The sequence below is a fragment of the Capsicum annuum genome, chromosome 10 (assembly GCF_002878395.1).
Source record: "Capsicum annuum cultivar UCD-10X-F1 chromosome 10, UCD10Xv1.1, whole genome shotgun sequence".
NCBI classification, from domain to species: Eukaryota; Viridiplantae; Streptophyta; class Magnoliopsida; order Solanales; family Solanaceae; genus Capsicum; species Capsicum annuum.
In genome coordinates, this window is record NC_061120.1 from 13,673,936 (window position 1) to 13,746,024 (window position 72,089).

The 72,089-nt window shown below is 34.0% G+C and overlaps 2 protein-coding genes and 1 long non-coding RNA gene across 9 annotated transcripts; 2 read left to right on the forward strand and 1 right to left on the reverse strand.

Annotated features, from left to right (window-relative positions):
* Positions 1 to 9,075: 9,075 nt before the first annotated feature.
* On the forward strand, positions 9,076 to 10,318 carry LOC107856462 (ras-related protein Rab11B). The gene is given in 2 exon segments (XM_047398506.1): positions 9,076 to 10,121; positions 10,123 to 10,318. Coding segments are annotated over 2 exon segments (486 nt in total). The 5' UTR covers positions 9,076 to 9,831.
* A 212-nt stretch (positions 10,319 to 10,530) lies between these two features.
* LOC107856464 lies at positions 10,531 to 19,415 on the reverse strand. 6 transcript variants are annotated; one of them, XR_007046101.1, is made up of 3 exons: positions 18,905 to 19,415; positions 15,341 to 15,433; positions 10,531 to 11,066 (listed from the first exon to the last, which is right to left on the reverse strand). XR_007046101.1 is itself a non-coding variant. In XM_016701470.2 (2 exons), the coding sequence occupies exon 1, from the start codon at positions 19,270 to 19,272 to the stop codon at positions 18,916 to 18,918; it is 357 nt and encodes a 118-aa protein (XP_016556956.1). In that variant the 5' UTR covers positions 19,273 to 19,413; the 3' UTR covers positions 10,531 to 11,066; positions 18,905 to 18,915. The 6 variants fall into 6 exon arrangements, 1 of the variants encoding a protein (XP_016556956.1); XR_001670561.2 differs by lacking the exon at positions 15,341 to 15,433 and adding an exon at positions 18,335 to 18,389; XR_001670559.2 differs by lacking the exon at positions 15,341 to 15,433 and adding an exon at positions 18,301 to 18,389.
* A 3,783-nt stretch (positions 19,416 to 23,198) lies between these two features.
* On the forward strand, positions 23,199 to 45,015 carry LOC124888123. 2 transcript variants are annotated; one of them, XR_007046104.1, is made up of 3 exons: positions 23,199 to 23,980; positions 41,472 to 44,563; positions 44,648 to 45,015. It is a non-coding gene; the product is annotated as an uncharacterized LOC124888123 (long non-coding RNA). The 2 variants fall into 2 exon arrangements; XR_007046103.1 differs by lacking the exons at positions 41,472 to 44,563; positions 44,648 to 45,015 and adding an exon at positions 31,290 to 31,539.
* Positions 45,016 to 72,089: the final 27,074 nt, after the last annotated feature.

Consider the following 72,089-nt stretch of genomic DNA (forward strand, 5'->3'; position numbering starts at 1 on the left):
ACTACCTCAATATTTAGGGATCAACCTTAATTCCTTCGCTAGAAACAATATTCGACAATAAATCTACAACACTAATCCAGAATTCACATTTGGAAAATTTGGCATACAAGTTTTTGTCCTTAAGGGTCCAAAGTATAATTCAAAGGCGATTGGCATATTCCTCCTCACTTTTGGAGTACTCTAAAATATCACTAAAGAATACTATGATGAATAATTCCAAAAACTATCTAAATCATTTATTCATTGGATCCATAAAGGTTGCAGCTGCATAAGTAAGGACATAACCTAAAATTCATAACGACCATATCAGGTTCTAAAAGTGATCTTAGGAATATCATCTTCCCTAACCTTCAACTAATGATAACCCAAAGTCTATCTCCCTATCCAAAGGAATTTTTGGGAAGATCATCGAGGAAGACTTTGCGAAACTCATTAGCTACAAGAATAAACTGTAGTGAGGGGTTTTTAGAATTAAATTTTGGACTCATACTAGATAATACAAACATGCTTTAGATATCAACCTTCGATCCGTAAGATAAGAAATAAATTTTCCTTTTTGTTTTAGGGAACTACCCTCCCATTCAAAGACTGGTTCATTTGGAAAATGAAAACTATTTTTTCTACTTCGACAATCCAAGGTATCATAACAAGAGTGGAGCCAATCCATTCCCAGGATTACATTAAAATATACCATATCAAGCTCTACTAGAGCCACTATAGTATCCTGATGAAAGATAGACACCACATAATTTTTATAGACCCCTCGAGAAATAATGGAATCACCAACAGGGGTAGAAACTGAGAAGGGTTCAAAAATATTTTAGAGATCAAAACAAAAATTAATAGCCACATAAGGTGTCATATAAGATAGAGTAGAACAGGGTCAAGTAGTGCATAAGTATCACCAGAGAAAACTCGTAACATACATATGAAAACATATGGTAAGTCCTCAAAATCCTAACAAGTAGATAAGGGGTACAAACGGTTGCGACCCCTGCCTATACTAGAAGTAGTGCACTTCGCAATTGGGGCTAAAAAAGTAATAGTTGAGGCCTTGCTGCCCCCAAGTATTCCCTTTGCATTCATACACTCCCTCTAAATATGACCAGGATGTCCACAACTATAACATACCCCTTTTTCCAAAAGATATTTACCATGGTAAACTTTTCCACAAGTGGAGCATGGAGCATAGAAGGATGTCGACTGGGTCACACTAGCCTAAGACGGAGTACCCTGCATCTTGGGGCCATTGTTAGGCTGAAATCACAAGTCGCCTAATGATTTAACGGCAAGTGCACTATATGATGATTGAGCATTACCCTAAGGTTTCTTCTAAAGCCATCCTTTTCCCCACTTACCACAATTTTGCTGGTTTACATCATGATCAGTTGGTCTGACCCTCTTGATCTGCCTCTTCTCATCCTCTGCCTATTTCTTCTTTTTATTCTCTACCTATTATATGTACACTATCAACCTAGATATGTTTTGTCACTATTCAACAACACCCCCTTACATTCTAACACCAAATCATTAGAAAGGTCAGAAGGTAAGTTCCTCATGTAAAACCTTATATTAGAAACCAACTCTAGATCATAATGAGACAATTGAGTGAACTCAAGGCACACTCTTTAACACTCATCCTCCCCTACTTTAGATTCATAAATACTTCAGCCTTAGCTTCTCTCAACTCTTGAGGAAAGAAGTGATCAAGGAAGGTGTCAAAGAACTCTTCCCACATAGCAGGCATGGTATCGTCGTGTCTTATTTCCTCTTACTCATCATACCACTAATAAGTTACCCCTTTTAATTTATAGGCTAAAGAATCTACCCCTTCAATATCATGCATAACTCTACATATTTTTCCATCTCATCTCTTGAGGATCTTCCTCAACCTTGGAGCCTATAAAATTTAGTGTGTTTAGTATCATGAACTAATAAACCCGAGTAACATCTGACGAACCAACAGTAGAGTCAGTACTACCTAACTGGCGGCACTGTACCGGCACAATTTATGTAAGCATGTGGATGGACTATCTAAACTCTATATTAGAAAATTTATCCTGAGGGGCCTGGGTATAGGAAACACTGGTCCTAGGAACCTACGAAGGACTAGTCTAGATTGGTGGAACCCTAGTAAGAGTATAGGTATTAGTAGTATAGACCCATTTCTAGTACGCATTTCATGAGTAGGCAAAACCTCTTCAGCATTTGCCCAGCAAGGACGGAGGTTCCAGCTGAAGCACTTTGACCGTAAGTTCTCCTTGGAGGGATGATTTGAAGTGTGGGAGAAAATTTAGGAGTTAGAAGAATTCACTTGGAATTAGACTCTAGCAAAAACTAAAACATGAACAAAAAACAAAAATATTCCTAAATGTCTTGCAGCCTCTCCTTTATAAGTATGGCGCGGTACACACCCATAAAAGAGACTCTACTTGACAGGCTTTGTAGATACCTTGGGACCTGAACCATGCTCTAATATGAAATTTATCACGACACGAACTGATGTTTTGGCCATGACAGGCATTCCAAACCATTGAAAGCCCGAGGATACCTCTTATCATTAATCATAAGCATATCATAGATAAAGTATGGAAACAGAGACATGTAAATGAAGGTTAACTTAATGAAATAAAACTTAAACCAATACTTATAAATGTAATATTTGTCTACAATAGTCTGTAAAGTCTCTAACAATTCAAACAGAAGATCCAAAGCTGGAACATGGCCTCGACAATACCATAAAGCAATATTTAGAGACTAATAAAAGAAAACATAGGCCTCCTAGATGATCGGGGGTTATCCACGCGCTATGCATGATCTACTGTGATATGGTACCACATAAGTGTGCTTTCGAACCTACATCATAAAATGATGCAGCCACCCGGAGATGATTAATATGTGAAATGTATTGGCATATAGAACACAAAACACGACAAGTAAAACTTTTGAAGGGGTGAATATAATAATATAAGTAAAATATAAAACAATATGTAAGAACATCAGCTAGGACTCTAAGTAGAAGAAAATCACACTTCTATTCTTTAGTTCTAAACAAAATAGTATCACCGGCTTTCATTAAACACAATGAGATATGTGGATTCCATCAATGCTCGACTGGCTAAGTTTCAATCCCTATTTGCAGCATGAATTGAGATTAAAACATTACACAACAACAACAACAACAAACCCAGTATATTCTCACCAAGTGGGGTCTGAGGAGGGTAGAATGTACGTAGTCCATACCTACCTCTAAAGAAGTAGAGAGGCTATTTTCGATGAGATTAAAAAATCATGGCCAGAAATTATCCTCGTAGAGAAAAACATAAGGTCTTACATCCTTATTTCAGCAGAACACAGGGGTTTCAGGTGTAGAGCCATTTGGACTCGTACCTTCTTGATTAACTATCTAATTTTATTTAAGCCTAAATTTTAGCACTTTTACATCATTAAAATAATTTTCTTTCCATTAAGGGCATAGACCAATGTCGGTATCGCCATACCAAAACTTGTAAGTCATTTATTCAATTAACCATTTAGCTATAAGGTCCATTTTCATTGTATCATGCCCAAATCATTATCAAAAAACATTAAAGGTCCTTTGTCCCATCATTTGAAAAACATTTATCTATATTATTATTGAGTTCTTCATAGCAATGTCAAAATAATTTTAAAACATAGTACATTCAATGACACAAGGGACGAAAAACAATGTTATTTCTTATCGAATTTGAAGCTTCCAAGAGATTCTATATTCATAGCTTAAATGTTTCATACTTTCAACATTGAATTTCAAAATATAAGGGTTCATCATTTTCAAATAGCCCTTTTAGTGTCAAAACCCCAAACACATATTTAAAAATCCACCCTTAAAGTAAAAAAGGAGAATTTGCATAAACTTTCATAATGAACCATTAGCCCTCATTTTAAATCAGCAACACAATAATACAATTTAATATGTTAAATTTATAATTCATACACTGATTGAAATAGGGAGTGTTTGACTTGCCTTTTGATGGAGGGAGTTTGAGGAATGCTTGACCTTAGGGATCTTCTATAGAGTTAACTTGCTCCTTTGACCTATAGAGGAAGAGAAGAGAATTCTGTTATCGCTTTAGGGTGAATGGAACTTAGGAAACACATAATAAAATAATAGGGGGTGGATTTAAGTGCATAAGGACCAAAATACTCTTAAAACTATCTTAAAAATATGAAGTCTTATTAGGTAAAAGAGGGGGAGAGGCGCGGAGGTGCTTACCCCATCGTGTGGCCCACCCCCATACAGCATAGGACAATTGCGAGCCTAGCCCTGTGCGGTGCAGGGCCATCACAAGGCTTGGGTTGTAGGCCCTCATGCTAGCTCATGCATTATGGGGCTAGTACATAACCTCTCCCATGTGGTGTATGATCTCATTTCACGTCCTAAAACTATCCCAAAGTTTTCAAACTCATCTAAAATTTTTACCACCTACTCTATGAGTCATATGGGTTCATTTTTGAGCTTTAACCGACATGAAAACTTACGGGGAGTTACAGCGGAGGTTGCTTAAAATCAATGATATGGGATGTGTTGTGGAGGTTTCAACTTATGTCCATCTAGATCAAGAGTACTTCACTTTTTGAACATTTGTCGTTGCTTCAAATCACTAAGTATCAATTCAAATTGAAAGATATTGACACTTAAATACATGCTCCTTTCTTTTGCCTAGAATTTACTCCTTTACTTTGTCTTTGCATTAGTGAGAATTGTGGAGTTAATTCTACCTTAAAGCCTTTTGTGTGATACAAGGAATAAAGAAAAATAAAAAGTATGTTACCAAGAAGATAAACCTACATATCTGTTCAAAATGAAAAACCAAGAATTTGTAACATTTGATTTAGTGGTACTTTAATTTAATGGTACTTTAATACCATTAACTTTCATCTTCATTAGTTTTTTGCATCCCTATATAAATCATATTTCTTTGGTGTATACAAGACAGACCAAAAAAGAAATACCACATCAAAAGGAAAGAAAGAAAGAAAACATCTTTCTCTTTTCCTCTTCTTCTTGATTTATTTTGGGCAATTGATTTGGGCAACCTCCACATTTTCAGCCATGAATGCATATGTCTGAAAGTAGTTGTGGAACTTTGGAGAGCGAAAGCGACCATCTATAATGGTTTGCACCAGAATCGAGTAGAAATAACTTTCAAGGCAATAGCTTGCCACAACATAATATTTGTGACTATTATTATTATTATTATTATTATTATTATTATTATTATTATTATTATTATAGTAATATTGTAGTATTTTACCCATCACTAATTAAATTCAACACGTCCATTTAACACCCCTAAGATTAATAGTATTCCTACGAAAAAGTTTCAGAAATAGCGATAGTTTGAAGTCTAATTACCAAACATAGCTAAAGTTTGAATGATTACCAAACATAATGAGAGATGCTGAAATTCACTCTGTATTTGCACGATACAATAGTTTTTAAAATCTTTATGTATCAATAATACAATAATTCGCTATACAAAGAGAATAGTTATATTACTAATATGTAGCGAATTCTTCTATCACAACTACGAAATGAATTTCAAAAATTGTTATTTGACTGATACAGAGCGAATTTCAAAAACTCGGTGACTTCATTTGCATCAAATCAAATCCAATGCTTGGGAGTCTAAGAATGCAACATATTTTTCACTATTGTATATGGACATTGCAAAGGTTATCAGTGGATCGATGGGAGATAATAGAGGGGAATAGGGTGTGGGTGGATATTTTTTAAAATGAGTTAGATTTTTTTAGTGCGTGAGATTTGGTGACATGGAACTATTAAAGGCTAAGTACTCGTCATTTTTCACTTAGGCACCTCAAGTGGACATTGTTCTATTTTGACATCTCAAGTAGCCATAAAGTGTGTCATTATTTTGGCACCTTTTGCTGAGTTGATCAGGTGCGTGTATTGCACCTCCATGAAGGCACGTGAAATCCATTTTTCGGCTGATGTGGTGCCCAATTTGGCCCACCAACAATATATTAACTCATTTTCATTAATTTATATCTTTTTTCTTATTTTTATCCATCATTTTTGTCAATTTTAAGCTTATTTAGTGGTGACAATTATTGGAAGAGATTTAAAAATTAGATACATATTTAGGAGTTTTTCTTGCAAAAAATAATATATTAACTCAACACCTATCAATTTATACTTCTTTCACATTTTTATTCGTTATTTTTGTCAATCTTAATTTATTTAACAGTAAGAATTATTGAGATAAATTTATATACGCATTTAAAGGTTCGTGAAAATTAAATAATAAGCACCTTTTTTTAATCATTAAGGGAAAAATTGATGAAGAAAAATAAAAAATAAGCAACATCAACGAAGAAAAACTAAAAATCAAACAAAATAGATGAAGAAAAATTGAAAAATAAAGGTAAATCAGTGAAGAAAAATTGAATTTTAAAAAAATCAATAAAAAAAAATTGAAGCATAAAAACCAAGAAAAATCAGTGAAGAAAAATTGAAAATCGAAGCAAAATTGATGAAAGAAATTTAAAAATAAAGCTAAATCCGAGAAGAAAAATTAAAATCAAACAAAATCAATTAAAAAGACTAAAAATTAAAGCAAAATAGATGAAGCAAATCTAAAAAAAAAAAATGAAGTTAAATTCATGAAGAAAATCTAAAAATCAACTAAAATCAATGAAGAAAAATTAAAAATTGAAGTAAAATTGATGAAAAAATTAAAGATGACTGGGGTGCGGGGGTGGAAAGGGGGTGTGGGGTCTTTGAAGAAGATAAAGAGGGGAAGAAGAGTGGCGGGGTGAGTGGGGTGTTTGAAGAAAATATTAGCGGGGTGCGTGGTGGGGGTGAAGGGTGGGTGGGGTGTTTTAAGAAGAAGACTGGTGGGGTGGGTGGACTGGTGGGGTGGGTGGGGTGGGGGTGGCGGGCGGGTAGGTGGGGTGTTTGAAGAAGAAGGTTGGTGGGGTGGGTAGGTTAGAGGGAGGGGTATTTTGTTTTAAATTAATTATTTATAAATTATTTGGGTATTTTTTATTTAAAATTAATTATTTATAAATTATTTGGACAAAAATGACACGTGTCGGCATTTTATTCGTCACTTTCCACCTCAGCGGAGAGTATGTTTCACGCACTAAAATTATTTTGTTGATTCAACAAAATGTGTCAAAGTGACACACTTGAAGGCCGCTTGAAGTGTCAAAATAGAACAATCAAAATGGAACAATGTCCACTTGAGGTGTCTAAGTGAAAAATGATGCGTACTTAAGGGGGCTGCGTATAGGTTTTGCCACTATTAAAAGGTCATGCGACAAAGCTAGTTTTGCAAGGTGTGATTTGATGACATGGAGCTGGTAAGAGGCCAGGCAAAGCTGGTTTTGCAAAATTACTATTAAAAAATATTGGCATAGAAGAGTCATTTTTAATAGTTTCATGGCATATTTGAATCTTTTTCCTATAATATTAAGAATTTAATCCTCTTCTTTTCACATTTGTTGTTTTCTTGTTGCGATCTGTGGTTCATTTGTTATCCTTATCAACTTATAGGAAGTTGCTCGTTTCAGATCAGACCATAAATAAGATAAATATTTTTAATTGAATTTTATTTTCTACTTGGTAAAGAATGTATATTCATTTTAGTTGTCACTCTATAGCAGTACGAGTTCATGAGGGAAATAGGAAGTGACAAATTTGGCGTGGTTAGGCTCTACTGCCACACGCAATTCAGTGCAATGTGAGTAAATTCCATCAATGTTACTAATAAATTTGATGGTTTTCTTCGAGCATTCTCAAACAAGATTCCACGATGACGTTAATCCCTCAAGCATTATTAGAGAAGATTCTATCCTAAAAGAACATTAGGAAGATGACGTTAAATAAATGCAAGTTTCTTTTGGCTAAATTGAAGACCAACGACTTCTGAGATGAGGATAGTTTTGAAGTCTTCAAGATGGAACTGGCTACCAATATGATTGTTTTATCTTGGTTATTCTTTCAGATGGGTGATTATGATCCCGAAGAATAATTTTAATTGAAGAAAAGTTTGGGTTGGTGTCGAAAACTGAATGCTTCATTAATAGGAAATTATCATAAAAATGATTAAAATCAGATAATTGAGATAACGAAGAGAAGCTTTGTTATTCTACAATTTGAGTCAATATTGAATATATACTGGGAAAGTTGAATAAGCAAGGAAATGTTATAAGAAACTGTCTGGAACAAAAAAAAAAATGGAACATTAAATAGTCACACTCTATGTCAATGTATATGGACGATTGTGATTTGTAAAAGTTGCAAGGGAGCCATGGGTAGTGAGAAACATTTGGCATTTTTCAAGATCTCAAGATATATCCTGAATTTAAAAAATATTTCATTCATATCGTCCGTTAATAATTTATTTCAAATCAGTCTTTGTTGTTATCAATCTGCCTTATAATTTATCCTTGTTGGCTAACGAAAAATATATATATTGCCTTTTTTTTGACATTCCTCGTTTATCGTGTTGTTCTTGGTAACAAATTTGGACACTTTCTTTATCCCAATATTCTTAAGAATTCTTTTTGTGCTTTTCACAACTCCCCATCTCATATTAGTTGTCAAAATTCTATACATATTTGTCTTAAAATATTTGTCAATCTACTAAATTAAGATAAAATTAATTTTTTTTCTATTTAATATTTGTCAATCTACAAAATTAAGATAAAATTAATTTATGATTACTTCTGATGTTGGTAAATCGAATTTGCTATCGCACTTTACCAAAAACGAATTCAGTGAGCAATCTACCAAAAACGAATTCAGTGAGCAATCTAAGTCCACCATTGGAGTCAAATTCCGAGTCATCCGTGTTGACAAGAAGATTGTCAAAGCCCAGATCTGGGACACTGCTGGCCAAGAAAGGTACCCACCCCAATACCATAGTTGTATTCTCACCAAGAATCTAATCAAGAGTACTTAAATTTGAACTTATGAACCTTTGTTCAACATCTTTTCAAATACGAATCTAATCAGAGGTCTTAAATTTGAACTTATGAACCTTTCAATAGGAAGTGGATTTGTTCAACGTCTTTTCAAACACATCGAGGGATTCACATCAATCGGATGAGTGAGCTTCGTATACCGGAACGATTCACATCAATCGGATGAGTGAGCTTCGTATACCGGAAAATTAAACCTGAAAAAGATTAATTCTTGTCAATCACAAAGCAGTAATTGTATTCTTTTCTTGCTCACACGGTATTTGTTACCGATATTAGGCCCAATTAGTTTGAATTACGGGACAAGCCCAATTAGTTTGAATTACGGGATAAATTGACAAAGACAGTAATTGTATTCTTTTCTTGCTCACACGGTATTTGTTACTGATATTAGGCCAATTAGTTTGAATTACGGGACAAATTAAATCATGAGATCTCTGGTATAGAATGAAAGACTCAAATCCAACACCATTGATTAAGAATTAAACTGAAAGACTCAAATCCAACACCATTGATTAAGAATTAAACGATAGTTATAACTATATTTGTTACAAAGTCCCAATAGGGAATTTGTTTGTACGCAATGTGTTCTAGTTAAGATTTTCAAGAATGTCCGTCTCAGATCATGTCAAAAGCAACAAAATATGTAATATTCTTATGAGCAGTTGCATTTTATTGTTTTTTGACTAATTTCAAAATGAACCGAAGAAAATTGTCTTCTCAAATCTGGCGTAAAAATGAAAGTAACTCTTGTAAGAAAAAATTATAAAACTAAAACACATTGTGAACAACATAAAAAAAAAAAAAACAATCTTTTGTTTCTTTTTTTTTTTTTGGATGCAATGTTCTTTCACTTGTGGAGGAATTATTTCTAAATATTTTTTCGGCCATAAAAACAGGTATCGGGCCATCACAGGTGCTTATTATAGAAGAGCTGTTGGTGCCTTGCTTGTTTACGATATTACTCGCCACGTAACGTTTGAGAACATCGCGAGATGGCTCAACGAGCTCAGAGATCATACAGACCAGAACATTGTCGTCATGCTAGTAGGGAACAAGGCAGATCTCCGCCACCTGCGTGCTGTTCCCACTGACGAATCAAAGGGCTTTGCAGAAAGAGAGTACCTTGTTCATGGAAACTTCTGCTCTTGAGGCACTGAAGGTTGACAAAGCTTTCACAGAAGTGTTGACACAGATTTACCCGGTGGTTAGCAAGAAGGCTCTTGATGCAGGAGAAAATTCAGTGTCTTTACCTGCGGAACAAACGATCAACCTTGGAAACGATGCATCTGCTGTTAAGAAGGGTGGTTGTTGTTCCGATTGAGCAAGGATCAATCACTCGCTACTACATTCTCAGAATGCACGCTACTACATTCTCAGAATGCAGCTGTGTGAACTGAAATGAAATGCAGGACTGCCGAGAATTTCAGATTTCCTGTGCAAATATTGTATAGCACTCCTCGCTTTATGACTCTACGTTAGTGAAAAGAAAAAATCGAGGAACAATAGTGGGGGAAATGGGGGATGAAAGTAAAATTTTGCTTAAGAACCATTTATTTTATCTTTTCGTAAAGTATAAATTGGCATTAACAACATTTCAGTTGTGGATATCGTATAGTAGTATTATCAATGGTACAGAATGTCAACTGACAACAACTCAAAACTACAGCATTATTGATATCCGCGTTTACTTTACAGGAAATATGCATCAAAACTCTTCTCAACGAAACAACTAGGGATACAATGGTTCTTCTTGTTGTGTTGTTGAACTAACTGCATGACACAAAGGTGGAAGGAAAAAGGAATACTTGAGACTTGCCTGGACTCTCAGCAGGGACCAATAGACATTGGTCTCGTACACATCCTATTACAATGTTGGTTTTATGCCAGAAGTAGATACAACTGAAGTTGCCAAGGAATTACGTGTTAGGAGTGCTTCCACTTCCATCCACATAGAGCTTGCAGAACAGAAGTTTAAGAAGCCTGGCAGCTGGGGGTTAGGAGGAGAGGGAGAAACTTCAGCTATTCATGGCTATCTTATTTGATAGGGTAAAGAGTGCAGCTCCGCAAAACTGTGACATCCAAACAACAAAAATACTCAGAAACGAGAACTATATTTTTGCTCAACAACACTACTTTGAATAAATAACCAAACAAAACAAAAAAGAGAGAATTACGTCATTCAAATGGTGCAAGTTCTATTGTGTTCTTGTCCTCCAAATTTTAAGAAAATAGTAAAGTAACGACAGAAGAACACGCTGTTTTATTCATGACTTTTTCCTATTCTATGAGCCCTCTTCATTATTATTTCTGCTTTTTTTATAAGGTCAAGTTTATTTGTACTTATTTTTATTTACAGTATCACGACTCCTCAACAATATTAACCGTCGTTAACGTTGAGAACATTTGAGACATGTTCATGGTAAAAGCTAGCATACGGTTCAAGTCTTGCAAAATACCAACACCAAAACTACAACTTCAGCTTGTCATTACTCATTACGACCCGTAAACTGTTGTACTCAACTGCTCTACATCAGGTAAGGTCAAAGTATGGCTAGAGAAGGCTGCATTTACAAGCTTAGTCAATTAAAAGCATTTTATTTAATCCACCTTCGTTCGGTTTTGGAAGCAAGTTCACTCCACCCTTTTTATATGGGAAACAAGAATCCAGAGAGCTATTAATTCGCTAACTCATTTTCAGTTCCTTCACCCGAACTACCTTAATTCAAAATAGACAAGACGAACAAATAAAATGCATTAACTTTAAAGACAAGGAAACAAAATAAACTCGTAAGCTTATCATCATTCCTGCTATTTGTCCCCTAATGATTCAACAAATAATGGCCCCATATGGGTAATGAATTGAGAATGTGCTATGCCAGTTCATGCTAAAACATAATATGTGTGAGGAACCAAAGTTGAGAGCTGAGGAGGGAAGAATTAGAGCAATTCAGAGAGACAGTAGTTAGGAGCGATTTACAAACAAAGGATGGCAACATTAGCTATCTAATGTGGTAATGACATCACACCTTCTCTTTGGGAAAAGCATGAAACTTGTAGTAGACTCAGAAGAAGTTGTCAAGGATAAGGTCTAGACAGGAACCAAATCATTAGCACTTTGGATGATATTTCATCAGCAATATATCGACCAACATTTAGGGGGTCAATAGAATTTATATGCATAGCCGTTCGTCTAAGTGGTGGAAGCTAAAAGATGGTGGTGATTAAAGTAATGCAACACAACATCAGGCCGTGATGGAGATTGAATTCTCTGTCAGTAAAGAGTCAGCTCAAGAGCTTCCATGTATAATATGCTGCTTGGAATTACTATTCGCTTGCTGCTTCCCAACTGAAAATCAACATGCACTAGGCAGCACATTCAGAATTAGATTAATTGTACACGCTTATTTGCTCCTTCACAAATACAAAGAGCAAAGCAAGCTATGTTCTGTTGTCACCGAGATAGAATAGGTAAACAGAAAAGCACAATTGGATAAATTTTAAATGTTATATTCAAAAAAGGAAATGAAACTATAAAGTTCCGGAAATGGATGAGCAATCACGGAGAGGATTTTGGCATATGATTTCTCAAACAGAAATGATAAGGCATTGGTAAGAACGCCTGATCTTTTATAACTAAAGGACAGTAGGCTTATTATATGAGCATGTACATACAAAGATCATAGATATTGCAACATTCCAGTTGCATATTCAGTTATTCACAAGAAAGAGAACATGTGGGGTTTATTTCTTTCTTCCCCTTAATGAGATGGCAGACGGCAAGAATGCTAGTCTTGGGCATAAAAGGGAATCAAACGAACATTAACTATCAAAAAGATTGTAACTTGCTAAGAAAAAGAGAGGGTCAGCGGTTTCACTTCTTTGTCCATATATGAGATAAAGGGTAAATAGATGAATGAAAGAAGATTCTGATCTTTCTTCTTCTCCTTGATGTATTGTCCAAAGATGACGACGACGACAACAACATACCCAGTGTATTCCATAGTGGGGTTTGGGGAAGGGTAATGTGTATGCAATCCATACCACTATAGATGAAGTAGAGAGGTTGTTTCCGATAGACCCCTGGCTCAGAACAAATAACAGTATAACAAACAAAAAAACATAAAAGCACACAATAAAATGGGATAACACACTGCTAGCTACTATAGGAAACAGACAACCATGAGATAATACTGTGAACTATTTATCCAAAATCATAGACACCATCACAACATACAAGAAACTCCAAATGCAGACAAAGCACTCTTATCTACCGTTACAAACGAACTCCTACACGCTAACCCTCTACCCTAATTCGCATCCTCCACACCTTCCTATCCAGGGTCATATCCCCTGTAACTGCTCCATCTCATGCCTAATCACCTCCCTTCAATATTTCTTCAGCCTACCTCTACCCCGCCTAAAACCATCGATAGTCAGTCTCTCACACGTCCTCATCACATGCTCGAACCAACGTAACCTAACTTCCCTCATCTTGTCTTCCACCGAAGCCACTCTCACCTTCTCCCGAATAATCTCATTTCTAATGCTACCTCTCTTGGTAAGGCCACACATTCATCGCAACATCCCACACATTCATCGCAACATCCCCATCTCCGTCACCTTCAACTTTTGGATGTGAAAGTTCTTAACTGGCCAATACTTCGCTCCATACAACATAGCCGGTTGGACTGCCACTCTGTAAAACTTACCTTTAAGCTTCAAAGACACCTTCTTATCACACAAGACTCCCGAAGCGAGCCTCCATTTCAACCACTCTGCACCAATACGGTGTGTGACATCCTTGTCAATCTCACTATTCCCCTGAATCATAAACCCAAGATACTTGAAACTCTCCTCTTCTGAATGACCTGAGAGTTCAGCTTTAACTGACACGTCAGCCTCATGCGACAAATTACTAAACTTACATTCCAAATACTATGTCTTGGTCCTGCTCAACCAAACTCTTTTAGACTTAAGGGTTTGTCTCTAAATCTCCAACTTATCATTAACTCCTTGTCGAACATACACCAAGCACCTCCCCTTGGAAACGCAGCGTCAAAGCATCCATCACCAAGGAAAATAAAAGCTGGCTAAGAGTTGATTCCTGATGCAACTCTGTCAAAAAAGGAAAGTACTTCGAATATCCTCCAACCGTCATCACACGAGTCTTCGTGCCGTCGAACATGTCCTGAATCGACCTAGCGTACACCACAGGTACCCCTCCAACCTCCAAGCAACTCCGCAGAATCTCCCTTGGGGACTTTGTCATACACCTTCTCAAGATCAGTGAACATCATGTGCAAGTCCCTCTACCTCTTCCGAAATTGCTCCATTGGACTCCTCATGAGGTGAATGGCCTCAGTAGTCGAGCGATCTGGCATGAAACTGAACTGATTCTTAGAAATAGTCACGATCCTCCTCATCCTCAACTTTACCACCCTTTTTCCAAACCTTCATAGTATGACTCAACAACATTACAGGTAATAACATCAAGCCTTTGGAGGCTAAAATGTACGAGAAACACTCTTATACTTGTTCTAGACTGTAAATACCATTACAGATGATATTCACTTAAGTTTTCTCGAATAGAGTTACAAAAGAGGGACAAAGGGACATTTTGGCAGTCAAAAATTCAGATACGAACGATAATTTTGTTTACCTTTTGAATGGTAAAGTTTGTTCTAAGCTTCCAAATTCAAGTGGTTAATCCACATTTACAATGTCTAATCCGTTTTCAAACAAACAAGAAACGTAGAAATAAACGCTTTGATGCTCCTAATCAAGCTTCTACCTTCTATCCATTCCTTAAGGATCAAATGGATAATCCTTAGAACACCCCTCCCGCCTCAAACTCAAACAAACCCTCAAGCCTACTAATTAAAAGGATGAATAGAAAATGAAATCATCAAGCATGCCTAAAATCCTGATTAAAGAAGAAACTCAACTTATAACAAGCGAACTTCAGCAGTATCATTCAAATTATAACAACTGAACTTCAGCAGTATCACTCAAAGAAAATTTACTTTTGGATCAGTGGACAAGAAAAAGTGAACAGATGGAGCATATACTCTTTAGTCTTTACCTAGTTTTCAAATATGTAAATTTTGTTTCAAACAACAACATACCCGAATAATTGCATGCCCAAATTCACAGTCAAAATTAAAATGTTCGACGCTCGAAATTCAAACTCTGCCACATAAACTAGAAAATAATAAGTATAATCTATTATTCATCAAAAGAAAACGAACTAAAAAAAAGGGGCAGCCTAGTGCACTAAAGCTACCGCTATGCGTGATGTCTGGAGAAGGGCCCTACCACAAGGGTGTATTGTACGTAGTCTTACCTTGCATTTCTACCAGAGGCTGGAAAAGACTTGAACCCATGATCCCCTCCCTGGTCACATGGCAACAACTTTACCAGTTACTCCACGGCTCCCCTTCAAGAAAACGAACTAAAATTAAGAGAAATTCAAGTCTTCAAGACGAACCCAAAATTGAAATTATCGTCATCATTAACTTCGCTTAACCTCCAGAACATCATGAGAAGACGAGATCGAGGACGAGGACAAAGAAACATTTTTACTATTCGCCTCTTCGTGTTTAAAATAAGGCAAAGGCTTTCCACATTTAATAATAAAACCAAGAGTGTAAAAAGAAAGCCCAACTAATGTAACGCCCCGAATCTGCTACCCGGAACGCTACACGGTACTAGCAATCCCGAAGGACCACAAGTTAACCCATGACTGATATCTGTAACTTAGCATTGCATAATATACTATATAAATGCAGAATAGAAGGGCTGAAAGGCCATAAGGTTCAAATATCTGGAAAAAAAAACATCACATCTGGAAACACGGTATAACAATACCAAAACTGAACTAAACTATCTGAACATACTAGTTTGAAAGCCTCTAAACTGTCTGAAAAACTGTGGAGTTGATGGGACATGTTCCCAACTAACTCCGTCTACTAAAACTGAAATAATGAAGTAATGAAATAATTATGCGATCCTCGAATGATGAGGACTCACTGCAAATCTACTGTTGCTGGCTAAATCTGAAGCTAAGTGCGATCGGGAAGTTGAGCGTCCGAACCTATGGTATAAAACACCATAGGGCACAAGAAAAGTATGCATCAGTACGTCTGAATGTAGTGGTATGCAAACTGAGGTAGGGTGAATGCATGGGGTTCATATGCATGAAAATACTAACTGATTGAATAACACGAACGTAAGAATACATGCATGAATACGTAACTGTAAATGAGATCGTGATAATACTGACTACTGAGTTTGAATACTGATAATATGAGTTTCGTATAGCTGATATACTGTTAACTGAGTGACTGTGTCTGACAGTCCTGATTCTGATGGAACTAGCTGAGTTCCGTCCTGAACTAAATGACTGTATCTGACAGTCCTGAATCAGAAGAACCATCTGAGTTCTTTTACTGAGACTAAGACTGAGACTGTGGGAAGTAGTCATCTAACCGACATGCTCCTTTCTTGTACAGAGTTAGGGTCCAATCTGTAACCCCAGTTGGAAGGGTGTCAATACCGCGCCACTGGTAAGGACAAGCTGTGAGTGACCCTCATTTGGCAGTGTCCCCAAAGGAGAACGGTGGGACCCTTAACTGGCAGTGTTAATCCACCTCAACAACCCTCAACTGTCAGTGTTGATGTCTCAACCTATGCTGGCTATATAGTTCTGGAACGCAAGGATTGCTTCTAAGGGTCACACCCTCAACGGTCAGTGTATGCCCTTATCCTTAGGTTCGCTCGGTGCTGAATCCTACTACCAACTAAATAGATACTGAACTAATTACATTGAGATGAACTGGACTGAGTTCACTGAGTTCCGTGGACTGACGGAATGTTACTGAATTCTGTTAACTGACTGAGTTCATGAGATTACTGAGTTTTCATGAGTCATGTGACTGACTGAATTCTACTGAGTCCTGAAACTAACTGAGAATACTACTGATCATGGCGTGACTGCGATTATTATGAAACTGACACTGGCTCTAGGCACACAGCTAAATTGTCGGGTACAAGTACCCCCAGGACTCAATAGCATGAAACTGACAAGACATGACACTTCTTGACACATGACCATAGTCAACAATTCATAGTACAATCATTGGGGATTTTCATAAAGTATTCGAATGCTATAAGCTTACACATGAATAGGAATGCATGTAAACATATCACAATTTCATAAGCCTAATCTCATGAGCATTACGTCGATCCATTACAAAGCAGGACAATAACGTGGGAGTCATATCGAACATAAGGGTGAAACATAGGTTCATCATTTTGGTCCCAATGGAGTCATAAGGCATGTTTCCTATTCTCTTAGGCATTTTATCAAACACCTTGCATGCATAAATAAAAGTTTAGGCATGGACATTAAATTAATTCTTCATGGTTACATAAATCAACACAATTTAGTATATTTCAATCCCCATGCTAGCATAAATTAATGAAAACACATTTAACGATTCCAACTTGGGTATCATACACAACATCAACATGATCATAATCATTCCACAACATAAACATCACAAATTTAAAATTGGATTCTTGGGTTTCATGGACGAAAGGAATCCATGAATGAACACTTGATATACGTGGGTGGATGATTTCTTGAAGATTGGTGGAAGAAAGCTTGAGTTCTTGACTTGGGATTAAGCACCTAGGGTTTCTTATTCTTGGGGATTGATCTTTGAGAGAAACCCTAATTGGATGTTGTGAATGAATAATGAATAATGAAGTTACAAGCTAGGGTCTGGTATATATAATTAGGGGTTAAAACGGGTGGAAAAAGACCCAAATACCCTTTTAAAAACGGCTTTAAATTGCTGAACGAGATCTGCGACGGTCCGTCGTTTTGACCGTCACACTCGGGCCAAAATAGGGACTCACTGCCTTAGTAGCGACGGCTTGGGCGACGGTCCGTTGCTAGCTCGACGGTCCGTCAACCTGTCCATCGCACCTTAGCCAGAAGATTGACCTACTGCCTTAGTTGCGACGGTTTTGGCAACGGTCCGTCGCTAGCTCAACGGTCCATCAACCTGCCCGTCGCACCTGGGCGGCTCTGATAGCTCTCAGTAAAACGTCCATAACTTTCTACTCCGATACCGGATTTGGACAAAATTAATATCGTTGGAAAGCTAATTCAATTTTCCACATGATAAAAAGTCAAAATTGAAAAAATTCTATCTAATTTAAACAATAATCATTTAGGAATTCATCACTAACTCTTCTAGAGACTAGATTTGACTTAAAGAAAGTTCGGGGTATTACAGCTAATATAGCAGTTCCCCAAGCGTGGGAATACCATTTGTTATATTGCTTTATCGCGAACCTCCATTGCTCTCCTGGTGTTGCAGCATCTGGATTCGATGGTCATGCGAGTTTAGAAAATGGAGACCACCGGAAAATTTATTTCTGGAATGGTGGACAAGTAAAAGTAAACGATGGTATGGGGATATGCAATTACAAGTGACAAATAAGTTTGTCAATTAAATGGGGTGTAAAAGTGACAAATTTTTCTGAGTTTTTTATTTTAACATTTTTGCTCCAACAACTATAAAAGTTGTTGTTCGACAACTGTTCGAAGTTGTAATGTAGTTGTCGAACAACTGTCTATAGTTGTTTGAGCTACTTTACCTATTAACTTAACTTAATAATACTGCGGGACCCAGAGGCATTCTCTACTCATTTTTCTGAAGGGAGGGGAGTATAATAACACTTTTCATGTAGTCTCCAAATATGTAAATTTTATTTTTAAAAATACCTTGCTTGAATTTACAGTCAAAATTAAACTGTTTTGACTCTCAAAATTCAAATTATGCCAAATAAATTGAAACGTGTAAAGAACAAGATCGAACAAAAATATTGAAATTACCTTCATCATCATCAACTTCTCTTAACCTCGGGAACACCATTAGAAGATGCAATTTTACTATCGGATTCTTCTTCGTGTTTAAAAGAGGGCAAAGGATTTCCGCCTTTGATAATCCAACCAAGTGCGTAAAAAGAAAGCCCAGCTAAAATTGCAGTTCCCCAAGCATGGGAATACCATTTGCTGTACTGCTTTATAGCGAACCTCCATTGCTCTCTTAGTGTTGCAACGTCTGGATTTGTACGGTCTGGTGGATTTGGAAAGTGGGGAGCGCCGGGGCCGGAGGAGGTGGCGGTGGAGATTTTGGGTGGATTTGTTGACGGCGGTGGAGGTAGGTTGTCGGTGGGTTTAGGGTTTTGATGATCCGACATGGTAAGAGATGTGGAAGCTGATGGAAGAGGTGATTAGAAGGCTTTAGCAATGAATACTGATGAAGGGGAACCTTGAATTGGATATCACTAATACTTTGTTTGGATGGTGGTTTTTCATAGTTTCGTAATGTATGTATGATATGATTTTGTACTTTATAGTATAATATAATATAGTAATATTTACGATTTGGCTTCTTTTTATTTTTTTCACGGTTCTATTTTAATTGGTGACATATGACACAATTAAAATTAAATAGATAAGATTTAATTATTTTAAAGTAAATTTCTAATTCTAATTATAATTTAGATAATAAATACATTATATATTTAATTTAAAAATTATTATAATTCTACAATTATCTTATATAAATATAACAACAAAGAGTCTTTTCTTCCTATTTTTTTTCATACGCATTGTCCATAAAAAATTTTTGTTTAATAATTAGCTATTTTATTTTCTTTAAAGTAGGTGAAATAAAGTAGGAGAAATATTCGACTCATCTATTTTAAATTAATTTTTTATCACCTTTTTTGAAAATTTTCTTTAAAATTAGATATTTTAGGTTCTTTAAAATAGGTGAAATAAAATCGAAAAAAAAAGAGAGAAATCTCTCATATTCTAAATTAATTTTTTTTGTTGTTTTTCTTTTTAAAAACTTTTTCTTTAATAATTATCTATTTTATTTTCTTTAAAATAGGAGAATTTGTACACTCTCCTATTTTACTTCGCCTATTTTTTTTTTAAAAAAAATAGCTAGTAATTATTAAAGAAAAAGTTCTCAAAATGCATTAAAAAAGTTAATTTAAATAGATATTAAAAGATGGACTATGCCTACGAAAAAAAATAGGAAGAAAAGACTTTTTTTTTTGTTATATTTATGGACAAGATAATATTTTGCTACGATTGTGGAATTATAATAATTTTTTAAGCTAAATATATAATGTATTTATTATCTAAATCAAGGTTAGAGATTTAATTTAGAATAATTAAATCTTACCCATTCAATTTGAACTATGTCATATGTCACCAATCAAGATAGAAACTCGGTGAAAATGGAGAGGAGTCGAATCCTAATATTAGATGGATTGTATCAATCACTACTATTTAATAATTGTTTTATTATTTGATTTGATGGTATGATATTATATCGTAACTGATAAATTGACTAAAATGCCTTTAATTATTATAAATAGGGATGTGCATCGGTCGGTTCGGTTCGATTTTATATGTTATTGGTTCGATTTTTTATTTTTAAATATGTAAAACCAATAACCAACCAATAAGATATTTTCTTATCGGTTCCGGTTTATCAGTTTTTGGTCCTTAACGGTTCGATTTTCGGTTTAACTAATAAGAAAATACTTATAGAATAGAAATAGTAACAACTAACATAAAAAAATTAAATCTTAGTTACCGCCAAAATCTTACGCAATACATTTTAGTTTACAAGAATCTTCAAACTTGAACTGAATGTTAGTTCGGAAAAAAAATTGAATCCTAATTATTGGAAGCTATAAATGCTTCAAGTTTTTCAATACAATAATAGTCGAGTTTTATATTGTGCCTTTGTTGCCCTGAATGGGTTAATACTTTATGAATCACTGAATTATCAATAAGTCGTGCATAATATATATATATATATATATATATAGAGAGAGAGAGAGAGAGAGAGAGAGATTTATATATATAACATAAATAGGAATATAAAATAATAATTTAGTGTGTCCTTATTGGGTTATCGGTTTAACCGATAACCCGGTAAGCTAAAATCGAAATCGAACCATTTACCCAATAAGATTTTTTATAAAACCAATAAGAAATCGTTAACTCAATAACCCAATACCAATAATCCAATAATATTTTTATCGGTTCAGTTTATCGGTCAATTCGATTTTTGCCTACCCCTAATTATAAATGTTAAATAAATTTCTTCTTGCTAATCTGTCACAAATTATGTCATGTAAACATATTAAGTTTTTAAATTCATATAAATGTTAATAAAATTAATACAAGAGCAGATCAAAATAAATGCAATCGAATTCATTTTTATCGTACTAAATTTCAATTTCTTTTGGTGTTTTGAAACATGACCACCAACGACAGATGTAAAGTTTGAATGCAGCTTTTGTATATTCTACGGGTGTTTTCGTTATGGAATGCAACGAAAAAAATTCTAGAAAAATAAATTATTTTTTACTTATTTTCTTGTGTTCGTTATGCAAATAAAAAATATTCTAAAAAAATATTTGTATATATTTAACACAAAATAACAAGAATGAATAGGATGGGGACAAGGGGGGATATGAAAAATTATGAATTTTTTGTTAAAAAAATATTTGAGGGTGGGGTAACGGTAGAGTAAGAAAAAAGTTGTAAACTTTTCAAATAATATTTTTTTTGTGGGCAGGTGCATGGGGTGGGGGGTGCGTAGGGGGCTAGTAGGAGGTGGTGGTAGGATAAGAAATTTTTTCTAAAACTTTCTGAAAAATAAAAGAATTGATTTGGGAGAGGGACTGGTAAGTGGTGGGGTAGGGATAGAGGTAGGGGTGAGTGAGCGTGGGGTAAGAAAAAAATTTTGAATTTCAAAAAAAAAATTGAAGTGGGGGTATGGTAAGGAGTGGGATCGGGGTTAACGTAGGGGGTGAGATAAGAAAGAAGTTTAAAATTTTCTTTAAAAAAAAATTAAAATAATTTTATTTTGGGTTGGGGGTTTGGGGGGGGGGGGATAGAATGGCTTGTGGGGTGAGGGTAGGAGATAGGAGGTGGAGTTAAATAATCTATATATATAATAAAGCAAAAAAGTTTGCATAAAATTATGCCAAGTGTCATATTAAGAACTAGCCAATGAGTACTTTGACAACAAAAATCTATTTTGTTGGCAACAAAATTTATTTTACTGATTAATTATTTATTTTATATATATATATATTTTAAAATTCTCATATTGTGGTAAAAAATATTGAATGAACACTATTATTTATGTTTATTCTATTATTTTACAATTCATATTGTGATAAAAAATAATTTGAATCGACTCCTATTAACCAATATTTGAATTTGATAAAAAATAATTTGAATTTGTGTTGACACCCAATTTTGACTCGTCTTTTTTTCCTTAATTACTTTTTTCGATGCTCCTCGGCCCTAGATATTTTTTTAAAAAAAATTAAATAAAAAATTAAATTCGTATTTTTGTTTATATTTCTACAAGTTTTAATAAAAAAGGAATTTATTTTCATTTATAAAATTATTTTAATTGAATATAATTAAATATTTTGACATCAAAATCGCAAAATATATATCTTTTGATAGTCGCATCCACATTCTTTCGAACTGTATTTTTGGGGGAGTATTGTGATCTTATATGTATATATTTTTTTACTACAAAAAATATATCTTTTACAAGATGTACATATATTTTTTATTTTTTATGTATTTTATTATATTCTTATTTTCACACATACACACATATATATATACATATATATATATATATATACATATTTTGTTAACAGAAAAGTCGCAAAAAATTAAGTCGGATATTTGTACAAGTTATATTTGTAACTTATATACGTTAAACTAAAAATAATTTTTAGAATATCAGGAAGCATGATAAATCTAATTTCAATAGAAAAAGAGTATTCAGGCTAACAATAATCTAACTTTTTTTTTATTTTTTTAATTTTTTCGCCCGAGCCCAACTCTTATTTTATGAATTTTAGCAAAGAGTCCGAATATCAGTCCAAACTTAGTGTAATTGCTATGATCGCTTTACCATTTTTCCTCAATAGATAAAATTTAACCTGACCAGTCAATCTATTTTAAATCCAAGAGTCACAAATATTATATATATATATATTAAATAAAAACCGTTCGATAAAATGATGGACGGTCCAAATTTTAGTCAATTTTGTCAAGACTAGCATTAATTAAATCATCCCATGCACCTGTCAAGAACCAGAAAACGCGTGTTGTTTGTTTCAAGAAGACCATCGTATAGTCACTATCCTCATTTTCCCAAAATACACAAAACCAGAGCTCCTTTCTCCTCCCTTTCTCCCTCTCCTTCATTATCACCAAACAAAGAAACCCTAATCCTCACCCTAGCCTGCGTCCATGGAAGACCCACCTGCCACACCTGTGAGAATTCCCCTAAATCAGCCCCTCCAGCTCGCAAATCCTCTAAGAGCAGGAAAAATAAGTCCCAATGAGTGAAAATAAATTAGAAATGGTTCAATCTATCATTTAAGAGTTTTGAAAAGTTGAGATATGGAGAGAGAAGACTTTGATTTGAGTTCAAAATTCAAGTTCGTTTTCCCACCATTTTCTTTATTTTTGGGTTTCAAATCCAGATTTTTGAATCTAGATTTTGCTATATATACGTGTATTCGCTCACCCATTGAAGGACAAGGGAACAAGAGCGAAGAAGAGGTGGAAAATCGGAGAAAGGAACAACTGAAAAAAAAAGTTGGAGATCTGAGAGGGGAAGATATGAAAAAAAAGAGGGAGAAAACAAAATTCCTTAGGAGATCTCAGATCCGTGAAAAGAAAAAGAGAGGGAGAGAAGAAGAGAAAAAAAGATTAGGAGAAAGGGATTGTGAGGGCTGCAAGTTTCTGTTATTGTTTTAGTGTAAGTTTGAATTTTGATTTTGAGTTTGCTCGCCGGAAGATCTTGACGGAGGCCTCACGTTTGCTGCCCAAAACAAGGTAAACACTCGGCCTTTATCTCGCCTTAATCCCCTTCTCTTTTGTCTATTTTGGCTATCTGGATATATTACTTATTTTGGCTTTAAGTATATGTTGGTATTGTCTCTTGTTCTCTGTGAATACAATTCTGTACATCGTGGCCTTTTAAGGTGCATATTCATTTAGTCTATTCTCCTTATATTATTTATAGATTGAGTTGTAGGAATATACGAACTATCTTGCCTTGGATCAGTCATCACTCGTCTGGTTTGTTACTATATGTGGCTGCTTGCATCCACATAGGATTATTAGAAATATGGATTCGAGTCACTGCTACTGAAAACAGGTGTTCTTGATTTGCTCTATGCTTTAGATTTACAAATTATCATCCTGTAGGTATTGGAATTTTTTTTTATTTTGTTTGCGTTTAGAATCTATTGGTTTTGTGTTCAAAATCGGTAACTAGCATTCTCATATTACATGCTGCAAATAAGTTTAGGTATGGCTATGTTCACATCATAATTTTAAAACCTGGGTGAGTAGTTAAGAGCCCTTTTTGCTCTATATGCATTAAAAATCAGCATGGTATTAATCTTCCTTTCGTCCTTTTGATCATTTCCTTGCGAAATTTTGAGTCTGTAGCAAGTAATTTGCCATGATGCTGTTGCGAATTTGAATAAACATCAACACTCAAACACTCTCAAATTGAATTTGCTCGGACTTGCTTTATTCCTATTCACTTTCCTTCTGTACTAATGATGTTGGGATGGTATTGTTGTTTAAAGATAAAATATAGAAGCATGTTGAAGTGTGGGATTTGTTCATGTCACTTACTTTATTTTCTTTTTTCTTATATGCCTCTACTAATTAGTCCTCCCCATTACTTGGATTTCATTAAAAGTCAATATTGGTTGAATTTGCTCATGGTGGTTGATTAGGGATTTGGCTTTGAAAAAAAAAGGATAGTCTCATATGGTTTGGTGTTAAATTTCTTGTTATAGTTTCATGGTTAATAACTCCCTGTAACTAAAAAATTCTCATAAAATTGTAAAATTTAAGTTTGAAAGCTTGCCATCTCTCTTGTTAATATCCTCACACCCTCATGTACACCTGTATTTTAGTCACTAAGTTAGTATAGGAGTTGCTTGTTTTGTTCTTGTGTGTTCCCAGTGAGTTTTACATGATTCCTCTGGCAACAAATGGAGGGCAACTATTAAAGGATGCAGTTCGTTAATTATCCTCGTTTGGTGAAAATTTCAAACTAAAGACCTCGATATTTATAAACATGGGTCGCGTTTTTTTCCCCCTTATGAATGAACAACTAGAAGAGATTAGCTAATTGTTAATTATGTTCTAAAACCTTTAAACTAGAAATCTTCTGGATTATGGTATTCTCATCGGTTTTTTGGGTTTGAGAGTTTGATACAAGAAAAATAAAAGGAACACGAAACAGCCACAAAACAGTCCAATACATCCTCCAAAACAGTCCACAAATCACAACAAATCGTGGACCAAATGGAGACCTCACTCGGATTCGACAAATACAACAAGGATACAAGAAACAAAGGTGTATTTGACACCCAAAACAGCCACAAATCGTGAAGAACAAGATGACAACAAGAACACAAATTTTCGGATTCAACAAGACAAAAAAACGGCACTACAAACAATAACAAGATTACAAGAATAAAAGGATAGATAGTGAGATATAGATTTGTTACAAGATTTAAGAACAAAGTGTGATTTAAATACTAAACCCCTAATTAATGTAACAACAACGCCACTCTTACGGTGACTGTCAAGGGAATCACTCACCTTAAGATCCACCGTTTCCAAGCAAAGAACAATATTGGCTTTTCCAAGCCTTATACTAAGGATGCCCTAACTAAGAACTATACTAAGGTGTTGCACTCTCCAAAGAGAGAACAAGTCTTTCAAATATTCATCATTCATTAACTAAAGAGAAATGACCTAAAATAGACTATATATAGTATATTACAAAAGAAAGATAAAATGACTCCAATGCCCTTAATGAGGTGGGTGGCAATGGAGTGTCATTTAGACAAGGCTAAAGAACAAAATGACCTTGAGGCTAAGTGACCAAAATGACCTTAATAAAAGGGGCCAAAACCGTGAACCATCAAATGTGGTCCAAACCCGTGAATTCTATAATCTTCAAGGCTCCAAGCAATTTTCCACACACGGGTTTGTTTGATGGTATGCTCAAAATAACCCCTACAAGTATGATCGTATGCCCTCCATGGGACCAAAGCTTGATTCTTCATGTAGTGACTTTGAATGATGCCATCGAAAGTTAAGGCGTCCATTTCACTTGTATCATCCTCCTCTTCTTGAAAAGGATTCGACCTCGAATCCGTACCTTGCAAAACAAGAGAAAGGACAAACAAGCACCACATCCTTATGGAATGAGGGTTAGGGTTACCACAATAATAAACATCATCACGCCAATGGGGTACATACTTGAAGTATAACCAAGAATCCTTTGAAGTGAGTATTAAAAACTCAATGAAAGATGTACAAAGGATTTGGTTATGAGATACACCAAGAGTACTTTGCTTGCCATGTAGACAAAGCAACAAGTTGGGTGCACCAACATCACCCTTTCTACATTTGGCACCGGGGTCAAATGGGAAAAGTGGCCATAGACACGGGTCTAGACAACACTCCCCTTTCTGTGGTCTACACCCAAACTAAATGACATACTCTCTATAATAGCATACATATCATCCAAAGCAAATAGAGAGTAGAGAAAGGTATCACTCAAATCGACTTCTACCAAGGTGCCTTCATGTGTGTACTCCCTACTAGTTTCCCAATAATAACCATGAGTACTCTCAACAATAAAGTCACACAAAGTAAAAGAAGAAGTAGCTTCCGCAACTACACCTAAGAGTACTCTCTTCTTCCAAGAAGAGATTTCCATCTTTAGGAGTAATGTTATCACACCAAAGTGGGTTAGCATATAGGCTATAGCTTCCAAGGCAAGCTATACCATCATTTTTCACCACTAGCTTTATTAGAAGTGTTTAGATCATCTTCAAATAAGATATTACACCTAAAGAGAGTGTGATCTACCTCACAGACAGATTTGGAATAAGCAAGTTCCTCACACTCTAAATGATTAATATCAAGTTTCAAGGATGTTCCAAACACAAGATTACCCCAATAAGAGATCTCGGGTTCACTCCCACTTTGTTGACCAACATTTTCAAATACTTCACTCACTTGAGTTCTATTAAGTACATCACACACATACTTAAGTGGGGGACAATTTTCACAAACAAGTTGATCAACACCAATTACATAAGACGATGTACTTCCGTTCAACGTATATGCTTCAACACTAGGTGGACATATATTGATCTTACAAGAAGATTCAATTTCGTCATCAATAGGATTAACTAGTGTATCCAAACTCACAATATGTACATCATCAACAAGAGACAAGGAATCATTAGACTTATAAATAAGCAAGCTACTACTTACACTCAATGGCTTACTAGCCACACAATTGTCATTCACATGCACTAAAGTGTAAGAGTTAGCTATTTTACCTTTAAGATCTTGAGTAGACTCTTCCTTGCCGTGAGGTGAAGGTCCTCTACAAGCTTGGGCAGCAACGTTCTTTTGGCATTGTTCGTCTTCGCTTGGTATGTTGGTACCTACACAAATGTCCTTAGAATTGGAAGGACAACCAATGTTAGCACGGTTTGGTGGCAATCCCCTCACTTCGCTCCACATATCCTCTCTTTTTTCCACTCTCGAATTACCACCTTGCACTCCCTTACTCCTCTCAATCTTTTGTCTCTCATCATAAATCAGATTGGAGTAGGTAAGCATGTCCCTTTGCAGTTTGGGTAGCAAGTACGTTATGAGGCGATTTCCCCATTGGTCTCTTATAACATTAGGCCAATTTTGCATATTAGGAACTTGATGTCGCGCAAACCAATTGGCACCCAAGCTCATATGACCATAGGTTAAGGAAAAAACATCGCACCACACCTCCTTATGATAATCAAATTGGGAGAAGACAACTTTTACCCTCTCGGTAACCTTGAACTCGCCCAAGTAGTATGGAACAAGTAAAGGCTCTCGAAATAACCCCAAGTAGTCAACCATGGACGGAAGAATGTAGTTTCCATAGTACCTATCATTCAACACCATAAGGCAGCCTGGTATCCCACAAATAGTCACCTTTTGGGAGTGTACACTCCTCCTTGGATCAACATTGTAAGGCATACGAGTACCCATCGATTTTGAAGATGCTTACCTTCTTCTTCTTATGGGACAACCTCTACTATAGCTAGTATAACCAATCATACTATGTCGACCTTGATAAGAAGTACTACAAGGTAAAGAATATGATCTTTCACACTCTACACGCGTACTCTCATCATAGCTCTCATAAGCTTTACGAATGAAGGGTTATACCTAACACCAAATGTAGGTTCAAAGTGGGAAGTATAAGACTCTTCACATGCCCCAACTTCATCATAAGAACCATCAAGAGGTCCTACATCATCTCCAAATTCACCATAAGCACTAGGCACATCATTCCCTCATTTTCTCCCCTAAACCCGAGACCCTCAAATCTGCCTAAGTTTTGATCATGGCTATTTTCATATCCCCCACAATCTCCCTCAAATTCGTAACCATAAAACCCCTCACTACAATCATAGTCTCCCATGTTGTAGTCACAATAATCCCCGGATATCGAAGACATATTCCCCTTATATCACCTTTGTACCTACAGAATGAACAAACAAGATTAGTAGTAAAGCTTCTCACTAACACTCGTATACACTCACCTTTGTGATTCTCACAATTGGAGCAGCGAATATTGAAAGTTGCTTATACTCCGGTAGTCAATAGAATGCCAATTCTACTTAGCGGTCGGAATAGATTCTTGTTTGATCGACTCAAGACACAAAAATAAAATTTACTTACGAACTTGAAACAAAGAAGTTAGTACGAGTTAAAAATGAGAAAAAGCACACAAATAACGAAGACACGAAAGGAACGGATTCAACAATTAATCTACAACTAAGTAGCTTATTACTAGTTGTTAATTAATTCTAGAATCAAGACAGGAAACTAAGGAAACAATAAAGTGAAACTAATAATCTAAAATTTGAGCCAAAGATGCATGAACTGTAACTTGATGACGTGAACGCCACGTATTGGTTGCGGTTTCTACAATTTTTATTTTCCAAAGCCCAAGTCTTGACCAATTTTAATTTGGATGGGTGAAATTTGTTTTAAGGAGGGAAGAATAAGTCTTGAGCCTTTTTTTTTTTAAGTTTCAAATTTTAAGACTTGACTTTTGTAGTACTTTTCCTAAAAACATGAACACTTGTTTTTTTGGAAAAGTGATTGAGATGTGATTGACTTCTTGGTGAGTGATGGTAAGTCTTTTAAGACTAACAAAGTTCTCACACTTTTTTCTTCACCTTTTTGGATCTAGCTTTCACTTTATTTTAACAAGGTATGACGGTTTGGAAGAACATCAAGAACACTTCAACAATCTCCCAAGAACAACAACAATTCTGCAACAAAAAGGTCAACTACAAACTTCCAACAAACGGCCAAGTCCTTTAGTGTGGTGTTTTGGTCTTAACAAGGGGTGAAGATTAGGATGAACAATAAGAACACAAGAACTTTTCAAGAACAATAACAACACCAAAAACGTCCAGCCCAAGTCCACAAGAAAGGTCACCACACGGCCAAGAACAACAACCATCAATACACGGCCAATAACTTGTTCACAACAACCATCTCAACAATTCAAGCTCAATTTTAGATCTAGACTCAAGAGTGTTAGAGAAGAAGAAAGCTAACACTAGAAACAAGAAATCAAACAAAAGAACACCTAGATCTAGACTCAACTTTTCAGCCAAGACAACAAGAAGAAGAATCCAACTTCTCGGCCAAGGACACAACGTTTTTTTTTGTATTTTTCAACTACCAAACCCAAGATTGGTCTTGCAGGAACAAGATCAAGTCATGCTTTGATAATAAATGATACAAGAAAAACAAGAGGAACACGAAATAGCCATAAAACAGTCCAATACACCCTCCAAAACAGTCCACAAATCACAACAAATCGTGGATCAAATGGAGACCTCACTCAGATTCGACAAATACAACAAGAATACAAGAAACAAAGGTGTATTTGACACCCAAAACAACCACAAATCATGAAGAACAAGATGACAACAAGAATACAAATTTTTGAATTCAACAAGACACAAAAACAATCCACTACAAACAATAACAAGATTACAAGAATAAAATGATAGATAGTGAGATATAGATTTGTTACAAGACTTAGGAAAAAAGTGTGATTCAAACACTAAACCCCTAATTAATGTAACAACAACATCACACTCTTACGGTGACCGCCAAGGGAATCACTTACCTCAAGATCCACCGTTTCCAAGCAAAAAACAATATTGGCTTTTCCAAGCCCTATACTAAGGATGACTTTTCCAAGCCCTAACTAAGAACTATACTAAGGTGTTGCACTCTCCAAAGAGAGAATAAGTCTTTCAAATGTTCATCATTCATTAACTAAAGAGAAATGACCTAAAATAGACTATACATAGTACATTACAAAAGAAGATAAAATGAATCCAATGCCCTTAATGAGGTAGGTGGCAATGGAGTGTCATTTAGACAAGGCTAAAGGACCAAAATAACCTTGAGGCTAAGTGACCAAAATGACTTTAATAAAAATGGTCAAAACCGTGAAATCAAATGTGGTCCAAACCCATGAGTCCTCTAGTCTTCAAGGCTCCAAGCAATCTTCCACACACGGGTTTGTTTGATGGAATGCTCAAAATAACCCCTACAAGTATGATCCCGTGCCCTCCATGGGACCAAAGCTTGATTCTTCACGTAGTGACTTTGAATGATGCCATCGAAAGCTAAGGCGGCCATTTCACTTGTATCAGAGTTTAAGTATCATTAATATTTGCCTATTCTATAGAAACTATGTTTTAAGTAATCATCACTAAATATGTAAAATCTAATATTCACATCAAATTTGCTATGATGGAATTAGTTAGGAGAACATATATATTTACTGAATACATATATATTTACTGAATACGGTCAGTTTGTAATGAGGGATGTTATGTTATTTTAGTATAATGTGAGTGGTTTGCTTAAAACCTCTCGTTTCGGGGGCCATTATCGGATTATTCTCTCTGTAGTGGTCATTTATGTTATATTATTTCATCCCGACGTCGAATAATGTTTGTTTAGGTTACTAATCCTTGTCCTTTTATTTTACATGTGAACTTGGAAGTTGGAGTTCCGCAATGGAACTCATCGTTTCGATCCAACATTGGGTCAATCGCTACTAGGAGCAGAGCTTTCGGAGTCGCGCAAATTAGAAGCCCAAACTTATGAATGGAGTCTAGTATCTCTTATCTTCTCTGAATTTGATTTATACTTTGTCATGTTGAGTTTTAGAATGATACTAACTCTTGTTATTAAATTTAATTTTAGATAACTTTACTTAGTTATTGAATTTATGTTACCTTGTTATTTGTCGATCCTTTAGAAGTAGTTTTAACATTCCGACTTTCGCAAATAACATGGGGTTATCACCAAATATATATATATATATATAATAATTGGTTAACTTTTTTTTTTTTTAAATTCATTACCAATATCTTAAATAAGATTAGCAACCTTCACATTTTCTTAAAATATAACAAAAGATAAATAGATAAATTTTTAGTTTTAACTTAATCGAGGAAGTTATCCAAATTTCAGATTTTTTCAAAGAGTTTTAACAAAAAATGTTTAAGCTTTATTTTATACTTTTAATGTTCCTTCGGGTTTTTAGATTCTCGAAAGATAAGAAAACGTGAGGTGTATACATTCTTTCACTACCACGTATAAGGTACATCGTATTGTTTTCACAACAGCTATTTTACATCATATCTATTATTACTGTTATTATTTACACAATTACATTTGCAATTATTTCAATTATTATAAATATTATTATTGTCATATCGAAACTATCATCATTATTTTAATTCATTATTATTATCATCATTATTATTATTACTATTATTATTATTATTATTATTATTATCATAGTTGTTTTTATTATCACTATTATTTTTACATAATTTTGACACATCTATAATTCATTTGTTTTTTACACTCTTGAAAGTACGTGTCACAAATAAACTCCTTTGCCATATGATACTTTATTTACTCCATAAATAATTATAATTAAGTATTTAAATCCACATATCTCTCTAATTTCTCCTATAGAATTACAAGATTTTAAATTTTATAATACATAAAATTATATTATCATTCTTTTCATACTTAAAATACATGTATATTTTTCGATAACTGCATTACTTTTTTTGTACGTGGTAGCGTCATGTTTGATATACTTTAAATTTTGTTTTGAATAATAAATAATAACGAAACTTTTCTTATCACTGTTTTAAGCAAATAACGAAATAAAGGTTTTCCCTAATATTTTCCTAAACTAAGTGTAAAGACTATCTTCGGATAGGCTCTGAGGGGTGCCTAATACCTTCCTCTTGAGTAACCAAAACCCTTACTCAGAATCTCAAAATATTTTCGATAGACTAAAATAGAGTTTTATAATAAAAAATAATTTTTCCTAATTTTCCTAAAAAGTTAGGTGGCAACTCTAAAAAATAAATTTTCAAATCTCAAGAGTCATTTAACGCCACCATACGTTGTGTGCTGTTTCGACCGATTCGAAATGGGGCTCGACAGAATGGCAACTCTGCTGGGAAAGCTTTGAACTTAAGTTTTAACCTTAACATGCTTAGTTTAGAATTTCGTGCTTTATTGTGTTATTTGCTTGCTCATTTTTTATATCATGCTTTCTGTGAAAGGACACAAGCCAAATTCAAACTTGTGTTCCTTATTTGTTTGTATAACACTGCTTGTTTTCGCTTTATCACTTGCATTATTCCTATCGAGTCTTGGTCGTATACAATTCACACACTGAAAACGCGAGGGGTGTACCTGCACTCCTCCGAAACCTCTTTAGATTCCTTAGTTTCAGAGTTGGTGCAATTAGGTTAGTGTGCCTTCTCGCAAATATTCAGTCCCACTCTCGAAATTTTTAGGAAAAAAAAATCTTACTCTAGAAATAGGTCATGTTGCATAAACCTTAGGCATGACGGTCCAAGGCATCGTTATCGCAATTAGGAAACCACCCTTTTGTCAAAGGTTACAAACCCGTCGACATATTTTATGTGATGATTGATGTTGATGGTCTAAACTAAAACACATAATGGATTTGAGATAAACGACTTATCATATCATTTACCCTTTCTTTCAGATAAATACCAACCAAACCTTACTAAACATCCAAATGATTGCCTCAGTCCCCCAAAACTTACAAACCTGGTGGCAAAACATTCAAGCCGTGTATGAGGCCGAAGTTAGAGAACACTTAGGCTCTTTGGTGTTCCTCATGGATATTCAGGCCAACGAAGCGCTCGTGCAACTATTAGTTGAGTTTTGGGATCCGTCTACCGTGACATTTCATTTTATAGACTTCGAAATCACCCCAACTTTGGAAGACATCAGTAGCCTTACGGATTTGTCTCTTGAAGGGAGGTTGCCGTTAGTTCCATCGGCCATGACCGACAATGTATTTTTGCATACTTTGGGTTTACGGGCAGACCATACACCGACGATCATCAGATACGGTTGGGTTAACTTGGGTTACCTATTTGAAAGATTTGGATATCAAATGAGCTATGACCATCACCGAGAGGACTTCGCTTGTAGCAGAACAAGGTGGGAGAGTGTTCGCCCCATGGCTTTCGCACTTGCCTTACTAGGAATTCTAGTTTTTCCTCAAAGAAAGGCCATATCAATATCAACTTAATGACTTTGGTTTTTACCATGTTCACCAGTTTTGAGAAACTAACGTTAGTGCCAATGCTGAATTATTCCGAGCTTTGTCAGTTTGCTCAAGAGGGAATAATTTCTTTGGTGGATGTAACTTGCTACTTCAAGTCTGGTTCGTGGAACACTTCTGTCAACGGGCGCCAATCGGAGACAACTTAGAGGACGTCCCCAACATGATACAAAACCATGAATAGAGGTTGAGATTTTGGGAGGCACCACTAGGACCAGAGAATGGCGGGCTTATCTGACGTACCTCATAGGAGATGCCATCTAATGGAAGCTTCTTAGGATCACAATGAGAGCACTGTTGAGAAGGTACACCAGTTATTTTATTAAGCTGATTGGGTTAGAAGGAATCCAACCATACGATTCACTTAGAGTTCTACGTCAATTCGGCATAGAACAAAACATCCCTTTATGGTCGCCCATAGGTCCAGCGGAAATTACTTATGAAAAACAAGTGCCTTGGGATAGAATTACAAAGCTGCAAGAAATGTGGATGAACATACTTTCAGCAGAAATTGGACAAACAACTTGGTGTACCTCAGGGTATTACGCATAGAAAATAGAAGTAGGTCCAATAACACGACCAAGCTGGGAAAGGATTCCTGGGTTGGTGGACTACGACATAGTTTGTCAGGTGGCGAGGGAAATACTATCTCACATGTATCTTACCACCTCCATGTACCGACAGGTAGTTTCGGGATCGGTGGATGACATAATTCCTCCAAACGATAGTGACGATGTTAGGAAAGGTACAAATGAGGAACTAGGCGACCAATCCGTGATGAATGAGGATAATTCAAACTACCCAGAGTGGCTGATAAATAATCAAGATTTCATGGACTATTTTCTGTGCCAGGAGATGACGATGACGACGACCACACTTGGCCTTAGACTTCCTTTCCTATTGTACTTTTTTTATTCCCTAAAAAGAGCCACATGGCCCACCCCATTGTAAGCCCTTGCAGCCATCCTTTCACTTTCTTTCAAGCTGTCGTTGATCTATTTTTATGTAACCTTTTGAAACACCATTGTTCAATGAAATTTGTGATTATTCTCAAATCTAAATATGTTAAAATAGACCTTTTATCATCAAATTGATTGAAACGTAAGCCTACCTCTAGCCAAAAAGAGTCTCTATATTAGGACGCATTTGGATGTCGCCAACTTGGTGTATATATGTCTTATTTACTTGTTACATTTTTATTATTGCCCAAACTAACATAGTTTCCTTTTTCTTTTTCTTTCTATCTTTCCTTTTGCTTATTAATTCCCTGAAAAAACAAAAAGAAAAGTTGATTTGTGTCGACTGAAAAACTGACGGAATCCCAATACAACCTTCAATCGAAAGACAAAATGACTAATAGAGACAAGGCCGTGATGATCCCAGTGGATGGCAACGAGAGTTCTCAAAGGTCATCAGATACTCAGAACGATGATCAAATGGCCAATATGGCACAGGAAATTGAGGCCCTAAAAGAAGAACTCCGTCAAATGCAGGATCTAACCAAGCTTACAATAGCTAGCTTTCCCGCTTAGCTGCAGGCTCCAAGTATTGAATTACTTCCAGGCGCATCCGCTAACGAAGAAATTATACCACACGCTCAAGTACCGCCTGCTTTCCAACCCACTGCCGGAATGGTGCCTGGTTATCCATTTCCTACTCACAACTTCATTGTTCCAATCCATCCAGAGATGCAACACATACCCGAGGCACATGTCACTTGTGAGATACCTGTGCCACCTGTATACACTACCGAAGCTCCTGGCTTCTCAACATCTGTGACTTTTAAGGTTCCATATAAGGATGATCGGTATGTAGGTCTAGGAAAATGTGTCCAGTCAAGTAAAGAAGGGTCGATAGAAGGACTGAAAGTTTGGACTAAAGAGAGCATTCAGAAACATGCAAGTCACTAGAAGGACTGAAAGTTTGGACTATGATGACTGATGCATTCATCCACACATCGACATGCCAGTGGGACACAAACCACCAAAGTTCGATGTGTTTGATGGAAAGGGTGACCCGCATGCACACCTGAAGGCTTACTGCGACAAGTTGGTCGGGGTAGGAAGAAATGAGAAGTTGAGAATGAAGCTGTTCATTCGGAGTTTGTCGAGAGAAGCTTTGACTTGGTACACCCGACAAGACCCTCATAAGTGGTGTAACTGGTGGGAAATAGCTAAGGATTTCATGAGTCATTTCAGATTTAACACTGAGATTGCTCCAGAAAGGTTCTCATTGGCTAACATACAGAAGAGGCCGTCCGAATCATTTCAAGAATACGTATGACGTTGGAGGACCGAGGCTGCAAGGATCCAGCCTCCACTGGATGAAAGTAAGCTCTCCAAATATTTTATTCGAGCACAGGAGGGTGTTTACTTTGACAAGATGATGTCGATGATGAGCCAAAATTTTGCAGAATTGGTCAAAATGGGAGATTTCATAGAAAAAGACGTCAAGTCGGGGAAGATCCAATCTATGGCTGCATTGCAAGCTGCGAGTAAGGCCATGCATACTAGTTTCATTAATGGTAATAAGAAAAAGAGGGAAGACATCTCAGCCGTCACACCATACTATCGACTTGGAAATTCTTGCAACCCCCAAATTATTGCACACGTCCCAGTGTACAATACTCAACCGCATTATAACCTACCTCGAGCTTCAGCATATCAAAATCCACCAAGACCATACGTCCCTATCCAAGCTCCAGCTCACCAAAATAGACCATCTTATGCACCCAGACCACGTCCAAACTTTGAAGCCAGAAATACCCTCACCTACACACCGATTGCAGAACCTTTAGCCCAGTTGCTTGAAAGGTTGAGGGCTGCCGATTTGTTGCATCCAATTGAGGGAAAGGCCCCTGATCCGACCTCTCGAAACTTTGATGGTAGAAAGCGGTGCGCCTATCACTCAAGAGTCCAAGGGCATGACATGGAAGACTGTTACAGCTTGAAGAATCAAATTGAATCTCTAATAAGAAGGAGTATCATCAAATGCACCGCAGCAGCTCCCAACGTTAATAATAACCCCTTGCCAAATCATGGAAATCAGGAAGTCAATATGATTACTCTAGATGAGGAGTATGATTTGGAAGAAACTATTGTCGCGCTCTATTTCAAACCGATAGAAACAGCACACAACGTATGGTGGCTACGTGTTTAATGTGACTCTTGGGATTTGAAAATCATTTTTAGAGTCGCTACCTAACTTTTTAGGAAAATTAGGAAAAACCATTTTTTATTGTAAAACTCTATTTTAGTCTATCAAACACATTTTGAGATTCTGAGTAAGGGTTTTGGTTACTCGAAGGGAAGGTGTTAGACATCCCTCCTCAGAGCCTATCCGAAGATAGTCCTTACGCTTAGTTTAGGAAAATATTGCTTTTATTTATTTACGAAAATGGTGAAAAGAAAACTTTCATCGTTATTTTCTACTTGTTATTTTACATAAAGAAAAGAAAAACTTAAGGTATGACAAACGTGATGCTACCATGTACAAGGAAATAATGCAATCATCGCATATAGATATGTATGTTACATGAATATCTTATAATATGAAAATAGCTTTTTATATATATATATATATATATATATATATATATATATATATATATATATATTTTATGATTTGGATAAAATAGAGGCAAAACTTCGCTGTCTTTGCATGTATAAAATTGAATAGGTAAATAAAATTAATAAAAATATTTTAAGGCGTGGAATAATTTGAGACGAAATGCGAATATAGATATATTTGAAAGTGCGAAAAGATGCAAAGTTTTACTTAATTTGTGAAACTTAAATAGATTTAGATTTAGAAATAAGCGAAAAGAAAAATGTGATAGCATAATACATAGGCATGACAAAATTGAGACAATAATAATAATGGTAATAATAGTAGTATTAATGACGATGTAAATAATAATAATAATAATAATAATTGAAACAGTAATAAATATTATGATGTAAATAATAATGGTACTAATAGATATGATGTAAGATAGTTGTTATGAAAGTAATACAATGTACTTTGAACGTGGTAGCGAAAGAATGTACAATACCTCGTATTTTCTAATCTTTCAAGAATCTGAAAACCCAAATGAACATTAAAAATATAAAATATAGTTTGACCATTAGAGTTATGTACAAAAAAAAGGTTAAAGTTGATGAATAAATTCCTTTGGGAAAATCTGAAGTTTTGATAACTTTCTTGATTAAGTTAAAACTAAAATTTTATTTATTTGTCTTTTGTTATAGTTTAAAGAAAATTGTGAAGATTACTATGCTAATCTCATTTAAGATATCGGTAAGGAGTTTTTCAAAAAAATTAGCCGATTATGAAAAAAAAATATTTTTCGTTAGCGATAGCCGCATGTTATTTGCGAAAGTGGAAATGTTAAAACTAATTCTAAGGGATCGACAAATAACAAGATAGCATAAATTTAATAATTAAGTAAAGTTAACTTTTAAAAAAAAAAATTCAATAACCAGAGTTAGTATCATTCTAAAACTCAACATGACAAGTATAAATTAAATTCAAAAGGAGATAAGAGATACTAGACTCCATTTAGGAGTTTGGGCTTCTAATCTGCGTGACTTCAAAGCTGAATATGTTGCTGCAGGATCTTGTTGTGCTCAATTGCTATGGATTAAGCAACAACTCATGGACTTTGGTATAGATGTTGGTTGTGTTCCTATTTTTTGTGATAACACAAGTGCTATTAACATAGCTAAAAATCCTGTTCAACATAAGAGAACCAAACATATTGATATTAAGCATCACTTTATTAGAGATAATGTTGAAAAAGGTCATATATCCATTATGTTTTGTTCTACTGAGGAACAAATTGCTGACATTTTCACTAAGGCCTTGAGTAGAGAACACTTTGAAAAAAATAGGTTCGCCTTGGGGATGATTAAAATTGCATAAGCCTCCCTCAATGCTTGACTAGAATAAGTTGATTTTACAAGTGATTGTTAATTAATTCAGTCTCACACATTAATTTGTGTATCCTAAGTCCAAGATTTTAGAGTTTGATTAACATGTGTGTGTTGATTTTGCAGAAAGCCTTGATTACATAAACATTTTGTCTATTTTGTCATTCAGGTATGATTATTATTACTTTAAAGTAGCTTAAAGGGAAACAAGTTGTTTTCCTGGTTCCTTATTGGTCCATTTAAACCGCCAAAACACAAAGAGTTTCTTTCCTGTCAAAAAGCTACCACTTCCTTTCCTATTAGAACTGAAACACTTATCATTACTCTCTGCTAAATATAGTCCCTCACCTCTTCAACTTCCTTATTTTTTTCTCTTAAATACGCTTCTATTTATCTTGTTTCTACACCAAAAAATTCTCTGCACCCTCCTCATACACAAGAACGCCTTCTTGATGCAACAATGGCAATATTCTCTTCATCTTCTTCCTCTTCTTTTTCCTCCTTCACTGACTCTGTTCCAAATCCCTTCACTGCACTTATCCTTCATCCAAACATCACCTTACGTCCCTTAATTCCTCCTTCACTCTCCCAGAAATTCATCGATTTTGCTGCTTTAAGATATTTTCCAAACTCTTTTACCCAAATTTCTTCACGTTCTTCATTCTCTTCGAAACCTTTCCTTCCTCCTCTTATCCCACTCCAAATTATTAAAGATGATGATAATCCTAGTGACCGAAATGACCTTTCTATTGCAGAGTTAATTCCTAGAAGGTCCAGGTCCAAGCTCCCAGGAAAACCCTCTTTCATTCCTGTCACTGTTCATAACACTGCCCTTCCAGAATCTTCTCCAAATGTTGCTATCCCTCGTACTCCTCACACTCGAGGAAGAAAACAACGAGAAGATGCTTCCTTGGTTGAGGCTCTTCGAGCCAGCAAAAAGAAACGTGTGGCTAAATTTGATCTCACTCCTCCTCGTGCATCTTCTCCTGATCTTCTACTTCGATCTTTTAAAAAGACAAAAACCATCATGGCCAAAGTTCCAAAACCCTCGTTGCCCACGAACTTCTCTTCTAAACCTACTCAAAAGGCTTCCTCCTCTTCAAAATTTCCTTCTACTGTTGAAGGGTCCTCCTCCTCAAAAGTTTCCCCTCCCAAGTCTTCTACTCGTCTCAAGAAATAGGTCACCTCATCTGTTTTTTCTAACTTATCTAACTCTGATTTTACCCCAGGTGCTACTGATGAGTTGGAACCTGAGTTTGAAGTTCCCCACTCATCTTCTCATAAGGATACACCTGAGGCTCATCACTTTACTTTCAAAAGTGAAAATTAGCTAGAGGGAGGGTTGTTAGTGGTTTTGGAGGGCTTGATATGTAAGCGTTACTGGAAAAATTGGATTTTCAAGGCTGGTCACATTTATTTCTTTAGGGTGATCTTTAGCGTAGATTTGCTAAACCTGAAGTGTATGAGTTTTATACAAATGGGGTGGTAATTGGTGAGTTGTTCTCCACCACTGTCAAAAAGGTTACCATGAACCTTTATGTTGCTGACATTGCTAGGATTCTACATATTCCTTCTGGGGGGTGAGGTCACTATGTCAAAGAAAGTTGGCCACCTCTTGACAATCTTGCTTCAGCTCTTGACATATGTAGAATGTTCTCTGGGAATCCCCACTTGGTCAAACATAGAAGAGTGTTTAAGAGGAAGATGTCTCCTCTTCACCAGCTGTACTTTGATGTAGTGCATAAGATGATTCTTCCTAGGAAGGAAAAGAGGACTGTAGTTAGCTTTCTTGATCTCACTCTCATGGAATTATTGGATACTGAAGTCCGAATTGATCTATCTCGACTCATACTAAAGCATATGCAGAGGGTTTTACTCAAGGAAGTAAGTGGACATGCTTTACCTTATCAATTCTGGATCACCCCTATATTTGACGACTTTGGTGTTTCTGTTCAAGTGTGGTCTTCACAGACCACCAAAGATATCATAAGGCATGTGAATCATATGATACTACCTATTTCCATGAAGAGTGCTGATAATTCGATGCAAAGATTGAGAAATTCATTGGCTGAGAAACAGGCTGGGGTAGAAATTGCTTAGGCAGCCTTGAAAGCTGCACAGGCTGCTCATGAAGAAGAAAAAGGGATTCTCCATGCTCAAATTGCTTCCCTTAATTCCTTGTTGGAAAAAGAGAGAGCTGAAAATGCAGATGTTATTAGAAAATTCACCTCTCTTATTCCCTCCTCTTCCTCTACTTAGTCTCTTCCCTGATATCTTCAGCCTATCTCCTTTTGTTCCTTTTTCATGATAGCTTGTTCTCTTTTATTTTACTTTTTGGTATATGCAGTCTTCTCTGCAAATGAATGAAATGGTCTTAGTTGTTATACTATTTTCTGCTCCTATTTTATCATATTGCATTCATGTTCTCTTATTCTGAATTTTAATTGTCTTAGTGATAGCCTCAATGGACATGAATTATTAGATGTTATTCACTTATTGAACCAGCTTTTTGATGATGTCAAAAGGTGGAAGAGTAGGCTATGCAATGCTTATAACTCAATGACTAACCTTTTTCATTCTGGGCTATTCTTTTATTCAATTGTCTTATTGAATATGTCAGGATTCTGTGATGTGATTCTATGTTTGTCATCATCAAAAAAGGAGAATTTTTTAAGGCATGTGGATTTTTTATGATAGACATATGAATGAAACATGTTGTGAAAGCTGGTCCATTCAAGTGTACAAATAAAAGCTGTAGGCAAGGCTGTTGATAAGATGATACTGCGCATAGATAGAAGTGGATAAGCAAGAATATTCAGGAACCTTCTCAAACACTTATCACTTCAATAAAGTTGATGAAAAATGCAAATATTCAGAAGTTAAGTTAATCTAGAAGTCCAACTGTGATAAGGGTTCTGCAAGGAAAAAGGATAAAGCAAAAAGAGTCCTATTTAACTAGGGAAGGAGAAACGACTACAACAAGGAGTGAAGTTACTTGATAGACTAAAGAAGAAATAAGCAGAAATCAAGAAGGACTCTACTACAGGAGAAATTATCAGGGTGCATATATACAACAAAGCACAATCAAGTAATGGACTGAATGCACAGAAAAGAAAATCAACAATCAGCATAAAAGTTCACATACTTGAAGAAGAACTTGTTTCCTTACTTAGCAAGTTGTAGACTGTGTAGTAGGTAGGTTCCTTGAGTTGTAATGAGTCATTTTTCTAGTCTCAGTGATCTATAAAATGAGTTAGGAATTGTGTTTTCAAGTTGGAAACTCGAAGACTTGAGAACACTTATCTTGGGAAGATTTGTGTTTTTGTAAAGATAGGAATTAGAAGTTTTAATCCCTAGTTAACAAGAAGTCTTGTATTTTTGTTGATTATTGAGGCTCAAGTATCATAGTGAAGTTGGGGTTAAATCCTGTAGAGGTACAGTTCGTGGTTTTTTACACCTTTCTTGAGTCGGGTGTTTTCCACGTAAAAATACTGTGTTTAGTATTTACTTTTGTGAACCACGTTTACTTACTTGTTCCACAGATAGGCAAACTAGGAGGGCTCATACTCTAACAGATGATGCCTAGGTTTTTCTCTCTCTTATGTAAGCTAAAGTTACTAGAGCAAAACCTAGTTTTTGCAAAGCTCAAAAAATTTATCTTCCAAAGCAAAAGCCACTCTTACGAGAAGAACATTGCTTATTTCAACAAAGGGACCTGATGAGTTGTAGCTTTAGTGTTTGTTATATTTTTGAGTCATGTATCTCCCATTCTTAAATTGTAAATCTACTCCTATGTTAAAAGGATAATAAATATTTCACTTGTCTAAGTCTTTAGGTTGAGTCGCATTAACTAGAGTTAGTTAGTCGAATCATCTATTGTTTTAGTCATGTTTGTTTTCACCATTCTTGATATTTCTCTTGGGTAGAGCTACTAAGAGTATTAACTAGAGTTAGTTGATGAGTACAATATCTAGAAATGTTGGCTAGAGTTAATCGATGTGGTGATGTGGTAGAGTTACTGGGGCCATTTTGCAAAATAAATACTTTGAAAACTTTTTTAAGTTTTTAGACACGTCTTAAAAAATTAAGTATTTAGACACTAGGATGACATCATCACTTCTGATATACAACCTTAATACACAAGTTTAAAACTTTACACTTTAGTCTCCACCTCATCTATTTTATATTTAATATTTTTCACCATTTTTTATATTTTCACCATTTTTCATATTTCCCTATTTTAATTAGAAAAATGTCCAAGAAGCCACTAATAGGAGCTCACGATTTTCACCAATATTTTTTGATTTCGGCAACTTTTTCGGCCATTTTCCGATGAAATCTTGCTCATCACAACTGAAAATCTCCATTCTTGGTCATTGCCTCCATTGTTGTTCCATCTTTTTTAAAAAAATTGCAAAAAATATTTTTTCACCATTTTACTAGCTTGAAAGGCTTTTCAAATCCACTCAATACCTCGTCATTAGATATATTCTAATAATTTATAAGCCGTACACATATATTTCTCCATCCCAGTGCTAGCTAGGAGGGCATTGATTATGTCCAAAATCCGTTCATTCCCATTTTTGTATGGAGGTTTTCATACCAGTGATCAACCAGTCATCGACTAGTTATAGACCGATACCTTAATCTATTATCGATTAGTGTGGTTTATAATGGCAGTAGTTGAGGTAGTTATCGCGGGTGGTGATTATATGGGTGTGTGGGAGGAGGGTCTCACGACTGTGAACCACTTTCACAATTAAATAACTAGACGATGATATTTATTTTTAGACCATGAGTAGCACATATATTGAAAAAAAAATTAATTAATAAAATAACAAATAATTAGATTTTATGCAATTAAATGAGCTTAAACAAATCATGTGATCATATGATAGTCCACGTAAATTGAAGGTGGTGATCAAAGATGAGTGAGGTGATGAGTTGTGGTTGAACAACCAACATCCTTAGGGCAATGCTTACCAAAGCACAAGTATGTTGTGAGGTTCATCCACTACCCATCCTCACGCATCTTTGATCACCTTCTTCAATTTACGTGGACTCTTATACGATCACATGACTTGTTAAACTCCTTTAATTGCATAAAATTTAATTATTTATTATTTTATTAATTAATTATTCTTTTTTTTCTAAATATGCTACTAAGGGTAATAAACCAATACAGTATATTGTTGACAAGGCTTTAAGTCTATTATTTATACTGGACACATTCGATGGCCCTCAAATCAATTTTATCTATTTAATTATTTATATTTTTGATTATGTACTAATATTGTTTTGACCGTTTCACTATATATCTTAGCATTGACCGACTGTCGATTTATATGGTCCATCATCTACCCAACGCATGAGAAGACATAGATTATATTTAAGGCCTGTGAAAGTGGTCCAGCAGTAATAAAATTTAAATATCATATTTTTACAACGGTAATAAAGTACATGTTAAATTATATCCGATGGTAATATCTCATTTCCTTTCTTGTATAAAAGGAAAGCTATTTTTGTTTTAGCACTCTCATTGTTTTGTTTTATTTTTTTGTTCATTTTTAAACAACTACAATGTCGCAAGCATTCCAAACATCAAATGCAAAAGTGTCCTACATTTGTCGTTGTGGTAATCCAGCTATTTTGAGGACGTCACGCACCAATTCGAATCCAGGTCGAAAATTCTTTAACTGTAAGATTAGAAAGGTGAGTGCGTACATGAATATGTGATTTATCTATTTTTTTATTTAAGTAAGAAAATTCATGTAATAACTTATTTTTTTGGTCAAGGATAATGGCGGATGCTCTTTTTTTAAGTGGCTTGAGGAAGACTCACCGACGAGTAGCCCATTGACATCAAATTTTCAAGGCGTTTCCAAATTTCAAATACTACAAAGGCTTCGAAAATATGAAGAAAATAGAGATCTACTTATGACATTGTTAAAAGAAACCGGAGAGCAAAGTGATTACTTGAAAGGATCACTAAAAGAAATCGAAATAGAGAGGGATCAACTAAAGCGTAGGTTGATTTTTGGCCGAAGAAAAAGAGAATGGCCTAAAAAAATTATTGTATGGTCTGTTGTTGGTGTTGGCTTTCTCGATAGGTGTAATAGGAATGTAGGAAACTGAATAAATTGATGTATGTTTTATTAGATCAATCGTGGGTGTAATATATAATTAATAGAGAATCACTTCTATGGTATTTATCACCAACCTCTATAAACTATGACAGTAACTGAACATAATGCAATCAACTGTTTAATCTAACAAGACAATGGAATAACTGAACATAACATCATCAGTAAATATCATCACGGAGATGCCAAATATATTAATTCAATCATCCATAAAAACTAAATCATTAAAAATAACAAATCATTAAGAAAATTATTTGTTCCAAACCACCAAACTACATGTTATCATCATTGAGTTCCTTAACAATACTCATCACATACACTTCATTTTCTTCATATTTTTTCTCCTCTTCTTCTACTTCTTTCTTATCATTTTCCTTTTCTTCTTCTTCTGATGGTTTATTATCTTCTTTAATACTTTCAACCTCCTGTTCAGCCACTACTTCTTCGTCAACTGCCTTCTTGTTTTACTCTTCTTCTTCCTCTGAATTCTTTTCACCATCTTCTTCTGCTTTCTTCTCATTTTTTGCTTCTTCTTCAGCTGTCATCTCCTCATCTTTTTTTTCTTCCGCATCTTGTTCATCTGTTGCCTTCTCCTCTTGTGTTTCTTCTTCTTTCTTCTCTTCTCCAACTTTTTTATTTGTTGTAGCAATGTCAGTCACTACGATTGCAAGTTCTTCGAGGTTTACTTGATGCCGGCTACGAGGAGGACTGTCGAGGCGCACCACATTGTTTTGAAAGGATTACAAAAATTATGCTAGAAAATTAAATTGGAAGAACGAAAATAAATTAATTTACCTTCATCTTGTTGCTTCTTTTTATTCTTCTCAATTCTCCTCAACCTCTCAACTCTAACAAAAGAAGCAATATTCAGAACACTTTTCTCGAGCAAACCAACACACCGATTCAGGTCATCATCATTAGAAGAGTATGGTGTAGTTTTGAGTCCACTTGAATCAGCATGATCACAAGCACGTGCTGGACTTGAAACATAATTGTGACCACCCAAATCTTCATCTTCGTCCGCGACCTCCTCTAATGAAGTTAGGACATTCACGCCTTTTAACTGCGCTTTCAAGACATCGATGGACGTATCCTTAACTTCATTCGTGTATGAATTAAATATTTTCATATATCTCTGCTCTATCTCATGGACAGTAGGGATAAGGTACGGTTGCACAGTCTATAAAAAACAAAATATAAATTACCCGACATTCACTAATATAATAATATTATTATTATATTATAATAAGTATAATTTTACCTTTGTGCTATTTTATTTGTACTTAAACGGGTCGCCTTCCATTATATTGTCGCACTTCGATGTGTGACATCTAAGAAAATTGAGAATGGGCAAAGGAAAATCTAACGACTTACCGGCGTACCTTCCCAGATGAGGAAAGGTCTCATATATCCAAACCTGCAATCAATAGAAGCATAAGTAAATCTACAAGGTCTATGTGTTATTACATAAATAGGTAAGAGTCTATAATAAATCAATAAGATGATAGATTATAAGTACCAAAAATGCCCAAGGAAAGCCATATAACGTGTATGATGCATTATTCCTTTTCACAAACGCTTCTTTCTGCTTGGTCGAATCAATCTTCTTTTACAAATAGCTCAATATAAGCCCAAACGACTATTTTCCCCATAGATACCCCCTGAAGAAATCTAAATCAACCACTATCTTGATGTGGTTTGAATTCACCTTCTTTGATGGGTTCTTTACCAACATTATCGAGTGCCCAAACCAAACCAAAGCACGCCTCAACTTTTGTTGATTAGTCAACCTATTACCTTTGATCAGGCTAATCAACCTTACAACAGTAATGCTCTTGTTCTTCGTCACCTTAAAATGAAAGTTTTCTCCATTTTAGAGGACTTTGTTCATTTTTGATTCACGGGGATATGCTGAACAATTCAGCCCTGTAATCAGAGAAAATTCCTTTAAGACGAAATAAGCTGGCTTACCCTTCACGCAGAACCAAATTTTATGCAGTTTTTTTATCATTTTTGATATGTCACAGCAACACATAATGGACCATCTGTCCATTAAACTTAAGATGTTTGGGCATATGACACAAATGTCCGAAACAGGTCTTCTTAAAATCGACATACAACTTTTGTTCAACAAGAAGCCTTCTAAACTCTCGATAGACCGCCATTCTTGCTCTTATAAAAATCTTTGCAGAAAAAGAACCTAGCTCATCCATCCAAGTTATTAGGATGTACGACTCAACAGAGATATCTCTCACACAAATTGGCAAGCATAGGGCATCCTCCTCCTCCCCGTCTCTACTATCTCTCCTATCCTCATCTTCGCCGCTATAACTTTTACTTTTTTCTTTGCTTTTCCCTTCACAATCCTCAACATCGTCAGTCTCATGTGCACTACTTTCGTCATAATAAAAAATATCAGCATGAATTTTTGATTTAGTTTTCGACTCAGATTCATCGACTACAACTTTTTTTCTCTTTAAAATTTTGAAAACTTCTTTGACTTTTCACTTCTTATTGCTAGAAGCAGTGGAAGCAGGCCTTTTAGCTGCTCTGTGAACTCTTACTATTTATGATTTACAACTAAAAACAAATTTGTAGTGGTCGACATCGACCACTGGTCTATTAATAAAAATGGAAAAATGCAGCAAAAACAAAGTTGTAGTGGTCGATCTATCGAACACTAATCTATTAAAAAAGATGAAAAAATGCCACAGATCAAATATGCAAATCAAGTTCCAACTTCTCTAGATATTGGCAGGGGAATTCACAAGAACAAGAACACCATTAAAATGGGTCCAATTAAGTATAAAAAATTCAAAATCAATACGCAATATAAATACAAAAATTAAAAAATTTTCTTGTCATTATCCAAAGGAAAATACAATTAAACATGTGGAATCGACAATGTTAACTAAAAATACTCAAATTTCGACTAATTCAATGACGAACAGTGCAATTTTCGTCAAAATTAAAGAACCCAACACAAAACAAAAATAAATACACTAAAATGGATCTAAAACTGATTGGGGAAGAAGATTAAACTTACCTGAACAAGAGAAACCGAAAAATTTTGACTTGGGAAGAAAGAATCGAGAATTTTTTTTTTCGAAAAATGCAAAGAAAAATCGGGAGAAGAAGAGGATTTGAAGAGAGAGAAAAGTTGTTGAATTTATTAAACAATTTTAATAAATATTTGAAAAATTAATAAATATAAAAAGAGACCATATTGTATTTTTTATAAAGTTGTATTTTATCCCCAACTTTTAAAAATGTTAAAGAGGCCTATAACTCCGCAACCCTGACCCACAGTTTCCTTTTTCAAATCTTAACCCTAAAAAATAAATGAAAAAGAAATTTAGTGTCTACTCTCCAAATTAAGGGCCCGTTTGGCCATGAAATTTTTTTCCCCCTTTTTTCGAAAATTTTTTCTGGAGTTGAAAATTATGGTGTTTTGCCATGAAAATTCGAAAAATAATTCCGAAATTTTTTTTTTGAAAAGAGAAAACAGGTTTTTGTTGTTTTTACAATTTTCCAACTCCAACTCCAACTTTTATTATTATTACATATAACCCCAATCTACGTAAAACTCTCCTTATAACATTACTTTTTCAATATTATGCATATAGCAGTTTTAAAGAATAAGATAATTATAATTTCAAACTTAATGCTATCCTAATTAATATATATCTCTTTTCTCTCTCATCATTATTTTTATCCCTTATTTAAGACATTATTTTACTGCTATTTATATTCATACCCATAAATATATAAAGTATTATATTTATAATAGAAATATACAAAGTATGTTACATATAAAGTTTATACCATGTATATACCATATACACATATATAAATATACAAAGTATTAAGAAACATACTAAGCATATTTATAATATAAATATACAACATGTTATATATGAAGTTTATACCATGTATATATCATATACACACATATATAAAAATACAAAGAATAAAGAAACATACTAAGCATATTTATATATTTATGGTATATGATATAATATACCATAAATATGCAAAGCATGTTTTATATAGAAATAATTTATTCACACACAGTAAAAACTTTCATGTATAAGAAAATTAAAGAAATAAATTAGTGGCACCCTAAAATTTAATAACAACTCATCATTTCCTATTTTTTAGGAACGGAAAATGAAGGAAATAAATTAAATAAATTCCTAAAAAAATAAATTTGTTTGAAAGATAATATTTGTTACCTAAAAAACAGGAAGCGGTGATCTGTTAATATAACATCCATATTTAAAATTTTCAAATATGAGAAAACGGCTATTAATGTAAATATTATATATGTCATAATTGAAATTCATTAATTATGATCATGTATATGTAATTATTTTTATAATGTTGGCTAATTGTGTTCTTTTTTCATTAGTAGGTAAATTTTAGTTGAGTGATTTTGATAGTTTGTAAAAGTTAGGGCATAAAATCATATTTAAAAAAGTTTTTTCAAAAGTCAAAATTGTTTTTTTAAAAAAAGGTGGCCAAACACAACTCCAACTCCAACAACTCCAACTCCAGAAAATTTTAGTTTTACTAAACCGCTACTAAGATTTATTTTTTTTTCAATTTTTTTTCTAAAATCCATTAACTCAGACTTTCGCCTTCTGTTATGATTGGGATTTTGGCAAGACACTAATACGATCTTCTAACCTTACTTGTCATTTTCAATATTTGAATATGTAATTTTTGTTTTTATTTAAAAATTAATAAATGAAACACTTAATTTATTTTAAAAAACTCTATTGCAGTTGTTGATGATAAAGGCTAGCGATGGTGATTGTGGATTGTTAAGTGGCCCGATGAAAGATAGACACAACACAATTAAACCCTATAAGCTCTCTCAGGAACAATGGACCCATCCATTGGGGTAGAGACTAAGAAGGGATCAGAAATATTTTCGGAATTGAAATCAAAGTGTACAACCACATAAGGAATCACATGAGATAAGGTGGAACGAAGATGATATTGGCCGGCTCCATGCTCAATGCTATGCATGATATATTTATAACTTGTACTTCGATCAGATGGACAGAAGAGAAGAGTTGGGTTGAGTGTGAAACTTAACAGGCTGGTGAAATTAATGAGCTAAAGCAGGTAGAGAAGGGACCCTCTGCTAATATTATGAGTAGTAGCTAGTAATGATGATGGTGACAACTGATCGTGGAGATGAGATTATTGTGATAGTTAATAGTGGTGCTAAATGATGTAGTGATTGACGATAGATAATGATGATTGATTTTAGTGATTATCTATAGTGATTGGTGGTTATTATCGTAATGATGTGATTGGTGATGATAACGGTAAATAGTGTTAATGGCATTGTGACAATGAACTGCAGTGATTGACAATGCAGATGGTTGGTTAGTGTTAATGACATTGTGACAATGGACTGCAGTGATTGATAATGCTGATGGTTGGCAATGTAAATAGTAGCAATGAAATTCATAAACTATCATTGTTGTAGAAATCCTTAAGTAGACATTTAATGACATTACTATTTTGTTATAGATGTCTTTTTTTTAATCTGTGCAAACCCACTAAATGGTTGTAACATAAACTAATAAAAATACAAACACTTAGGGATTAAGATTAAAAGTAAAGAAAAAATAATTAATAACTAAATTCAAGATGATTAAGATTAAGATTTTTTAAGTCCAAACTAATGAGATCCTTTTATCGCTAACCACAAATCACCATAGCTATCATAAAAATTTGTCTACCATTACTGCATAATTAATATACATCAATATATGTATTTAGATATAAACAATGAATACTTAATTAAGATTGTTTATTTTATCATTATCAGAAATTTTATAACTTATTTTTATTAATAATAAATACAAAATTTAAATATATATTTCACAAATTATTTATCAAGTGGTTAGATGGTTATATTAAAAGATGGTTATTGATAGGGGCGAATAAAATTGAACCGCAAATTGCATCAATTCGTAAATTGAGTCAAATAAAAAAAAAACTGATTAATGATTTGGTTTGATTTAGTTTGATGTTGGAAAAAAATACGACTATAATTGATTTAGTTTGATTTTAACTAAGAAAAGTCAAATCGAACCGAACTAACCCGATATTTATTTGTGCAATTTTTAAAAATATTTATAATGATGTAATTTATAATATTTCTTTAACTTTTCGAAAGTTTTTTCTTTCAACATATTATTTCAAGTTTAAACTTAGAATTTTGAATGGTCTAATAAGTTTTATGGGTCAGAGATATTAGTAACTCAAACAAAGCTCAATCAATACTAATTAATGCTAACAAAAATATTCAATTAAACACTAGGATAAAGCTCAATCAATACTAATTAATGCTAACAAAAATATTCAATTAAACACTATGAATGACAATAATGTTGGATATCTATTTTTTAGTTTTACATAAATACATAACCTAAATTTTTTTTATTCAATAGTTGGTGTTATTTTTTTAAGGAACATTAAGATAGTTGTATCTTGCTAGAATTAAAAAAATATTTGAAACACAAGTTAATTATATGTTGTTATAAAGACTTTTACTAGAAAACTCCAAATTCAAAAAAAAATGAAAAAGTCAAAAATCTGAAGTTGTAAAACCCGAATTTTACTGATTTAGTTTAGTTTATAAAATTAAAAGTCCTACATAAGTAATTTTCTTTGATATTTAAAAGCTCGAATCAACTCAATCATGTACACCTCTAGTTATTAATGCCCGTGGATATTAATCAGCTTTTAAAATTTTAAATTCAGTTAAACCCATAGTTAATAAAAAATATCCTTACTACTCACATTTTGACGTGACACATTCATTAAGAAAAACAATTAATAACATAGCTATTTTACTGTAGTATACCTATTAAATGATGTTTATATTGTGTTTTGAAATTAATTTTAAGAAAAAACAATTAATGTTAAGGGTAAAATAGGAAAAAAATGTTGGGTTCGAAATTGAGAGGGCGTCATGCGGAAGCTATTAGTTGCAAACCATTGTGGTGACAATTCAGAAGATACATAAACAATACTAAAAAGCTTAATATTATTATATTATTTGATCAATTGACCTACATATAAAACTTAAGAGAAAATCTCCCCTCCCCCTAAACGAAACTCTTAAAAGACTACATTGTGGATGCTCTTGTGTTATGGTATGAGAAGAGGGGTCTTCTATTTATAGATGTCCAAAACCTTTTCTCCAAGAAAGAGGTTAGCCAAATATAGAAAAGAATTATATTTTTCTTTCAGGAAAAGTAAAAGTAATTATGGTAACTTTTATTTTCCTTCTAAGAAAAATAAAACTTAAATATAGTAAGAAAATCAGGGCAAAAATCCTAACAAAAAGAAGTTTTCTTGATATGTCAAAAAAGACAAGTAAAAAAAGAAATACAATTAAAAAATTAGTGACAAATAAAAGCGAATGAAGGTAGTATTAGTTTAGAGCAAGATTAGTTTATAGCAAGATAGAAACATTCAAATGATAATATAGTAGAAAGGTATTTCGATGCATTAAAACTTTTGATATGCGTGAGATTCGAAGAAGGGCCGAATCACAAGAATTTATTATATGCAATCTTACTTTTCGTTTTTGTTAGAGACAGTTTTCACGATTTAAATCTATGATCTGCTCAACTAATGACAACAAATTTATCGATCACTCCATGTTTCTTCTTCTCAAATAATATAGTATCATTTACTCCATCCGTTTCATAATAAATGAATTGTTGAATTTTGATACACATATTAAGGAAAAAGCATTAAAGACATAAATTTAACACAACTTTTCATTTTTACCCTAAAAGAAGAAAAAATTGACCTTATAATACCTTTTCAAAGTTAATTGATTGTCAAATCATAAGGGTAAATTTGTAAAAAAATTCAATTATTCACTTATTTTGAAACACTAATAAATATCTAACAATTCACTTATTCTGAAATGGAGGGAGTATAATCCGTAATATACAAATTATTGTGGTTTTGTACACGTGACATTCGTTGAAAAAACTTCATAATTTTGACAAGCAATCAAAGAGAAACTTTTATTACGGGTCTTTTAATTAAACTTTCATGACCAAATGGAACAAGGCATGCAGCTTCCAAATATTCTTTCAAATTAATTATGTTCACATTTCATGAAGCAGCAGCTTTTTTTTTTTTTTCTTTTTGTATCTTTTCAGACAAAATTACCCTTTCTAATTTCAAGTATATGAATAAAGAATAATTTTGCTTTCACATATCAATGTCCTTATAAAGTAGAAAGAATGAAGGGCAATGTAATTAAAAGTGACAAAAGAGTTTGAAAATGAGGTTTAGGTGACTCAAGTTTTAATTATTAAGTGGATGTGATAATTACTTTATTATGAATTAAGAAAGTTGAAAAAGTTTGAAAATAGCCCACAAGTTTAAAAATTTACACTTTGATCCAAATGTTAAACTAATATAACAGTGTACGGAGGGAAAAAAGGCGTGTTTCTCCCTCTTCTCATCTGTTGTTGTTTTCTCTATCTTCATGATTTTTGTTGTTCATTGTTGTTGCTGCTTTATTCATCATATTCTGCTTCATTAACATTTTCATCTTCTTCTTGTCGATCATTGTTGTTGTTTTTACCGCTACTGCTACTACTTGATCAATTTTTTAAGTTAGATTTTGTTTCGTACATCACTTTGGCATTACTTCATAGGTGACTTTGGTATTACTTCATAGGTGACTTTGGTAAGTAAAATTATGATTTTTAGTTGAATTTGTCATTTGGGTAAACTGCTACAACTGTTTTTTTAACAATGGATAGAACCCATTCATGAATCCAACATAAGAGCCATCTGTTTAAACATATCACTCATCTGTTGTGATAGATGAGTCATCTGTTGCAATGGAAGAATCATATGCTGGATTCATATTTATGGTTCTATAGTGCTCGTAACATGAATCGAACAGATGGGTCATCTATTGCAATATACTAGTTATCTGTTGCAACAAACTAGTTATTTGTTGCATCAGATGAGTTATCTGTTGAAGCAGACTAGCTATCTGTTGCAACAGACGGGTTATCTATTGTAACAGATGAGTAATCTGTTGCAACAGAGGAGTAATCAGTTTGGAACAACACAAAACAGCTCCTGCCACAAACCCAATAAAACACCAATATGTTTCAACAGATAGTCCATATGTTGAAACAACTCAAAACTCTTGCTATTGCTACTGGATTCAAAATTATTCCTTATGTTCAATCGTTGACAGGTTTGTTGAGAAGAAGAAATAGACAGAAATATAAATTTTTCATTAAACAAAAATAAAATACATTAGGTAGGTAGATCGGATATAAATAAAAATAGAAATACATACATTAAAAGAAAAAATATAACCTAATTATTATCATTATCATTATCAGCATCATCATTGTTATTATTACCAGCCGGTCAATAGTCAACCAATAGCAGCAGGGCCCTCCTCAGCCTATGAATCTCTCAGAGCATCCTTACTCTCACGGCGCCCAACTCTCACTACAGGTCATTAACCTGCCTCTGAAGTTCCCGTACGGTGTCGCGCAAACTAGCAATGTCTCACACAGGATCAATCATATCTAGAACACACATGAATTGATAAAAAACGTAAAAATACAAGTAATAAAAGAGTCTGAATGTATAAGACCAATTGGGTAGATTTATACAAAAGAAAGAAAAAATCTTACCCGAGTCAGGGAAAAGGTATCTGATCTTTGAAGAGAAATTGGTTGAAGATGTTACATGAAAGACAAAATGCAAGAAATAAATAGAGTGTAGTAAAATAAATGAGTAAGGAGAGACCTATTTATAGAGGATTGAATTTGAATGACTTAAGCAAAAAGGCGCGACTGTTCACCTTTACTTTATTAATTACATTCAAACTGGTGACTTTTTTACTACTGGGAAAAGTTATGACTTAATTAAATCAAGATGCTGACTTTTTGAATATTGTGATAAGTCATGACTTTTTAGCTTATTATTATTAATTAGTTCTTAATTTAAATAATTTTTTTCTCAATTAAATAATTAAAGACTTCTCACCTTTTCAATAATCATTTTTTTAATAATAATAACCATTTTTATTGAGTTGTGGCAATAAATTGTATATCTATTGCATCAGATAACACATCTATGACAATAGATATACCATCTGTTGCAACATATGAACCATCTGTGTAACATATAATCTCTATGTTGCAACAGATTGGTTATCTATTGTGTCAGATGCCTACAGTTGATGCAACAGATGGACCATCGGTTGGGGGTCCGTCTTTTTTAATAATCATCATATACTTTCATTAATCCAAATTGGTGACCTTTTTATTATATAAATTAAAAAAATATTAAAAACAAAAATGGTGAAAAGTCACTACTTGTCGCCTATTTAATATTAACATCAATTATTCAAATTAAATAACTATTTTTTACGGTTATAAGTTGTGTTTATCATCATATACCTTAATTAATCCAAAGTGGTGACTTTTTTATTATATAATAAATAAATTAAAAAAATTAATTTAATAACAAAAATAATGAAAAGTCACAACTTGTTGCCTATTTTATATTAACATCAGTTATTAAAATTAAATAACCGTTTTATGGTTATAAATTATGTTTATCATTTATTTTCTTATTATTTATTTACGAACCATTTTTCATATTAAATAATCAAAAAGTCATGACTTTTCACCCTCTTAATAACAATAACCCTTTTTTTATTAATAACCGTCTGTTGTAATATATGATCCATCTGTCGCAACAGATTAACCATCTGTTACAATATATGGTCCATCTGTTGCCACAAACGCTCAATCTCTACCTTCAACCATCGATATGTTGAGAATAAGGAATAGACAAAATGAAAATTAATTATTAAATAAGAATTAAAAATTCAAAGTAGACCAAACATAGATTTTTGAATCCATTATATACGAATATACAATAAAAAATAAAGCATACATTAGGTTCCTCCCTTAGGTAGATCAGATATAATAAAAGAAAATACATATGCTAAAAGAAAAAATATAACCTAATTATTATTATTACTATTATTATTATTGTTGTTGTTGTTGTTGTTGTTGTTGTTGTTGTTGTTGTTGTTGTCAACCGGCCAATCGTCATCCTGCAGCAGTAGGGCCATCCTCAGCCTTGCTCTTATCGGAGTTCATGAATCTGCCTTTCAAGTTTCCGCAAGGAGTCGTGCAAAATCACCTTGTTCAAATTCAAATCAGCCATATCTAAAAGTGGAGTTATGTATAATTACATCCCTTAATTAAATAAAACAGGTGACTTTTCGAATATGTAAATTAAAAAAATAGATCTAAATACAATATTTTATCTTTATTGTATTTCGAAAAGAAAAAAAAATTTCTTTAAAATAAATCTAACAGATGGGTAATCTGTTGCAAAATATATTCTATTTGTTTGATAATTTACAATATATTGACAATCTGTTACAACATATGTATATATCTGTTTTATTATTTCCAACATATTGAAAATTTGTTGCAACAAATGTATATATCTGTATAATTATTTCCAACAGATAAGTCATATATTGCAACAGATTGTCATCTATTGTAATAGATGTCTATAATTGTTTGATAATTTTAATAGATGTGTTATCTATTGCAATAGGTTGGTTATTTATTTATTCAAATTAAGCCATAGATGGACTAGAAAGAATAAGGTGCATGCAGATGCATGGATCCACTTTCATATATAGGAGTTATGTATTACTGATAAAGTCATCAGGATAACTCATTCACATAAAGTACAATGATTTTGTGAATGTAGTTTTTAACCGATTAGGCATTGATCATTCAAACAAGATCCTTCATTGTATAGTTAAGTTGATAGATTCGAATTGACATGGCCGAGGGGCCATGAAGATGGTGTCGATACCCTATTATGAATTAATGACGGTTGTTGCTCATGTTTTGAGAAGGGGTCAATTTTTGGTGTCCTTTTAGAGATCCATTACCGATTGGACTAACTTTAAGGGTGCATTAGACTCTAAAAAGGCCTTCGAAGCCGCCCACTGCAGCAAGAAAGAATGGAAAACCAATAGAAATTACCCTGACCCAAATTTAAATGGATGGGTTATTCGTTAAGATGATTATACGCCAGAAGGAGCCGCAGGAGAATACTTGCGAGGGAAAGGGGAGTTGATGAAAGACTATATCATTTGATACCTAATTGAAGAGGAAACATAGGGTAGCAAGCAAGGAACTTCTAGAGAATCTGGCTGATGAAATTGACTTAAAACATGAGAAATTTTAATCAAGTGCAAATATGAAAGTGTATCGAAAAATGAAAATCTGTCTATCATCTCTCTCAAAGAAAAATAGTGTAGCTGGCCACTTTTCTAGGGTACTACAACTAGTTAGCGTGGTCAGAATGATCACCTACAGAGAAAATAACAAAACACCAAGAAAGCAGATTTGCGAGCACCGAAGGTTGAAATGATGTATAGTAAGTCAAGAAAACTTGTTCCAAGAACAGTTGAAGTTAAAATAAGGAATCGAGCCAAGGCAGAAATTTTTAAATTTTAAATTGCATCCCATGCCTTCTTGTTTGTGGTTTTGATTAGGTCCATTGCTATTGACCTGATCGGAACCACAAACAAGAGTGAAAGGCAGATTGAGTATGATTACTTCCTTAGCAATACAGATGTAATTGATTGTGTTTTCTTGCTTTAGCATGATTTCAACATATCTTGGAGAAGAGAGCTAACATTTTGTAGTATGAGTTGCCAGAGCTCTTGAAAATTATCAAATGTATGGAAATGTAAATTTCACCAGTGCTTTTGACATATTAGAAGGTAAGCATGTAAATTCCATGCTTAGGTGATAATATGTCAAAAGCACTGGTGCAATTTACATTTCCATCCATTTGATGATTTTTAAGAACTCTGAAAACTGCACGAGATTCACATACTACAACAAGCATCTGATTTTCTTCAAGATATATTGAAATCATGCTAAGGCAAGAAAACACAATCAATTACATCCATATTGCTAAGGAAGTAATTATACTCAATCTGACTTTCAATATTATTTGTGGTTCCGATCAAGTCAATAGCAGTGGACCTAATTGGAACCACAAACAAGAAGACATGGGATGCAATTTAAAATTTAAAAATTTCTGCCTTGGCTCGATTCCTTATTTTAACTTCAACTGTTCTTGGAACAAGTTTTCTTGACTTACTATACATCATTTCAACCCTCAGTTCCCGTAAAGTTACTTTTTTGGTGTTATATTATTCTCTATGTAGGAGATCATTCCAACCACGCTAACTAGTTGCAGCTCCCTAGGAAAGTGTCCAGCTACACTATTTTTCTTTGAGAGAGATGACTGGCGGATTTTTATTTTTTGATACACTTTTATATTTGCACATGATTTAGATTTCTAATGTTTTAAGTTAATTTCATCATCCAAATTTGCTACATATTCCTCGGTACCCTGTGTTTCTTCTTTAATAAGGTATGAGATAATATAATTTTTATCAACTCCCCCGTTCCCTCGCAAGTATTCTCCCGCCGCACCTTTTGGCATATAATCATCGCCCTGAGCAACCCAACCATATAAATTTAGGCTAGGACAATAACTTTATTAATTTTTGTTCTTAGTTGCGACAGTGTGAAGCTTCGGAGGCCTTTCAAAAGTCCATTGAACCCTTAAAATCAGTCCAATCACTATTGAATCTTTTTACAATGCCACCAAAACTTAATCCCTTCACAAAACTTGACACATAAACATGAGCAACAACCGTTGTTAAATTGTAATAGGGTATCAGAACCATCTTCAAGGTCCCTCGACCTTATAAGTTTGGACCTATCAAACTTAACTATAAAATTACAGATTTGGATGATCAATACCTTATCGGTGAAAAACAACATTCATAAAATCAGTGTATTTTATGTGTGTTTTCACGATATTATGATCAGTAATGCATACTTCTCATATATGAAGTGGTTCCATATGCAAGTAGCTTATTCCTTTAAACCCATCTTTACTGTAGCCTTTTGTGTTGGTCGGGCAAAAGTTGATCAACTTTTACTTTCTTACATCTATAAACAAGAGAAAAACAATTGATGTCAAATAAGAGAAGAACAAATAGAACATTACAATTGATGTCTGCATAATTTTTAAAAAAGGTAACAAAAAATTGTATGAATACAACACATTTCAACATATATTCAACAGCTGAACCATATGCTACAACATGTTTGCTATAACAGATTGCCCATCTGTTGTAACATGTTAGCCATCTGTTGCAGCAGATTCCACATTTGTTCCAATAGACTCCACATCTGTTGTAATAGATTCTCCATTTGTTCAAAAGATAGACAATCTGTTGTAACAGGCTACACATCTGTTACAACAGAAGGACGACATATTGCAACATATGGGTTATCTGTTGGAATAAATCAAATCAGTCTTGCTATTCGTTTGATTTGTTCCAATAGTTACTGCATCTGTTGTAACATCAACAACAAAGACACAACTAAAAAACCACACCATTTGTTCCAACACCATCAACGACACCAACACCACACGTTCTAACAATACCAACCCCATCAACAACATCAATAACAACATCAACAACAAAGAAATAAACAAAATACATATAGAAAATGATATCGTCAACAAGGCTTCTAAAGTTCTCCCAACAGATGACTTTTTTTGCATATTAATTAAAATAATGGTTCGTTCATTCAAGACTTAAAAGTTACTTTTTCTTCAATTTTCTTAATAAATAATATATGGGTAATGGGTAATTAAATAAAAAATAGATATAAATAACTTGCAAAGAAGAAGACCAGAATGAAAGAGCAATAGTGAACCATACCTATAATGTCAAAAGCAAGGAGATCAAAATAGCAATTTTAGTCGAAAAAAGATATCAATTGATTGAGATCCAAAAGGATCCTCATGAGAAAGAGGAGAGAAAAGAGAGAAACGAGAGACAAATAGAAGACGGTTGTGATAACCCTAAAGAAGAGATAAAGAAAAAGAAGAGAGATGAATTAATTTATGACTAAAGGAGAGATAATTCTAGAGATGGATTTAAATATCCATTAATAACTTTAAGGGGCACGAGGAGACGGGTGACATTGAAAAAACAAGATATGACAACTCAAGGAGGAGATTTTTGAGTTATCCAAGAAATATATTTTACCGCCTTAGTATTTTATCTTCTTTATTTCAAAAGAAAATTACTTTAAAATAGAAAAAAGATTTTCAAACAGATATGTCATCTGTTACAATAGATATCAATATCTATCTGAAAATTTCCAACAAATAAATCATCTGTCGTAATAGATGCAAATATCTATTTGATAATTTACAATAGATAGGTAATCTGTTGCAATAGATATCAATATCTGTTTGAAAATTCCAACAACTCAGTCATCTATCACAATAGATATAAATGTCTATTTGATAATTTACAACAGATAAGTAATCTGTTGCAACAGATTTCTTTGCAATTGAATTATCTAGAACTATGAATGAGTTCGTAAGGTCAACTATAATTTCAATTGAGTCTTTACAATTGCATGATGTTAGTATTGCATTTGTCCCGACCAGAGTCGTCAATCGATCAATCTGAGTTGAAACGATTCATATTAACTTATTATTAAGCTAATAACCAAATTGATATAGCTAGAACTAAGGATGAGTTCATAGGGTCAACTATAATTTCAATTAAGTTTTTGTAATTGCATGGTGTTGGTATTCCGTTCCCCCCGACCTGAGTCATCAACCGATCAATCTGAGTTAAAATGATTCATATTAACTTATTATTAATCTAATACCTAAATTAATTTAGTGATAAATAGGGATGAATTCATAGGGTCAACTATAATTTTAATTGAGTCTTTACAATTACATGATGTAGGTATTGCGTTCCTCCAGACCTGAGTTGTCAACCGATCAATTTGAGTTGAAACGATTCATATTAACTTATTATTAAGCTAATACCTAAATTGATTTAGCTATAACTATGGATAAGTTCTTAGGGTCAACTATAATTTTAATTGAGTCCTTGCAATTGCATTATGTTGGTATTGCGTTCCTCCCGACCTGAGTCGTCAATCGATCCATCTGAGTAGAAATGATTCATATCAAATTATTATTGACCTATTAACTAAATTTATGTAGCTATAACTAGGGATGAGTTCATAGGGTCAACTATAATTTCAATGGAGTCTTTGCAATTGCATGATGTTGGTATTACATTTGTGCCAACTAGAGTCGTCAATTGATCAATCTGAGTTGAAATGATTCATATTAACTTATTATTAAGCTAATAACCTAATTGATATAGCTAGAACTAAGGATGAGTTCATAGGGTCAACTATAATTTTAATTGAGTGTCTGTAATTGTATGATATTGGTATTGCATTTCTCCCGACTTGAGTCATCCACTAATCAATCTGAGTTAAAATGATTCAGATTAACTTATTATTAAGCTAATACCTAAATTAATTTAGCGATAAATAGGGATGAGTTCAAAGGGTCAACTATAATTTTAATTGAGTCTTTGCAATTGCATGATGTTGGTATTGCGTTCCTCCCGACCTGAGTTGTCAACCGATTAATCCTAGTTGAAATAATTCATATTAACTTATTATTAAGATAATAACTAAATTGATTTATCTAGAACTAGGTATGAGTTATTAGGGTCAACTATAATTTCAATTGAGTCTTTGTAATTGCATTATGTTGGTATTGCGTTCCTCCCGACCTGAGTCGTCAATTGATCCATCTGAGTAGAAATGATTCATATTAACTTATTACTAACCTATTATCTAAATTGATTTATCTATAACTATGGATGAGTTCATAGGGTCAACTATAATTTCAATTGAATCTTTGCAATTGCATGATGTTGGTATTGCGTTCCTCTCGACCTGAGTCGTCAATCAGTCAATCCAAGTTGAAATAATTCATATTAACTTATTATTAATATAATACCTAAATTTATTTATCTATAACTAGGAAATAGTTCATAGGGTCAACGACAATTTCTATTGAGTCTTTGCAATTGCATGGTGTTGGTATTGCATTCCTCCCGACCTGAGTCATCAATTAATCAATATGAGTTGAAATGATTCACATTAACTCATTATTGAGCTAATACCTAAGACGTCAATCTGTCAATTTGTGTTGAAACTATTCATATTAACTTATTATTGATGTAATACCTAAATTGATTTTGCTAGAACTAGGGATGAGTTCATAGAGTCAACTATAATTTCAATTGAGTTTTTGCAATTGGATGATGTTGGTGTTGCGTTCCTCCCAAATTGAGTCATCAATCTATCAATCTGAGTTGAAACAGTTCATATTAACTTATTATTGAGCTAATACGTAAATTGATTTAGCTAGAACTAGGGATGAGTTCATAGGGTCAACTACAAATTCAATTGAGTCTTTGCAATTGCGTGATGTTTGTATTGCTTTCCTCCCGACCTGAGTTGTCAATCGATTAATTTGAGTTGAAATAATTCATATTAACTTATTATTAATCTAATACCTAAATTCACCAGTGTTCCAGTTGAACTTAATACAATTTATTATGATGAAACGGTTAAAAATTATCTCTTTTCAAAAAATAATTAAGATCAATTCAGACCAAATTAACGGAATCATTGTACTCCATCTCTAAGTCCCAGGCATTTTTATAGACTTGAAAATGTCGTTCAAATATATCAGTCAACCACCTTAAACCTGCTCCACCAGTAAACTTCCAAAAATCCACCAGAATTTCGTCCCGCCCTGTCACCCTACCCCTCCGCATTCTATGAATATCCTCTCTGACCTCCTCAACCCTAAAACATCTGCAGTAGCTAAGATTTTGGTTTTCGTCCGAGTGCTCAAGCTCCCCTAACTCAATGCTTCTGTCCCCCTCCTCGTTCAACAGTCCACGATTATACTCCTGCCATCTCTTCTTAATGTGGACATCCTCCTCCGAAACTCTACCATCCTCCCCCTTAATGCACTTTACTTGATCGAGGTCACAAACCTTCCACTCCCTAAATTTAGCCAGCCTATACAATCTCTTTTCCTCGCCTTTATCCTCAAGCCCCGCATACAGACTCTCAAACGCTGCTATCTTGGTAGCCATAATTGCTAACTTAGCCTCCTTCCTTGCCACTTTGTAACCTCCCTATTCACCCGCTTCTCATCTTTTTCTTTACTCTCAATCAACTTAACATACGCCCCTTTCTTAATCTCCACTTTTTTCTTAACTTCTTCATTCCACCATCAGTCTCCCTTATGCCGGTCTGCCCGACCCCTCGAAACACCCAAAACTTCTCTTGAAGTATCCGTGATACAGCTGGCATACCTATCCCACATAATATCCACGTCTCCCCTGCACTCCCACATCCCTATTCCCGCCACCTTCTCTCCTATCTACAGCAGCTAACTAGTGTCAACCATCTCTACTTAATTCTATGTCGACCCTTCCTGTTCCTTATCTTCTTGCTCTTCTTGATTATCAAGTCCATCACCAAAAGCCTATGCTGGGTCGAAAGATACTCACTCGAAATGACTTTACAGTCCTTACAAAATACTCTATCCCCCTTCCTAAGTAGCATAAAATCAATTTGAGTCTTGGCTATTGTGCTTCGGAAGGTAATCAGGTGATCCTCTTTCTTTGGAAAGATCAAGTTTATTACCACCAACCCAAAAGCCCTCATAAAATCCAACAGGACAGCTCCCTTACCATTTTTATCCCCGAAACCAAAACCCCCATGTACATCATCATAGCCTTCCGGTAAAACCCCGATGTACCTATTAAAGTCCCCCGCTCAAACAATCTTCTCCGAGTTAGGCATACTTCTCACATCCTTGTCTAGAGCCTACCAAAAATTTTCTTTCACATCTTCGTCCAAGCCCGCATGCGGCGCATAAACACTACACACATGCCATGTAAACCCCCTAATGACCAACTTAATCGACATTAGCTTATCATTGACCCTCCTAACTACCACCACCTTCCCTCTAAGATCCTCATCCACTAAGATTCCCACTCCATTCCTATGCCTCTCACTCCCTGAGTACCATAACTTGTACCCATCCACACCCCTAGCCTTAAACCCTACCCACTTAGTCTCCTGAACACACACAATGTTAATCCTTCCCTTTTTAAGAATCTTCACCAGCTTAATAGACTTACCCTGTAGGGTACCTATGTTCCAGGACCCTACCCTCAACCTACCCTCTCTCATCTCTCGCTTACCTCTACCACCCTCACCGATCCAACCCTAACGCCTTTCCTATACACTATACCCACCCCAACCCTTCTCTCTTCTCCCCCTCCCAAAATGACCCCCTACCCCATCCCCTGTGGACAAGATCCTATTCCACCATTAACCCCCACCGCCACTACTCACAGAGCAAAATAAGGCCCTAAATAAACAAGCAAACAAATAACAGAACAGTAGAAAAATAGCAATCACGGACAAAACACCCTATCCGGTCTAGCAGCTAGAACTACACAACAATTTCCACCAATAAGTGAAAACAATCCATCATAACTATAGTCCTAAGAAATAAAATAATACCATATAATACAATAATACACAATAATATAAAGAAACTACATTATAAGAAGTAACTAAGAACTCAAAGTTTAGATGTCTCTGGGATATTCATGTGTGATGCTGGTTCCGTCAATGTTGTTGATGAAATTGGTTGCCGAAGATGATTCGCCTGGAAACAAGCCCGCTAGTGCGTCACCGAAAAGTCGTCGGAGTGTCCTCTAGGACCTGCTGGAAGCTGGACGTTGGCTTATCTTCGTACCAACCTGGCTTGTCTGCCCAGTGCTGCACCCTTACCCATCGCCGAAGTGGAGTCGAGCTGGCGGGAACCCTAAACCCTCCGATGATAGCAGTGTCTAGGGGGGCAGGACAGAGGGGAAGGGGGAGAGAGAAAGATAAAGACGGGGTTGGAGAGAGTTGGGGAGAGAGGGAAAATGAGGGATAGTGGACACCCTTACCTATTACCAATGTTCTCTACGCCGTTGCTAGTGTCAGCATTAGCCGTTAGGTTCAGTGACGTTGGTCAGTCATCAGACGTTATACAAAAGAAACGTTAAAGAGCGATTGTTATATCCATCATGCAAGGTATAAACATACATTATCAATTAAATTCATAGACAACATAAAATAAATCAAATCCTTCATAAATTATATGAAATAACTCAACAAATAAATAAAATGTAAAAAAAATAAATTATTTTAGGTACAGATGATCTACTTAACAAATAAATCAACAATTTAACCTCTGGTGCCAATAATTCATAAGGAGAGGTTATTACTTTGACAGACTCAAGCTATAAAGATCTACTCAATATGAACAAGTTGTTCTTCATCCGGTGCTATGGAATTCGTCTTTGGTAGTCGTGGATCTTTAATGTCACCTATGTACTGTTTCTAAGATTTTGCTTCTCCGTATTTCCATAAAATAGTAGCATATCTTTTACGGAGTAATCTAGCACCAAGTCCATCATTTGGTCCTTGTAGTTCATCGCTCAAATACTTGACGTAAGTGGCAACAAAAAGACCGCAATCCCTGCGTTTGAAAAAATTAGATAATTCATATCTTGCAATTAATGTAAGCGTTGTAAAATTTATGAAATAAAACTAAATCATGATACTTACAGACTACCAATGGGTTGCTGAGAAATTCCTTCAATATATTCTACATTAAATAAATTACCTATTTTATCCCAATATGCTTCAATCATCGACCAATCAGTACGAACCTTTTGGTCCAAAAATCCACTTATATCAAGATAAGTAGGCAATATTTTGGTCAACTTTTGTATCTCAAACGACGGCCCAGAATGTCTCCTTCTCGACATCGAGTCATAAACTTGGATGCGCTTCTCTTTTAGAACGACGAAAGCCAACACCCAATAGAATTCATCACCATAATTGATTGGGATGTACACTTCGTTGACCAAATGCCAAAGTAAGCCAGCTGGAATGCTAAAACCTTTGATGATTTTAATTAAGCATTCCTCATTTCAGAAAACTTCCGACTTTTGTTGACAATATCTATTGTAGGCATTATTTATGTAAACTTTGTACAAATACCTGTTTGTCGTGTATCTGTATTGTTCTTGTGTTTGTAACTTGGCCTTCTTTTGGAGTTAGTAAAAAATAACATCGATGTACTGCACATATTATCAAATATTTTAGATTACGTGACAATAAAACTAATACATAGATGTAATTAAATAAAATATTAATTAATAGTAATATGTATGGCATTTAAACCTCATCATTCAAGCAAGTTTGAGGCTGTAACATCAAATAGAACCATTCCTTTATTCGGGGATGTGTAACAACAAAGTCGAACATATCAAAATCAAGACCCGATTCATTCACTTTATAATGTTCGTCATTTTATTTTCTACATGATTTATATGTTTTAATGTCATGTTTTTTCAACAAGAATTATATAAATCAATATCTTTAAAGATGATTTATGTACCTATCGGCATGATGCTTTAATAGCCCATCTACAATCCATTCTGAATAGTCGTTGATCAAATTTGTTAGTTTTTTTGGAGCCTTATCCGAGATGTTGAACCCTTCAAATGTGTAATTCTTTTGTTCTCCCAAACTGACAGGCTCCACTTTTTCTTCTTCTTTGAAAACAGTTGATGGATTATTAACTGTGATATTATACTGTTCAGTAGTAGCTTCTACTGTGACATCCACCTGGAAAGCCAGAATTGTTAATCCTAATCATAAAGATACAATATATTATCTATCTATTCTAACAGATAGATCGCCTGTTGGGATAAATTCAAATAGGAGAAAGAGCTGTATGATAATTTTCAACAGATAACCTATCTGTTACAATATATGACTCATCTATTGGTATAAATTAAAATAATTCAAAGACTGATTTGATTTGCTAAAACAGACGGACATATATTACAATAGATGACTCATCTAATGCAATAGGTAAGACAACTGTTGTAACAAATAATGCATCTGATGCAACAGGTTATACAATTGTTGTAATAGATGTATATTTCTATTTGATAATTTTCAGCAGATGTATCATCTATCAAAACAAATATGTGTCTGTTTGTTTATTGGAACAAATGATATACATTCACCTTCTTCAGCTCATGCTTCTCTCCTGTGGCCCTTGTATATTGATCAAAGGTTCAAGTCAAAGATAGAGGAGTTGCAATTTTATTTTTTTCGATGCTTGATGATGCCTTAGAAATTTATTTCCTTCCCCTCTTAGCCACCTTAATCTCTAGTGGAGCGTATGGATATGAAATCCTATTTGATAGAATGACACCTCTCTTAGATGTCAATTCCTTTACATAAGCAGTTAATGCATTAATAGCATTAATCACTCAATCGTGTTTCGCCTTGCAGTCTTGACATTTGCATGCAAAATATTTGCTAGAAGGGGAAACATCTGTATAACTAGTATCATAATCATAATGGTTTGTTGTTTAAAAAACTGTAAGAGGAGCATCATTATCCCCAACAACAGCATCACTACCACTACCACTACCATTACCACTACCATCATCAACAACAACAAGCCCACCCTCAAAAATTATTTTTCTTGTGATGGTTGTTGCTCCAAATAATTTATTTTTTATTCTATCAATGACCTTAGAGTCCGATAAAGTTTGCACAAATCGTAAAGTAATAAAAATGGCATCTTCAACTCTCGATTGGTTGGAGTAAGTGACAAATGCACAATCTAACATAAATCATTACATATATTAGAATGATGATGAAATCATTTAAAAAAAAGCATTAATTAAAACAAAAACATAATTAGAAATAGACTTAATTCTTCCTTCGGGGGGGTGGGTGGGGGTTGAAGAGATCAATAAATTTTGCATTTTTATCAGTTTTGGGCGATAACCATCTCAGGATTCTTGGACAGAAAACTTCTTCCGGTAGTTCACTTGTTGTCTCAAATAATGAATGACTTCAAATGCGTAAACTTATAAAATAAAGCCAATAAATCAAAAGTATTATTGAATAAAAAAATGAATCATATCATAATAAAAGAAATATTTACCATGAAATCCCATGGAAAGCCATATAAGTTGACTGTCTTTGGCATTAACAGAGCCAACAAATATTTGATAGTCATTTTGAAGCTTTCATAGCCCCAAGGATAGTTGTTAAATGCCTCAAGATCCTCGGAGAACTTTATTAAATTAAGTGGTATGTTGTTGTTAACGTCTTTTGCCTAAAGAATATTATGTACAAACCAAACCAAACACAATGATTGCTTGTGCTTCTTTGAAAGTCTTTTACCTTTCAACACTTCTATCAAATTTATGTTTTTAACGCTTGGACCAACAAGGAAAACCAGGTCATCATGATCACTCGACTTGCCTTTGCCTTTTTTGGGTGTACGGGATACTTGTTTGGGTTAGAATAGGTAGAACTTGAGAAGGAGAGGGAGGATAATATTTTAATCCAGTAACTATCGCAAACTCCTTCCAACCAAATCAAACAGCCATGCCACAATAATTTATCCACACCCCATCCATTTTATCTTTTTTTTTTCATACATAAACCTACGCTTGAGAATATCATATACCATTTTTACTTGGAAATGAACATTGTTGTCCTCTGGCAAATCAAGATATTGCCCAAACCAGTTGTCCCTAAAATAAGCATCCAATTTTTGTTCTCAAAGTATTTTTTTGAAGGCGTCGAAAGATTTTCCAATAGCTTACTTAACCACGAAATCACCAGTTTAATCTGTATCACCATCGCACTGTGTTCTCACAAGATAACTATCAATGATGAAGGTTTTGAATAACACTTCGGTGGAAGGGATATTAGGTTTTGGTTCATCTCTTTTGAAACATTCCTCCTATCTATGTTCATTATATTTTGCTCCTAATTGAGATAACGCTTGTAAAGAAAGCTCATAGAGTGGTGGATGTAGCCTAGCTACTTCACTTGTTCCTTTACTTGGACTTGATTCGATTTATTTTCTTTTAGGATCCATAATATTTAAAATTAACAAGAATATAAAATAGATTATAATTGATTAATGCATCGTTAAAAAGGAATAACAGTAAATCTAACATGTATAATAGTAAAATAACAGTTTCAATAGCTCAAACATCTATTACACCAGGTAGGTTATCTGTTGCAACATATAACTAACCTATTGCAACGGATAACTAATCTCTTGGAAACAATAAAAATAGATCACTCATTTATTACAAAATGTGTTATCTATTGGAACTGTTATCAACTGCCAATATTATTTAGATTTCTTCCAACAGAAGAGTCATCTGTCACAACAGATGAATGATCAGTTAGATTGTTCATCTGTTGCATCAGATGTTCATTTGTTGCATCAGATGTTCATATGTTGCATTAGATGGTTCATCTGTTGCAGAAAAAATAATACCAAGATTTTGTTTAATAGAACAACAAAAATATCATCGTTTAATGCTAAATGCACCATTTTTATCAAGAAAAATAATAAATTAACCTAGCAACACCAACACAACACATACACACTAAGAACATCAACAATGACCAAAAATCACTAACTTTGTTGTTTTGAGTTTGTACAAACACAAACAACAAAAATTAAACTTCAAAAAACTCAACAGACACCAAAAAATTGAATCAACAGTTCGACAAAAAGAACAATAATAACAACAATAACAACAAAAACTTATATTTCACTCTGAAGAGAGTAGAGAAGAAATGCCAGAAATTAGGTTTTTTCTGATTCATATTTTAAATTTAAGCAATAAATACTGAAATTATTAACCAATACTAGAAGAAAAGTTGTCTCAAGTTCTTCTTTTTCCTTCATAACTAAAAAGACGTAATTTTTTACCTATGAAAGAAGAAATGGGACATGAAGAACTCAAAGTTATTGTCGCCGGAGAACACTGTTGTTACGTCGATTGACGATTGAAAGTCCAAAAGTAACTCGGCCAACTATTTATTGCCTGAGGTTGAAGTCGCCAGGGGTTGAAGGGAGAAATTTTGCAGAACTGTTGGTTGGGAGAGAGTTGAGAGAAACTATCAAGAGAGAAGGGGGAGAAACAATTCATTTGGAGAGGAGAGGTATGTGGGTTGATTTGTATTTTTGAAAAGATTAGAATATTTTAAAAATATTAATCAAGTTCACAATTAACGTAATCAAGTTTATTAATTATGTTTGACCTTTTAAGTTGGTCAATATCATTAATCCTTCATTCAAAACTTACATGACACCTTTCCTTCAATTTTCTCAAGAATGAAGGACCACTAAATTTTTACTATATATATAATCTATTAATAGTATATAAGCCACAATCAAGCTGCTGAAGCAGGCAGCTTGTGGACGACAAGCCTGCTTCTGCTCCTTCAATCGTGATTTTACCATATTACCCCGAATTAATTATTATAAGTCATTTACGTATTAAAAATTAATAATATTTAATTAATAAAATAAAATAGATATTTCTGACGTGTTTATTTTAGCTGCTTCAATCGATATTTTACTATATCATCCCTATAATTATTACAAGTCATTTATGTATTAATAAATTAATAAAATTTAATTAAAAAATAAAATAGATATTTATGACATACCTGCTTCAGCTGCTTCAATCGTGATTTTACTATAGCCACAATGAAGTTGCTGAAGTAGGCAACTTGTGGACGACATGCCTGTTTCAGCTGCTTCAATCTTGATTTAACTACATCATCCCTAATTAATTATTATAAGTTGTTTACGTATTAAAAAATTAATAATATTTAATTAAAAAATTAAAATAGATATTTATGACATATTTCGCCAATTGCTTCAACCGTGATTTTACTATATCATCTTTAATTATTATAAGTCATTTATGTATTAGAAAATTAATAATATTTAATTAAAATAAATAAATATTTATGACATGCCTGCTTCAGCTGCTTCAACTGCTTTAATAGGGATTTTACTATATCATCTCTAATTAATTATCATAAGTCATTTACATATTAAAAAATTAATAAAATTTAATTAAAAAATACAATAGACATGATGCTTTAACTGTGATTTTAATATATCATCCCTAATTAATTATTATATGTTATTTATGTGTTAGAAAATTAAGAATATTTAATTAAAAAATAAACTAGATAGTTATGACATATCTGCTCTAGCTGCTCCAATCATGATTTTACTATATCATTCCTAATTAATTATTATAAATTATTTATATATTATAAAATTAATAATATTTAATTAAAAAAAGTATAATTGATATTTATGACATGTCTGCTTCAACTGCTTTAATCGTAATTTTATTATATCACCCCTAATTAATTATTATAGATCATCTAAGCATTAATATATTGATAATATTTAATGAAAAAAGGTAAAATAGACACAAAATTATAAGTTAACTCGTGATGTTTAAATTAACTTGTCGACTTATATGGGGTTCACTTAAATTTTTCTCGCAAGTACTTTTTATAGTAATTTTATTATATCACTTCTAAATAGTTATTATAAGTAATTTAAGTATTAGATTATAAATAATATTTAATAACAAGGATAAAATAGATAAAAAAATCATAAATTAAAAATGGTTGGATGAAGTATTTTGCAATAGTAATATCTGGGTTATTAACCAAAAAAATATCTGCATCAAAAAGAAAGTATGAAAATAGTGCTCCTACTGAGATCTAAAGGATTAGATTCAAACATAAATTAAACACGTAGTTACAAGCTAAAATCTGAATGATAAAAATATCAATTTTTATTAGGTACAACTAAATAAAGAAAAAAATACGTAAACAAGGACATTAAATTTTAATTTTTCAAACTACTTTTTCATTTCGGTGGTTGACATGCTTGCTGATTTAAACTACTTTTTCATTTTGGTGGTCGACATGCTTGCCGATCACTTCTTGCTCCGTGATTTTGCTATATCACCCCAAATTAATTATTATATATCATTTACGTATTAGAAAATTAATAATATTTAATTAAAAATAGTAAATAGACATATCTGTTTCAGCTACTTCAATCAT

Coding starts and splice junctions, on each gene's coding strand:
- LOC107856464 (XM_016701470.2), bottom strand. CDS start 19,272: ATGTCGGATCATCAAAACCCTAAACCCACCGACAACCTACCTCCACCG.